General features: G+C 44.1%; 1 protein-coding gene across 1 annotated transcript; it reads right to left on the bottom strand.

The window, feature by feature from the left end:
• Positions 1–17765: 17765 nt before the first annotated feature.
• On the bottom strand, positions 17766–61436 carry LOC120909258 (snaclec botrocetin subunit alpha-like). Its single transcript, XM_040320989.1, has 6 exons — positions 61331–61436; positions 47839–47909; positions 41615–41868; positions 23419–23556; positions 20601–20709; positions 17766–18186 (listed from the first exon to the last, which is right to left on the bottom strand). The coding sequence occupies exons 2-6, from the start codon at positions 47900–47902 to the stop codon at positions 18098–18100; spliced, it is 654 nt and encodes a 217-aa protein (XP_040176923.1). The 5' UTR covers positions 47903–47909; positions 61331–61436; the 3' UTR covers positions 17766–18097.
• Between the last annotated feature and the right edge of the window lie 10351 nt (positions 61437–71787).

Genomic DNA, 71787 nt, shown 5'->3' with positions numbered 1-71787 from the left:
AAAAATAAATAATTGTGACTAAGTAATTCCTTCAGTGATAATCAAATGAATAATGGTGGATAATTAAAGTCCAGTGCATGAATAATTTTCAAAGTATATCCAGTGATTGAGAAAGTGTATTAAATCCACCGCCACCAATAAGTGAAATGGCCGCTCACCTCAAGGGCTGACCGTAATGGTCAACCAAAGCACAAGATCTCCAGATAGAATGACCGCTGGCCACCACATTAAAAGCGCCACAATATCCAAGATTGACAGATCACGGGTACTCAGAAAGAGCATGAAGCTGTGCCACTGTGCCTAGTTGTTAAATTATTGATATTATTTCATCTTATCATCTTGTTAAACAATTAACCTGGAAGCCACTAAATGTATAATACTAAATACTAGATAAACTTGTCTCTATTTTACGGTAGGCAGAGCTTCATGTAAACCTTCCCTAAAAGCCACCTTGGAACACTAGGGGAAGCCGTGACATCACTCCCTCTGTCTTGTGCCTAGCGACTGGCTGCCACATGGGAGGTGGTCATATTACCTCCTATTGTAGCAATAGGGGAGCATGTGACCTACATTTCCGCTGAACCAACCTGTATACAAGTAGCCCTCACTCCAACTTCTTAAGTACCTCTGTACTAGCCAAGGGTGGACAGTGTTGCTATGGGGCCCTGTGCAACACCAATTTGTAGACCCGTGCCATTTAATTACTGGCCAATTAAAAGGACTTGTTTGCTATAGATCACAGATTGACAGCTTAATAGAAGTGAACAGTGTCCATTTCTACATGACAGGATAGACCGATAACTAGTAAAAGATATTAATTAACCACTTAAAGCGGATTTCCGGCCACAATTTCACTTTTTAAATATAAATACCCCTGTAATACACAAGCTTAATGTATTCTAGTAAAGTTAGTCTGTAAACTATGGTCCGTTTTGTTAGGTTGTTACAGCATTTAGACACTTTATAAAATAGAAATTGACTGGGGCCATCTTAAGTGTGGGCATCATGAAGCCAGACTGTATGACTTCCTGGATTTCAGCCTTGCAGATCTCGCACATGCTCAGTGCTGCACAAGCAGTGTCAGATCAGGTTTCAGCACCTGTGCTGTCCAAGTCACATGATTCTTTGAGACTGGGGAGTGCACAGACTCCTGGAAAGTTACACCCACTACATTCCCAGGAGTCTGTGCGGTGTAGGTTAGGAAGCATTAAGCACCTAGGTGCAGGAAGTGGGAAGATTAACTATTCTGCCTAGCAACAACACTTTGAAGGCAACTAAAAAAAAAAAAAAAAAAAAAAATTCGTAAAGGACTAATGACATTTTTTTAAAACTACTGATGTAATGTTATATTTATGGGTGGAACTCCACTTTAAGGACCAAGCCTATTTTTCAGACTCAGTGTTTACAAATTTAAAACATTTTTTTTGCTAAACAATTACTTATAACCCCCAAACATTATATATTGTTTTTTTCTAACACCTTAGAGAATAAAATGACGATCATTGCAATACTTTTTGTCACACCGTATTTGCGCAGCGGTCTTACAAGTGCACTTTTTTCTTAAAAAAAAACACCTTTTTGAATTAAAAAATAAGACGACAGTAAAGTTAGCCCATTTTTTTTTATATTGTGAAAGATAATGTTATGCTGAGTAAAATGATACCCAACATGTCACGCTTCAAAATTGCGCCCGCTCGTGGAATGGCGTCAAACTTTTACCCTTAAAAATCTCCATAGGCGATGTTTAAAAAATTCTATAGGTTGCATCTTTTGAGTTACAGAGGAGGTCTAGGACTAGAATTATTGCTCTCACTCTAACTATTGTGTCGATACCTCACTTGTGTGGTTTGAACACCGTTTTCATATGTGAGCGCTACGCACGTATGCGTTCGCTTCTGCGCGCGAGCTCGTCGGGACGGGGCGCTTTAAAAAAAAATTGTACTTTATTTTATTTATTTTTACACTGTTTTTAAAAAAAAAATAAACAAATGGGTCACTTTTATTCCTATTAAAAGGAATGTAAACATCCCTTGTAATAGAAAAAAAGCATGATAGGTCCTCTTAAATATGAGATCTGGGGTCAAAAAGACCTCATATTTACACTAAAATGCAATAAAAAAAAAATTAATTTGAAAAAATTACAACAAAAAATATGCCTTTAATGCCGGGTACTGACGAGCAAACATGTACGATGAAACCGGTCCGTCAGACCGTTTTCACCGTACATGTCTGCCCGGGGATTTCTGTATGGTGGCTGTACTCACCATCATACAGAAATCCGTGCATAAACAATACGCCGGGCGTGTCCGCACCATCGCCGCGACGATGACGCAGCGACGTGGGTGGGCCTGCCAGTTAAATGCTTCCACGCATGCGTCGAAGTCATTCGACGCATGCGAGGGATGGCGGGCGCTCGGACATGTACGGTAGGTCTGTACAGACGACCGAACATGTCCGAGCGGGCAGGATTCCAGCTGCTTAAAACAAGCCCGGAAATATTTGCCCGCTGGGAAAAGGCTCGGCGGGCAAATGTTTGCTGGAATCCTGCACGCTCGGGCCTACACACGACCGAACATGTATGCTGAAACTGGTCCGCGGACCAGTTTCAGCATACATGTTTGGTCGTCTGTACGGGGCCTAAGACGCATGGGCGGAAGTGACGTTTTGACGTTGCTTCCGCCCTGCTATGCTATGGAGACGGGTGGGGGCCATTTTGCCCTCACTCGTATCCATGCCACAGAGGGTGAAGGACCAGATCGCCTCCACCGCTACCGACGGCTCCGGTAAGCGGCAGATCTCGCGGCGAATCAGCCACAGAGACAACCATTATCGTTTACAGGACCGGTCATGGAAAAGATGGATATCTCGGTTGTGGCAGCAGATGCTTCCGTTACCGAGATATCCATCTTTAAAGTGCTGACGTATATGTACATGAGCCGGTCAAGTGGTTAATATGTCCCAGAGGACCCCTGTGTACAGACTACACAAATGGTATGTCTATCTCTTTCTTTCATTTTTATATATTAAAATATATATTGTAACAAAGATTACAACAAATGGGTAACAAATGATAAGCAAGTAGTTGGTTCCTCGGAAGGAAATAGATCATGGAGTGCCCAGCAAGGAAGAACATACAAACAAAATCGTGATAATCAGATATACAACATGTATAATGTGTTATATATATATACCCTGTTTCCCTGAAAATAAGCCCTACACCAAAAATAAGACCTAGCTTTATACTCGGGGATGGCTGCAATATAAGCCCTACCCCGAAAATAAGCCCTAGTCAAAGTCCTATTAAAAACATGTAATCCGTTTTATAAAAAGATTATATAATGGGCAGTGTCTCCTTTTGTAAATTTATTGTGGAAAATACAATTTTTACATCACTGCTGGATGCTCACGTGACCAGCCAGAGAGCTTCTCCTCTCCTCCCGGCTGACATCAGTGGCCCCTACCTCTGCAGTGCTTAGAGAGGGGCTGCCGTCAGCGGGGATCACAGTCCCTCCTTCAGCAATATTCAGAGTGGGAAAGAAGAGCTTTGGCAGGTCACATGCACTGTGCTGTCTATCATGCTTTAAGGGATCAGGATATATTTTTTTTTTTTTTTTTTTTTTTTTACTTCAGACTCCACCTCATAGAGTGTGCATTTACATGCTCATGTTCTGCGTACCAGCCCATTGCATCTCTATTTCGGTTTTGCATCATTAGTGTCTCTGTTTTTTATGCTAGTTGTTTTTGTTTTGTTTTCCACTTTTGTGTTTTTTTTTTTTTTTTTTTTTTTATTATTATTATTATATATGTATTATATTATTTTCTTGAGTACATTTTTGACTTCTTTTGCTGAGCATATACAAAAGTTTTCCCTTAATACTTCACCTCCCCTTACCCCCCCCCCCCCCCCCCCCCCCTCCTATCTCACCAAAACGATCTCCTTATACCTCTACTTCTCTCTGATTTTTCTATAATGGCCTTAAGTGTCTTCTCTTAATTTTTCCGCGTAACTCCACGATTTCTTAAAAGTTCTCCAATTTTCCCATTTCATATTTTGTAATATGTTATTACCCTCCATGTCCTCCTGCAGTTCCTCCATTTTATACGTTTCTTCAACCGCGTCGATCCATTCCCAGATCGATGGGCATTCCACCTCTTGCCAGCCCCTTGGAATTAATCTTTTGGCAGCATTCAATAGGTGTGGTACTAGCGATTTTTTATAACTTTTAATGCCTTCTTCCCCCCCGTGGAACAGGACAACCCAAGGATCCATCTTTATCTTTTTCTTTGTAATCTCTTCAACGCAGGCCAATATTTTTTCCCAGTACCTCCTTATCTTAGGGCATCCCCACCACAGGTGCGCCATATTTCCTGGTAATCCGCATCCCCTCCAGCACTCTCCAGTCTGTCCCTCTTTAAACTTTTTTAATTTGTCTGGTGTCATATACCATCCGGCTATGCATTTAAAATACATCTCTGCTGTGCGGCTATCCACCGCGGAGGAGTGTGTCAGGGTCAGCATTTTCTCTATTGTGGTCCTATCCTGATGTGTCCCTAGTTCCCTTTCCCATTTTTTAATGAATGGGGGTATGTTCTGCTCTTCCATCTTCAGTAACATCTTATATAGTCCCGAGATAGATCCTCTGGCATTTTTTATAGAGCATATTTTTTCCAATTCCAATAACTGATCTCCCGACCTCAGTGGGTGTGGAAGGTCTTGGATAAAATGGTTTAGTTGCTGATATCTCCATTCATTAATTTCCAGGAAAGAGTTTTTTAATTTCAACTCCTGTAGTGTTAAAATGTGCCCTTCCTTCGTTATATCCCTTAATTGTATAGTGTCCATTTTAATCCAATTTCCCCCCACTTGTGTTTTACCTGGTGCAAAATAATCGTTATTCTTTAGTGATATAAGGGGTGAATTGTACTCTTTCACAGTTTTTTTATAGACCGTGTCCCAAACTTTAAGTGCATTTTTAGTTATCTCGTGTGCATTTTTATCTATTGTCCTAAATTGTGGAGGGTTCCAAATTATCTTATCTAACCTTGCCTGTGACAGTTTATTTTCTACACTAACCCACCTTTTTTCTTTGCTAGCCCTGGCCCACTCCACCACTCTTGTTAATATCACCGCCTCATAGTATCTTTTGACATCGGGGACCGCTAATCCACCCTTTTTTTTTGGTTGTTTTAGGGTCTGAAGTGCTATCCTGTGCTTCTTATTTCTCCATATATAATTCATTATTAATTTTCTAAGGGCCGAGAACAATGTCCCGGGGAGGGCAATGGGGATCATCTGGAACTTATATAAAATTTTTGGCAGAATGACCATTTTGCAGTAATTAATTCGTCCTATCCATGATATTGCCCTGTTTTCCACCCTTTTTATTTCTGTCTTAATTTCATTTAATAAAGGGATAAAATTTATCGTATACATCTCCCTAGTAGATTTTGCTAGCAGTATTCCTAGGTATTTGAGTTTTTTAACCCAAGCAAATTTGTACTTCATTTTCAGGAGTTGTTCTTCTATCTTGCTTATGTTTATACTCATAATCTCCGTTTTTGTGATGTTTAATTTGAAGTTTGAGATTTCTCCATATTCGCTACAAAGGTTTAGGAGGTTTGGGATTGATGTTTTGGGTTCCATTAAATAGAAGAGGACGTTGTCTGCAAAAGCTGCAAGTTTATGTTCTTCCTCTCCTATTTTAACCCCTTTTATTTTTTGAGAGTTTCTGATCCTAGCCAGCAGGGGTTCCAATGCGAGCACGAACAGTAATGGCGATAGAGGGCACCCTTGCCTTGTACCGTTTCTCATTAAGAAGGTTTGAGAGAGACTTCCATTTATTTTTATTTTGGCCGTGGGGGACCTATAGAGAGTGCCAATCCACTCCATCATCCTCTGTCCAAACCCCATTTCCTTCAGGGTGAGCAACATGAGTCCCCAGTCTACCCTGTCAAACGCTTTTTCTGCGTCTATCGACAGAAGTAGCCCTGGGGTCCCCGCCGCCTTCATTTTCCGGAGGATTAACAGTGTTCTAACCCCATTGTCTCTCCCCTCTCTTCCCTGGACAAAACCTGTCTGATCCGGGTACACCAATCTCGCCATTTCCTGTTTAACTCTCCCGGCCAATACCTTTGCGAACAGTTTTAAATCTGTATTGAGCAGAGATATCGGCCGGTATCCTGAACAGTTTCCGATGTCCTTCCCTTCCTTAGGGATAACGGTGATAGTTGCCTCCGATGCCTCTTTACTTAGTTCGTACTCCTTTCCCAGCCCATTATAATACTGGCATAGCCTTGGCAGAAGTATCTCCTTAAATTTTTTGTAATACATTACTGTAAAGCCGTCTGGCCCCGGACTTTTACCTGAGGCAGAGCTTGATAATGCTACTCTAATTTCGTTTTCCGTTATTTGCCTGTCCATCCCCTCTGCGTCTATTTGACTGACTTTTGATAACCTTGCTTCTTCTAAAAATGCTAAGATTTTTTTGACTTTCTCCCCTTTTTGCCAGCTTTTTTGTTCTACTGAATATAATTTTTCATAATATAGTCTAAATGTTTCAGCGATATCTTTTGTTGTGTGCAAGACCTCTCCTTTTTCGTTTTTAATTTTATCTATATAATTCCTTGATTTCTTTTTTTGTACCATCCGGGCCAGATGTTTGCTTGTTTTATTTCCCCATCTATATCTCTCCCTTGCCACCAAGTTAAATTCCCTTCTTGTTTCCCGATCAATAAGTTCTTTAAGTTCGTTCCGCTTATTAACTAAGTCCAGATAGATATCTCGTTGTTTACCATTTTTCTTATGTGTTAGTTCCAAATTGAAGATCTCATCTACTAATTTTTCCTTCTTACTGTTCATTTCTTTTTTCCTCCTTGCCCCTTCGGAGATTAACACCCCTCTAATCACCGCCTTATGGGCATCCCATAATGTTGCTGCCGAAATTTCATCTGTCTTGTTTATCTTAAAATATTCCTCTAATTCTTTTTTAACCCTCATTAAACTTTTCTCTTCTATTAGTAGTTTCTCATTTAGTCTCCAATTTGGATAGGTCCTTTGATTGCCTATGATATTTATGGATATACTGATTGGAGCATGATCGGAAATCGTCATGGTCTCTATTTTTGTCTCGACCACCGCATCTAACATTCTATGCTCAATGAAAATGTGATCGATCCGGGAGTAACTCTCATGTACGTGAGAATAAAATGTATAATCTCGTTTGCTTGGGTTAAAAATCCTCCATGTGTCTACTAATTGGCTTCTATGTAGACTACCTTTTACCTTTCTTAATTGCCTTTCTTGAGTCTCTAATGTCTGGTGTGTTTTATCGGCCTTTGTGTCCATACAGAAATTTAAATCTCCTCCCAGTATTATCTTTCCCCTCCTGAAATCTTTTAATTTCCCCAGGATTCCCTGGAGGTATTTCATCGGGGAGGTATTCGGTGCATATATGTTTACAAGAGTATATTCCTCCTCCTCTAGTTTTCCCCTTAAAAAGAGGAATCTCCCTTCTGGGTCTGTCAATCGGTCTGTTAACACAAACCTAATCCCCTTAGCTATCCCGATTGCTACCCCTCTGGCTCTTTTAGAAATGGTGTCACCATAGTACCATATGGGGAAGTCAGGGGAATATAGCTTTATGTTTGATCCTAATGTAAGATGGGTTTCTTGTAGGAGGACAACATCTGACCTATACCTCTTTAGTTCCTTTAGTACCTTATGTCTCTTTGATGGACTATTGAGGCCTTTTACGTTATAAGATAGGCATTTAATTACCGGCATCTTGGTTGTTGGTTACAGTTTCTTCCGATTGTTTTGGTGAGATAGGATATCTTCCCCCCCCCCTCCCTTCCCCCCCCCCCCCCCCCCCCCCCCCCCCCCCCCCCCCCCGCCTCCCCTTTAGGCCAATCAATGACCTCTGAACCATCCTCCATGTCTGGTTCAGCTTTCTCTAGGTGGGGTCCTGGAATTTCCTCCCCCTCGGTCCGATCATGGGACCCAGGGGGGGGAGGGGCGGCTCGTCCCCCACCACCACGGGAGAAAAGAAAAAAAAGAGAAAAAGAAACACAAAAAACAAAAAAGAGAAAAGAGACTTAGAGAGACTCGCTAAGAAGACTGGAAAGGAGAGGGAAGCTCTTCATCTTCCCTCCCTATCTCATATTCCTCTATCCCCATCCTGGCAGATCGGGTATCTGAATGTCTAATTTTTTACAAAACTCATCCAGGTCCTCCGGAAATCTCAATGTTGCAGACCTCCCCTCCCTTGTCCCAACTAGACATGCCGGAAATCCCCAGTTATATTTGATGTTCAAATCTATCATCCGCTTTAGAAGTGGTCTTAATACTCGTCTCCTTGCCAGGGTCTCTGGTGATAGGTCGGTGAATATCTGTAGCTCTGTCCCTTCATAGATTATCGGGGGTTGTCCCCTTAGTTTCTTCCAGACTTTTTCTTTATCCTCATAGAGTCGGAACCTAATTATCACGTCCCTTGTTCTCTCCGAGCTGACTCTTTGCGGATTCCCTACTCTATGGACCCTTTCGATCCTTATTGGGTCTTCCGCTGGTCTTTCCAGCAGGGGGTTAAATATCTTCTGCATTATCTTCCTAAGATCTTCTCCCCTCTCCTCTGGTATTGACCTTATCCTCAGATTCTGTCTCCTGTTTCTGTTTTCCTGGTCTTCTAATTTATAAAGAATATGTCTCTGTTGTAATTGTGTCTGTTCTATATGGTCCCTTAATACTTTTGTTTCTTGCTCTTGCTTCTCCATTCGTTCCTCTATTGTTTCAATTCTGGAAAGCAGATGTCCCAGGTCGGTCCGCAGGTTCTGTATTTCACCTTTAATTTCACTCTTAATCGCTATTTCCATTTTTAGCAGCATCTCTGCCATTTCTTCTTTTGAAAAGAACTGTGTGTCTGTGCGTTGATCCTCAATCCTGCTACTTTCGGGGCCATACTCTACATTACCTTCTTCTCTTAACTCCAAAGATGTTTCACTGGGGTTTCCCCCCTGGGGTTTCTTATTTTCAGATTTTTTGTCTTTGTTCACTTGTTGTTGCTTTGTTGCTCCTTGGGCTCCATGTATTCGTGGGCTTTCACCTTTAGTCATAAAAGGTCTAATAGAGCTTGTTGTTGTTGTTATGTTACTCGGCGTTGTCGGGGGTCCGCCCTTTGTAGATCTGCTCGTCATTCTGCTCATCTTATTCTCCCTTTTTCTAATTCTCTTCCCCAGCTTGACCTACTACTAGCCCCTCTCCGCTCTTACCTCAGTAATCCCTCCCGTCCCAATGACTGGGAGATATCCGACAGGATACCGATTACTGATTTTGAGGGCCACCTCCCTGTTTATATTTATCCAAAAAATGTTCAGAGTGCCTCCCAGTTCATTACTGTGGGCGATTATTATAGGTGCTGATGTAGTAAGGGGGGAAGGGTACAAACAATTTCCCCTCAGTCCGGGACAGATAATACTTTGTGGCAGGATTGGTCTTCGGACTAGTAGACGCACAATATGTTATGCGTGGAGTTTCAGTTCTGTACTTGTATGCCGGTTTTTATCTGTTCTGGGTGTTTCTCAGAAGAATATGGGTGCTCCACCTAGTTTAATGCTATAGCATTACACCTACAATAGACAGCTACCCATGCTGACGACATATTATTCCGTGATTACACAGCTCATATGTATCATCTGATTGTCAAACAGTTTTAAATACCGCTCCACTCAGTTTATTGGTCCTCTACTCTCCCTAGTCACACGATACCTGGTGTACCCTACCAATCAGTATCAGTGTGTAGTGTGGCTCCAGGGTTTAGTCAGCTAGGTACTCAAAAAAAAAAAAAAAAAAAAACCACAAGGGGGAGGTGTAAATGGCAGTCCGTTAGTCACGGTTCAATATGTACTAGTTCAACTCACACCCCTCAAAGCAAACACAGATGGACCCCCAGAGTTTCCTCCCATAAGCATATGTCTCCCCCCGCCATCTACCCAGAAATGTAGGGTCAGGGAAGGACCTGGGAAAATCCCCAAAATCCCCAAAATGTTAAGGGTATTTCCTGTATGTATCCAATTTCTGAGGATCACTTTGTATGAACTGTAAGGAAGGTTTTTATACAAGAGAGGGGAGGCTCCATCCAGGTTCGTATGTTTATTTGTATGTGAGTTTTTAAACTACTGTGCCACTCCTCCCTTTTTCCTTGCCGTCTTTCCAATTTTCCTCTCAGATCTCCTCACCTTGTACCATACATTATCTCACAATACGCCAGACCTATTTAGGTAACACAGTCCCGTTTACTTAATTAGAGAGTTTGTCGTTTAATATTTATGGATAGGTTTTATGACTCCTAAAAAGACAGTTGTGTATTTTATTATCCATCCAGATAGCCCGCGGCTGAGTGAGACCAGACTTTTAACAGACCTCTAATATACCTCAATCCACATTGGTTATATTCACATTGTTTTCATTACCTTCTTATCTTCATCCCCCTGGGACCTATCTCTACTTTACCTCCGCCAGAGAAAGACAACATAAAGAGATGGAGACCGACCTTTTCTCCCGTGATGGTGTGGGTAGATGTATACTACCATACGATCAGAGCAGATTCAGACCTCCCACTGCACGACCCGCTCTCCTCCTCCTCCTCTCCCGTCCATCTCCGCCCAGCCACTATGAACTCCAATGCGGCCATGCAGCACAGTGTGGAACGGGATGGAACGGTCCGTCTTCGTGCAGCTCCCCGTTACCTCCGCTACGATGCAGCAGGTGTCCCATGGGCTGCTCTCCAATCGGCAGCGTGCGGCGTGCGGATAGGGGCTGTCGTCTCCGCTCTGCATCCGTCCCCAGCAAACTCCCAGCTCTTCACTCCCCCCACCTACGAGCGCGCCTCCACCTCACGTGCACGTGCACGCCATGATGGGCAGTCCTGATGTAATGTGCAGGTTGAGATATAATATATTTTTGGATCAGGATATATTTTGAAGATGACATGACTGTATTTGAATAAATGTAGATTATTGTACATACCATTAATAAATAAGACATCCCCTGAAAATAAGCCCTAGTGAGTTTTTCATAGCCAAAATTAATATAAGACCCGGTCTTATTTTCTGTGAAACACGGTATAACATGCATATATGCATATATGCATATACCATTATATGACTGATCAATACAATTAAGTATCAAACGGTGGGTAATGAAGCGAACAGGACGAAGAGGTTGAATAGCCAGCCCATAAAATAGGCCAAACATGTCCTCATCCAGGTAATAGGTCAATCAAGGTGGTAAAAGAAACAGTAAAGAACGGTAAGACGTGGACAGAGAAATGTGAGAGAATAAGTAAGATAAGGGAAAATAAAATAAGATTAAAGCATTGGGATGGATTTTCGGTAACATAGTGAGGTCTGACCAGGCTTAATAGGTAGGGATCATTTATATTTCATAAGGATGGTTTGTTTATTTATGGGAGTGAGTCATATAAATCCATAGGTTCCAATAGTGGTCAAATAGACGTTTGTTTCCATATCGATATGCTAGTATATTTTCAAATGTGTAATTACACTTAACTATGTCAATTACTTCAGATATATTAGGTGCTAGGTTGGATTTCCATTTTATGGTTATAAGTGTTTTGGCAACTATTCCTCTGCAGTTGGGGGGGGGGGGAAGCATTCTATGCCTAAAGCTGTAGAAGGTGGGGTAATGACACCAGTAATCTCTGAGATCGTGCAAAATATTTTGTTCCAGAAACTAGTTAGATGTTTGCATGACCAGAAGATATGTTTGAGTTGGCCGATCATACCACATCTTCTCCAGCATAGTAGGGATTGCGATGGAAGAAATGTAGAGATTCTGTATGGGGTAAGATACCCTCTCAAGGCAATTTTTTGGGATAGTTCCCAGCAGGGCTGTGGAGTCGGAGTCGGGGGAAATTTTGGGTACCTGGTGTCGGAGTCGGCAAACAATGCACCGACTCTGACTCCTACTAAATTTAGATTGGAATAAAAAAGAAAAAGCAAGTTTAAATGTCCCAATTCACAAAAAGTTATAATTAATGACTTCTCCACTGTAAGAATAAAGACCAATGCATGCAGTGCCTCACGTAACCGCAAAACGAACACGTTAAGTGACCGTGAAGACGCATGCTGGAAAATGAAATCTTGTTAGCGGCTATTTATGTCGACCCAATGAGCCGACTTTTGTTGAACAGTGAACAGACTGCTACTGGGAAAAAGGCCCTCTATGATGTAGCAGTTCGCATGAAGGGATTACGACCTGAAATACCTCCACAGGATGAAGTTCTTTTAAGCAATAGTGGTAACTCCGGATCATCTTCTTAAAACGAAGAATTAGACTTTGATTCCTTCTTAGACAAAATGGAAGTTGCTAAAGGAAAGAGACGTCGCATAAGCGTTAGAGAACCAGTAAGTGTCCAAATAAAAAAATTCCAACAAGAGTTTTATAAAGCACTAAAAGAAGTTGAAAAGTATGATCGCTCATCAAAACTTACTGTTGAAGAAGCCATCCTTGTTTATCCAGAGATCGTTAGTGATGTGGCCAGAATAGTTACTGCAATGCCACCCACCCAAGTCAGTGTCGAAAGATTATTTTCAGCCCTAAAAATAATAAAGTCTGACTTAAGAGCCTCTATGAAAGAGGATCTGGCAGAGGCAATTCTCTTCCTTAGAACTCTACATTGAATTGATTTGCATTTGCTAAGCCTATAACTACATTTCAAGATTAATATAAACCATTTCTAGGTTTTACAGATTTTGTTTTTGGTTCATTATAGATAAGCTTTGTTTTTGTTCTAAAACAACCAAATAATGTGGTTTGTATTTTTGAACTGGTAAAGATCCTGTTCCTGATGTTTATGCCTGCTGCTACTATCCAGCCACTTGATTGATTAATAAAAAAAAATTAATAAAACTTTGTTTTCATTGTGTTTGTCTTTTGCTTAAACTGTGCAATACAGTAGACTGTTGGCTTCCCAGCCAGTAGTCCTGTGGTAGGTTGCGTTTCTTTCCCTCAAGGAATGTATAAAATACATTTGCATATTAATACAGAGGAGTCGGAGTCGGAAGTACATAAAACTGAGGAGTCGGAGTCGGAACATTTATCTACCGACTCCACAGCCCTGGTTCCCAGTGGTTGGCACATTTAGAGGTTCGGTATATTGTCTTAAAAACTGAATGTCATTGGTGGGTAGTAAAGGTCTCCCCAAGATCTGTTTCCCATTTTAGGTATGGGCTGGATTTATGGAATGCAAGCTTATTTTGTTGTAGAATAGGGAAGTACCTATAACAGGGATAGATGTGTTTTGAAGGTATTGCCATCCTTGTTTGTGTACTAGTATTTCAGGGGAACCGACGGATTTTAGGCAATGAGACGTCTGTAAATAGGAGAAGCGTTCGGGTTGGGGGAAGTTGGAATTCTTCTTGAAGTTGTGCATTGGGGATTGATTTTCAAATGTATGTGATAGGGTTGGAATGCCCTGTTTTTCCCATTTGCGGAGGGATAAATGTGGAATAATTGTTTCTAAGACTTTGAGTGAAAGAGGAATTAATATTGTCTGTGGTCGTGGGAGGTTTAGGGAGTAGAAAGTTCTCCATGCTAGTAAGGAGGCTTAAATAGGCAGAGGAAAGTTATTAAATGGCCAAGGTTTCCAGATATCAACTAGTAGTTGAGTGCTAAGTGAGGGTGCAGGGCTTGAAGTTTTTTCAATATCTATCCAGAGTTTATCTGAACCAACTCTGTAATGTGATAAATGGTTTGCAACCCAGTAGTTGTGGTGGCCCGTCATACCCATGCCACCCACGTTCCTATGCTTAGGAAGTAGGGCATGGAACCTACAAGATGTCATATTTTTCCATACAAATTTTCTAAGAATCACGTTAAGTGCTAGCATATGTGTCTTCTTTACTGGTATGGGGAGAGTTCTGAAGAGATACAATATTTGGGGGAGTAGCATCATCTTGGAAGAGGCAAGACGACCCAACCAGGAAAGCTCGTATTTGGACATACTTTGTGCAGCCTTTGATATTTTCTCAACCGTGCTAGTGCCGTGACCCCTTTGATAAAATTTCCCAAGTTGTGGGGACCCCTAACAGTAAAAATGTTCGTAGCGTGGGTTGTCAGCACCCAAGGCAAAACAAGTAATTTACGCCCCTAACCCTTACATTTGTGAAGTATTAAAACCCCTTATGGTACATTTTAGTATGTAGCACTCTTTGTTCTGCTTCCTTTCCCCTTTTATCTCTCTATCCTAATTTCTTCTTTTTTTTTTCCCCCCATCCCTCAATCTAGCCATCTTTCTTGCTCTTTCTCTTAATCTTTCTCTCCCTTTTTATTTGTTGTTCCTCCTCTTTTGATTTCCTTTCCACGTAATCTCTATTTTTATTCCTTCCCTTACTCTTTGGGGGTGGGGAGTTGGGATGAGTGGGGGTGGGAGAGTTGGGATGAGTGGCAGTGGGGGTGGGAGAGTTGAGTGGCAGTGCTGGTGGGAGAGTTGGGATGAGTGGCAGTTCTGGTGGGATGAGTGGCAGTGCTGTTGGGAGAGTTCTGGTCAGCCAACATAGGTGTTTTTTTAAAAGGTCATTTGCTGATCTGAGAACTGTAATGGGGACTTTTAATGAGAACTATAATCACAGGTAGTGTTACTCACTATGTCTCCCACTTCACATTCCTCACCAGTCAGCTGACCTAAAGTCTCTGCCTCCCCAGCCATGTTGTGAACTGAATGGGCGGCTGCAAAGAGGCTGAGTGGGCGGCTGTGGGCTCCAGGGACAGCCCTGCTGGGTGGCTGCAAAAAAGGTGCAGGCTTCAGGAACAGCCCAGAATTTGGTGACCCCTGGCGAATCATCATTTGACCCCCAGGTTGAGAACCACTGATGTAGACCAACAATTATTTTTTTCAGACCCTCAGAGAGTTCTTTTCCTATGAGGTGCCATGTTGAACTTCCAGTGACCAGTATGAGAAAGAGAGAGCAATAACACCAAATTTAACACACCTGCTCCCTATTCACACCTGAGACATTGTAACACTAACGAGTCACATGACATTGGGGAGGGAAAATGGCTAATTGGGTCAAATTTGGACATTTTCCCTTAGTGGTGTACTCACTTTTGTTGCCAGCGGTTTAGACATTAATGGCCGTGTGTTAAGTTATTCTGAGGGGACAGAAAATTTGCACTGTTATACAAGCTGTACACTCACTACTTTACATTGTAGCAAAGTGTAATTTCTTCAGTGTTGTCACATGAAAAGATATAATAAAATATTTACAAAAATGTGAGGGGTGTACTCACTTTTGTGAGATACTGAATATAAATAGTAAAAGAGGGAGGTCGGATCATTTTGGCCCCATAAAGAATGATGAAGGGAATCTGGTTACAAAACATGGAGAGATGGCGAAGGTATTGAATTTATTCTTCTCCTCAGTCTTCACAAGGGAAACAGGGTGATTCAGTAACCAAGACTGCAATGTTTATCCTCATGACACATCACAGGAAGCACCCTCATGGCTAACAGAGGATAGAATTAGATAAATAGACTTGAAAAACTTAACATTAATAAGTCACCAGGACCAGATGGCTTGCATCCGAGGGTCCTTAAGGAGCTCAGTCAAGTAATTGCCAGACCATTGTTCCTTATCTTTAAGAACAATCTACTGACTGGTATGGTACCAGAAGATTGGAGAGCCCAATATTTACAAAAGGACCAAGATATATCCCAGGGAATTACAGACCACTTAGCCTAACATCAATAGTATGCAAGCTCTTGGAATGGATGATAAGGGACTATATACAAGATTTTTGTAATGAGAACGGTGTCAGCCGTAATCAGCATGTCTTCATGAAGAATTGTTCTTGCCAAACCAATCTATTAAACTTCTATGAGGAAGTGAGCTGCCATCTAGATAAAGGAAGGCCCGTAGACATGGTATATCTGGATTTTGCAAAGGCATTTGATACAGTTCCCCATAAACGTTTACTGTACTAAGGTCTGTCAGCATGGATCAAAGGGTGAGTACATGGATTGAAAACTGGCTACAGAGGGTAGTAATAGATGGGGAGTACTCAGAATGGTCTGGTGTAGAAAGTGGGGTCCCCCAGGGTTCTGTCCTGGGACCAATCCTATTTAATTTATTCATAAACAACCTGGAGGATGGGATAAGCATCTCAATCTCTGTATTTGCGGACAATACTAAGCTAAGCAGGGTAATAACTTCTCCGCAGGATGTGGAAACCTTGCAAGAACATCTGAACACATTAATGGGGTGGGCAACTACATGGCAAATGAAGTTTAATGTAGAAAAATGTAAAATAAGGCATATGGCTAGCAAAAACATAAATTAAATCTACTCACTAGGGGGTGAACCTCTGGGGGAATCTAGGATAGAAAAGAACCTGGAGGTCCTAGTAGATCACAGTCTCAGCAATGGCATGCAATGCCAAGCTGCTGCAAGCAAAAATTTTAGCATGCATTAAAAAGGGGATTAACTCCAGAGGTAAAACGATAATTCTCCCACTCTACAAAACTCTGGTCCGGCCACACCTGCAGTATGCTGTCCAGTTCTGGGCACCAGTCCTCAGGAAGGATGTGCTGGAACTGGAGAGAGTCCAGAGAAGGGCAACAATGCTAATAAAGGGACTGGAGGATCTCCGCTATGGGGGAAAACTGCAAGCACTGAACTTATTCTCTCTGGAGATGAGATGCTTGAGAGGGGATATGATTTCAATGTACAAATACCGTACTGGTGACCCCACAATAGGGATAAAACTCTTCCGCGAAAGGGAATTTAAAAAGACACGTGGCCGTTCACTAAAATTAGAAGAGAAGCGGTTTAACTTTAAAGGTTCAGTTCACCTTTACAGAAAAATCTGTAAGGTGAACTTACACAGGACCCCTGCCTCGTTACCCCCCCCCCCAGTCCCGCTGACCTGGATTGTGGCAATCTCCTGTTCTAAGCCCCAGTATATCTGCGTCAGGAGTACGGGGCTTAGAAATCATGGGTGGCGTGGACCAATCAGCAGCCACATAGCCCGTCCTGTCAACTATGGAGAAGACACGTGGATGCCGAGGGGATTTCTTAGCCCCGAACTCCTGACGCAGATATACCAGGGCTTAGAAGAGGAGATTGTCGTGGTCCAGGTCAGCGGGATGGGGGGGGGGGGGGCGAGGAGTGGCTCCTATGTAAGTTCACCTTACGGATTTTTTTTGTAAAGGTGTACTTACACTTTAAATTGCGTAGAGGGTTCTTTACTGTAAGAGCGGTAAGGATGTGTAATTCTCTTCCGCAGGCAGTGGTTTCAGCAGGGAGCATATATAATTTCTAAAAACTATTAGATAGGCACCTGAGGGACCATAACATACAGGAATATACAATGTAATACTGACATAAAAACCCACACACAGGTTGGACTTGATGGACCTGTGTCTTTTTTCAACTTTACCAACTATGTTACTATAGGGCCATTCTGGACACTGGTGCTGCATTCCAGAATGGCCCTATACAAGTTTTTAATGTGTCAGTACGCAGTATGAGGTAAGAACTTGAGATGAAGGGTCTTAGTGAAGGTTACTTCATTAAGGATGGGGAATGGGTTAGGGGTATAGCTTAAAATCACAATGGTCATTTAAGGCACTAGAGCTAAGTGCTGTACTACAACAGGTTGCAATGCAATTCCAGACTAAATTGAGACATAAGACATATTTGATAGAAACATATGTAATCATAAACTAGATATAATGAAGCAAGTAAGTAAATGAAGGCAAGGGAAATAACTCAGTTTTTATTCCAAAAAAAAAGAAAAGATTTAAGAAATGGGTGATTAGGAATCTTTTATAACATTGTTCGACTAGGTCAGTGCTTCAAGCCCCAACCCTGTGTTAAGTTCCACCCCAGATTTTAGGCTCCATCAGAGCAATGAAACAGATCTTGCATTACTACACAGGTTTTCTGCTGTCCATGGGAGTAGGCCTGGAAGCAAGGTGAAAACCAAATCTCATTACACCCCTGGAGAGTGCCACCCAAAATAAGGTTATCAAATTGCCTTTTGGTAGAAAAAGCTGTGATTGTTTGAAAATGATCATTATTGCTACTTTGAGTCCCAAGGCTGAGTTGGCTTGTATATGCACACAAATGGAAGCTTCTCACTACAGCTTAGTTGACTCCAAAAATTTCCACCTAGGAAAAAAAAAAAAGTTTAGTGTGATGATGGGTCAGCTTTTAGGTAAAAACTGTGTATTTCCACTTTTGCAGCCAAAATTGGCATAGCACCTACTAAAAAACATATGCAAAATGGCTTTTTATATTTTTTTAGATGCTCTATTTCAGTCCCTCCAGCAAGAACAAATCATTGCTGTGTGAATGGGAACACATATCAAACATATAGTTAGACTTTCTTAAATTTGACTGCAAAAGTGGAAATACACTTTAAAGAAAAGAGAAAAGATTGCAATGTTTTCAGACCCTGTTGTGAGTCTACCTCTCCAGATAATAGAATCAGGAAACAGTGATAAAGGAGTAACAAAATAAGACACAATCTAGCAATTTAAGTTGGTGAACATCTACTACAGCCACTGAAAAGCTGTGATGGCTGCCATTGTCAGACTACAAGGTCCCAGTGAAGGGAATCCTCCATCCACCTTGATTGTATGGCTGGAGGAATCAATTTCATTATTTTTTTTATTCAGTCTGCTGACAGCATGAAAAGAAAAAAAATTACCATTTTATTTAAAAAGATACAAAAAGAAATGTCATTAGGCTGGATTCACACCTATGCAGTTTTAGTGCTTTTTGCATTTTGCAGATTTGCACAACAGAACATGTTCCAAAGGGAAACCATGTTAAAGGGTTGTAAAGGATTTTTTTTTATCTTAATAGCTTCCTTTACCTTAATGCAGTGCTCTTTTCATGTCCTCATTGTTCGTTTTTGCTCTCAAGTTGCTGTAATTTTTCTCTGATCTCCACACTTCCTGGTTGTCTATTTCCTGGTAACCACAGTGCTGGGAGCTTTCTCTCTGTGGTCACTAACTTCAAGGAGCTGTGATTACTGTGGGGCAGATTCAAAGACAATTGGACAGGCGCAGCGTATCAGAAATACGCTACGCCGCCGTATCTTACCTGGCATAAATTCGAATCCAGGAAGAATTTGCGCCGTAAGTCATTTTTTTTACTTAAACGTGACTTAAGTCCATCCCTATTCACGGACGACTTACGCAAAAAAAAATAATCAAATTTCGACGCGGGAACGACGGCCATACTTTAACATGGCAAGTCTATCTATACGCCATAAAATAGCAGCTTTAACTATACGCCGGAAAAAGCCGACTACAGACGACGTAAGAGAATGCGACGACCACGCGTACGTTCGTGGATCGTTGGAAAAAACTAATTTGCATACCCGACGCGGAAAACGACGCAAACTCCACCCAGCGGACGCCAAAGTATTGCATCTGCGATCCGAAGGCGTACGAAGCCGTACGCCTGTCAGATCTTACCCAGATGCTGTCGTATCTTGGTTTGAGGATTCAAACTAAAGATACAACGCGGGAAATTTGGAAGTACGCCGGCGTATCAGTAGATACACCGGCGTACTTGCTCTGTGAATCTGCCCCTGTGTGTCTAAAACCCCTCAGCACCAATCAGTTTCGTTTTCCAAACCATCACTGCCCTGTATTGGTAGCAGAGAGGCAGGAAACAACAAAAACGAAACTAGAAACTACAGGTACACATTATATGATTGATTTTTATCTATTTTTAATCATTTTTAAAAGGAATCAGTTAACTATTATGTCTCTATACCCTGTAAACGGTCATTTCAGCATAACATTTTTTTTTATTTACAACTCCTTTAAATGAACTGTAGTCCAAATCTGCAAAATGCAAACAGCACTAAAACTGCATAGGTGTGAATCCAGCCTTAGGATGCATACAATTATACAAATATTTGTACTAAAAACAGAATTAATTATATTACTCTTCCAGTCAGCTGTCATAGAACTAAGCAGGAATCACTCCGGACAGTAACCTAGCATGCAATACCAGATATTATATAGAGATATAAAATGGTGTTTATTCTTTTTGTCTTTTGTGACCAGAATAAATACAAATGAGAGCCTTGCATCCTTACAAGCAAGCAAAAAAATAAAAATAAATCGGGAGCATATTAATGCATATACAGTGGTCTGCCATTCTTTTTTTAGGCCGGGTTCACACTATTGCGAATTGGATGTCGAATCACCGCATCCAATTCGCAATAGCAAGAGAATGTGAATTGCTCTCTATGAAGCTGGTTCACATATCTCGGATGCGGCTCCAGTGCGAATTTGCACTTTTGGTCTGTTTTAGGTCTTTTCAGGCTGAATTCGGACCTGAAACGGTGAACCAGGACGCACAGGACCCCTGTTGTGAGCCGCATCGGCATTAGGTGCGATATAATCCAGGCTTTTGGAAGCAAGACTGTTACTTAGAAAAATTCAAGAGTGGTGATCCAGATTATTACAGACATTGACATTTTTAATTCAATTTTTGCAGGTAAAAACACTTTTTCGGAATCAATTATAAACAGAGTGTATATTTCTAATAGTTATATTTACCACCATGGCAGATGCTCAAACACAACTTTCCACCAAATATTTTGTTTAAAAGGTTGCCAGGTAATTTCAAAAATTTTAGTGGAGATCCATCAGCCCAAGAATTTGATCCCTAAGAAAAAGTAAAAACAGGTTAATAATTTCAATATCAATCAGGTTACTACAAACAAGGCAACCTCAATCCCTTAGGCCCCTTTCACATTGGGGTGGGAGGGGCGGTGGCGGTATAGCGGCGATATACCGTCGGATTTGCCGCGGGATTCGGCCGCTAGAGGTGCGTTATTAACCCCCGCTAGCGACCGATAAAGGGTTAATACCTCTGCAGAGGCGCATTGCGGGCGGTATTGCCGCAGTTTCCCATTGTTTTAAATGGGAAGAAGCGGTGAAGGAGCGGTATACACACCGCTCCTCTCACCGCTCCAAAGATACTGCTAGCAGGAGATTTTTTCCTCTCCCGCCAGCGCATCGCCTCAGTGTGAAACCCCTTGGGCTTTCACATTGAGTATGCAGTGCAGGAGTTTTTCAGGCGGTATAGCAGCGCTATTTTTAGCGCTGTACCGCCTGAAAAACTCCTCAGTGTTAATGGGATCTAAATCATTTTTCAGCATGTCTGGCACCATCACGTATACAGTTTTCTTAAAGAAATAGTTTTCTGTGAATTTGTTGCAAAGTTTTTACCTGGAGATCCTGCCAATAAAAGCACTTTCTGTTGTGGGGTGATATCGCTAAGCCCCTGCCTAGCATTTAGCAGCAGAGCTGTAAACCTGCACTCCTTCAATTTGCCATTGAACAGATAGGCAACTTAACAACTAACTGAAGGATTGCCCTTGCAATATACAGACATTGGCATAAAATCTGTCTGAGATGTATTGCTTTAGGTACAAATGCTATTTTTATGTTCAGTTTTTCTATCTTAAGATAATGTAAAAAAACATACACAATACACCTACACATTTCCTGGAAGCAATGTTTCTATATGATCAGGTTAGTCTGGATTGAGAACTGAGACCCGTCTTACTAGAGGCCTGTGTGGGCGACTAGGTCTAGATTCACACTTTTGCGGTTTTGCTTAGTGTGTTTTCCATTGGAATCACATCATTCCATTGGAATTTCATCACATACACAGCATTCTAGATTTTAAATTCTTCCCTGTGGGTATCCTTTAAGCCAAGCCATGCCACTTTTTAGAGGACCTCATAAAAGTTATGGTATCAGAATTAGAACTATCTTTATCAAAATGTGGTCTTTATAGTAAGGTCATATGCACAGTGTTCATCAGTAATTTGGTGGACCCCAAGCAGAGCTGGACTGAGGTGTAGGCAGAAGAGGGATGCAAAAACGACAGGGCTTAAAACTGAAATAGTTAATGGCTCATGAAGGGGCACTTTGGCCCTTTTCGCCTTGGGTGCTAAAGGACCTTGTTCCAAAATATGTCTACATGTTCTAGGGCCCAATAGTTAGTTTGCTGTTTTCTTAGGCCTTGAGAGAACCCCACAGGATATTAGTGAGGATTATTGTAGGCAAGTGTTAACAATTTGGGTTTGAAGGGATTTAAAAAAAAATACTGTAGTGCTCCTTTAGAATCTTAATTCACAGGATGCATTCCTTGTGGTTAGACTATTAACAGAATTCCTGAAAGAAACACAAATGCTGCAATAACTGAGCTTGTTTTCTAAAGATACGAACTGTCTGGCTATCAGGCTTGGGGTTCATGGTATATATGAGGCCAGCTGAGGTGTAACGATGAGATCCATGGCAAAGTTTTATGGGACACCATTAGAGATGGTAGCCTTAGCACTGGTGGTCAACCTATGACGCGCCCCTACTTAGCTACATATTATCACTGTTATTGAACAAGTTGTAGCCAAGCACTATGAATAGTTCACTGCACAGCTTGTGAGTTGGGCAGAGCTGCTCAGAGATTTTCTTCTTCTTTTTGGGCTCCTGCCATACTGTTTGAAGAGGGTCTTCTGCTTTGTGGTCACCCAGAACTAAGCTGACTTGGGCAGATGAATCAATGCACAGAAAAACTGTGTTTCTTAACCCATGAGTTGAAAGGGACAGATTGATGAATGTAGTAAGTAAGCAAACTTTTTGTACCATTCCTTTTCAGACATGGACCAGTCTTTCTCTGACTCCTGGGCTCCATAGCAGTTTCAGAATAGAATAAATGGTAGGAAAAGATGGAAAGTATCACATACAAGAGATAGTGACTTCACTAAATATCCATTAATTCGCAAGTAACATGTAAATATCAATAGAGTAAAACCAATGTGTTATTGGGATACAGCACTACCATCACCTAGCATGGAAAGCTATAGGGATAGGGTAGAATTTCTATATAGACTCCCATCAATGAGACTGAATAGCATTGCATCATGTGAGTCATACTACCCATCTCCTGCACTTTTAGTGAACCTGTCATTCATGTCACCATCCTGCAGTCCTTGTACAGCAGAGTGTAAAATGGGAGAGGAAGAAGCATCCATCACAAGGAGCCAATCAGTTCATATGCTGACAGAGACCATACCGATAGGAGGAGTGAGCAGTGTAATAGACAGAGCTCATCAGTGTGCTACTTTTCCTTCGTGGACCACTCAGAGGACAGGAGGACTCAGAAGAATGTGGAAATCTTGTGCTGAAAAGAAGGACTAGAGGTCTTGTGACTGCCCCCCCCCAACATACACAGTTATGACCCTACAACCATGAATTAAATAGACAAAATTCTCAAGCGCCTAACCCTACCATAAAGGCATAGCGATACAAAACCAGACCATTTATGCCCAAACTTTATTTGTCCAGAGTTTGGGAGAATGTTTACCTTCTCGCTGTTGGCTCCAGTCCAGAACTTGTCATTAAGGGAGCCTTGTGATTCTGCAAGTGCCATAAGGAACAGGTTGTGGTTCTCGTTCAGGACACTGGTCAGATGGGCACGGCTGAAGAGAGACTGGCAGTGACTCTAGGTGTAATGGAGATAACTGTGAGTACATAAAGGCATTAACAAAAGATGGTTGAATTAAACTTGTGATTTTTTTTTCCAGCCAATAGCCTACTCTATTGTCTTTCAGCCTTGATGGCTGAAAAGCTGTAACAAGAAGCTGAGTTAAAATTATGTTTTTATTGAAGGAGACCTATTTATACATAGACCTGTTGCCATTGTTGACCTTCTTTTAAAAAGTTTCCTGTCAGTTTCTCTCCTCAATACCTCCTACAGTAAATCACTGACCCAAACCAAAAAGAAGTATAAGTAACCTCCTAATTTGCACATTTAATGCAGTCAGTGACCTACAGTGTTGACCTCAGAGGATCATCTCTACAACTAGGGAAGTTGTAAAGGGGGGAGGCAACCAGATTTTTTCCACATGGCTGACACGCACAGCTGGGCCCCACCTGCATACAGGGTCTTCAGGGCATCACCCTTGTGTTCTGCCCAAACCCACATACAGTATTGTTCACGTGCACAGATGCTGGTCCCTCTTGGTCACCACACATTTAACCCCTTACATAGGCCTAAGTTTTCTGTGGTACAGATAGAAGCTCCAGAAGTCCAACTGACCACCCAGGGCCCATGAGACATGGGGGCTCAGGTCACCTGATGCATAAATGGGGGGGGGGGGGTTACTCTCACAACACGCAGAGGCTTCTGGCTGTAAAGTTCACTCTTTTACTTGTATAACAGAAACAGAACAGTCAAAATCCATGGCAACACAATCTTTAATATATTGGCAATAAAGCTTGGCTTCGGTAGACAAAACATTATTTGGTAATAGCTGGGAAGGAGCATGGCAGTACTCACTCACACACCAAATCTCAGTCCTCATCTCAATTCCCACTCTCAGGCCTTAGAGTGATGCTTCTCTTTGTCCCCAGAAGCAGAGAGTACACCAAACCCTCTCTGATATCCTCTCCTTGGTGGTTCCAAACTCCAACCAATATCCAGTCCCTCCCACCTATATATTGGGTAACCCCAAGGTCACCACTCCACCTCTAAGGAGGAGCTAATATTATAGGTGTATAAGAATATATAAATGTCAACTACACAATACATGCAAATCAAAATAAATTTCAATGAGTGACCATTTACATAGTGTTTGGGCTCCAAAACCCTGGACGCCCAAAAAATATTTAGTGATACAAAAACACCTCTGGGGTTTCGCCAGAAGTGACAATGGAATGTTGTGAAAAACACACAAAAATAAAATAAAGAAAAAAATAAAATTAAAACATGAGAAAGTTCATATTCCCAATGAAACAGGAAGGGAAGAAAGTTTGTGTTTGTGTCGGTTGATAACACCCGTGCACTTTCAACCATGCAGCTTTCGTGGTCTAGAATAGCCTTAAGTGAGTCCACCACTAGTATTCGCAAACCGCTTACCAGATTTGACCAAGCTCAGCATGTAACTCCAAAATCAATGGGTATTAGTATCCGGATACAGCAAACTCCAAGTTAGTATTCAAACTCCATGTTAGTATTCATTAAGCCAATCGGAAAACTATGCTGGAAACATCACATACAAACCATCAGATAGGAAAAAAAAACTTGTATGCCCAGCTCCTCAGTCAAAGTTTACCTTCTCGATCATGTCGGAGCTGCATGGCAGAAATGCTTTTATGATTCTTCTGAAATGTGAGTGCTGTACATGTGAATAAAAGTTACCTGTGGTTTTATGCTATGGAAGCATCTCTTTTCCTTTTTTCCGATTGTATAGAGTCCCTTATCATCCCCTCCCAGAGCTTGCATACTATTGATGTTGGGGTAACTGATCTGTAATTGCCAGGCATGTAAGTTTGTGTCTTTTTTAAATATTGGTGCTACATTGTTTTTTGTCCAATCAGCTGGTTCCATTCCAGTCAGTAGACTGTCAGTAAAAATTAAGAACAATGGTCTGGCAATTACTTAACTGAGTGTCATGAGGACAAACACTGCTAATTATACCAGTCAGTCATGCTTTTGTTGTTTATAGAGCAGAGGTGATCAAATGCCACCAAACGAAAGCTCAATTTGTGGGGGGAAAAAAGGACATCAATTTTGTTCAAGGTACAACATTGCATGGCCGCCTAATTGTCAGTTAAAGCGAAGCAGTGCCATATCGCAAAAAATGGCCTGATCATGGGGCTGAAGTGCCTTGCCTATGTTCCAGTTTAAGCTGGTGCTATGACCACTGCCCCAGGTTCCCTGTTGCTGGGTGGCTTCTTTCTCTTGCAGCATTCTGCAGAGCCACCCTTGCATGCAGGGAATCGAGTTTTGCCTCCCTACAGTGTGTGGAACAACAGAAACACACAGTCCTGTAGCCTAGGATGGCAAAGTACTCCCCTGCTTCCCCCACCTACCTTTTCCTAACTAACAGACTGACACAAGACTGTACTGTCTACTGTTAACTCTTTCCTGTAAAGACCAGAAGTTCTGGGGAAGCAGCCTGGAGGAGCAGGAGTGTGGGGCTAAAAAATGTATCAAATAGTTTACATAGGGATGTGTATTTTATTGTGCTCACCATGATAAGCTAAAAAAAACACTGATGGTTTACTTTAAGATGTATATACACTATATGATAGAAGAATTGGAGGAGCTGGGCAGAAATGTGTCAGCTGAACAGTGTTTGCATCTAGTCAGATGCAGCCGCTATGGGGGTGTTCTGACAGGTGCTGACTGCGGCTGCCATAATACAATTGTCACACTGAGAGATTCCCCCCCATCCGCACTGTAGAATATGAATGGCGTACTCTGTTATATTATTTAAATTGAAATAATCTATGTCTATATACCCAGTTTTAGTGCCTGGTAATGTGACACATTGACAGCTACTGCAGGCAAGGCTGGCTGATAACAAAGAACAAATGGCTGCATAAAAAATGTTATATAAATAAAAAAATCAATCTCAGTTTCTGTACACGGTAGGTTTACTGGCTTTTTATTGAGCACACAGCATTTATAAGGGCAAGCCATTGAGTGTAGTGTAAGTGTGTGTCTCAATTATGTTTACAGGGCCTATAAAAACAGTTACACATGTCACCGTAATGCTATACACTTTTTTTTTTTTAAATCAAAGACGTTTTTATTGCTCATAAAACATACATAGAAAAGAAACAGTATGACACGACAGCAGTAGCATATACAGTACACTTTGCCCAAACCTCTCCATCCAACATCTAGCACATGTTTAGCAATTACCGATGGCATGCCCTCCAATCCCGCCTCCCCATAACTGGCAAGTCTAGTTACCACCCAACAGTCTCCCCTGGACTAGTTCCATAGGGCTCAAGCCAGGTGTGGCCAGCCACGCGTCCCACAGCCTGTCAAATTTGCCCGCGTTCCCTCTGTGTTGAAAAATATATTTCTCCATAACCAGCATCTTGCCCATGTGTGTCAACCAAAATTTAAGTGTGGGGGGAGCCTCTAGTTTCCATTTCAGGAGAATGGCCGTCCTGGCCTGGAACAGTGCTCTGTTAAAAGCCAGTCGAGTCCGCTCCTCCATGATTACTCCCTCCAGTACCCCAAGCAGACAATGTATCGGCTCCAGGGGGACAGAGACCTGGAACACAGAATTGAGTGTTTCCAGGACCCCGCTCCAGAACCTATGGAGCTTGGGGCAGCGCCACAGCAGATGAATCAGATCACCAGACATTACCTTGCATCTGTTACACATTGGGTCGGTGACCCCACCCATCTTAAAAAGTTTCACCGGGGTAAAGTGGACCCTCAATAAAATATATAGCTGGGATACCTTCTGTGCTACATTAAGCGAGCAGCTGTTGACCGCCAGCAGCGCCTGCTCCCACATGTCTCCTGTCATCGGGCCCACGTCTGCCTCCCACTGGTCTGCCACCTTCATGGGGTGCCCCTCTAAGAATGTGTCCAGCAGCATGTTGTAACATTGCGAAATAACACCTTTAGTCTCAGATGCAGCCCTCAAGACGCGGAATACCGGAGTGGGGGACTGAGCCCACTCCACCGCGTCCCCCTGGGCTCTAATTGCATGTTGCAGTTGTAAGTAGAAAAAGAACATGCATTGGGGGAGTGCAAACCTGGACCGGAGAGTATCAAACGGGAGCAGCGCGCCACCTCGGAATATCTGTTTGAGAAGCGTTATGCCTTGAAGGCGCCACCTTGGGCCCTGATCTAGTTTGGCCAGTTCGGGGTACGAATTGTTCCCCCAAATCGGGCTGAATTCAGTGAATCCTGTGACCCCCTGAAGCTGCCTCGCCTTATTCCACACCTTCTGGGTGAGCGCGAAGGTGGGCATTTTCTTATTAGGTTTTTGAAACTGTTGGGCCTCAAGTCCCTCTGGTATCGACGTAGCCCCCGAGCCAAGCAGCAAAAGCCTAGCCGAGGAGCCAGCCGGAGCCGGGGACATGGCACCGATTAGGTGCTGTAGCTGTGCTGCTAAATAGTAGATCCATGGGTTAGGAAGGGCCAGCCCCCCACCCTCCTTGGGGCGCTGCAGTTGTTCCAGTTTTATCCTGGGGGTTTTAACATGCCAAAGCAGTTGCCTAAAAAGTGAATTGACCACTCTAAACGTTTTGAGGGTAATGACTACTGGGGAATTGTGGAGCAGGTACAGTAACTGCGGCATCAGAATCATCTTGATGAGGTTGGTCTTACCCGCTAGGGACATTTTCAGCCTATTCCATATATGGATTTTGTCTCTAAACCGAGTCAGCAAGGGAAAGACATTCAGGCTACAGAAGTCGGTCACCCTAGGGGAGACATATACCCCCAAGTACTTAAAGGTGGTCACCACGGGAACAGGGCATGTGGGACCAACGTCGGACGGGGGAGAATGCTATACACTTTTGTGACGGTATCGGTATGATATCCCCGTCAACGTTCCCTTCTTCCCATAACGACAATCACCCCAATATTCCACGAGGAGGGATATCCCTGGAATCGCCCAGAAAGCCACACATGAGACAAGCTTACTGCTAGAACAAGACACTTTAATGACACAAAACCCCAGCTTATATGTGGTTACAGCCTGTTAGGAACGCCCCCCTCACACAGTGGGGTTTCCCATACAGATTATAGGAGACAAGTCGGAGCCGACCATGCAGACACATTTCTTTAGATAAAGACATCACTGGAGTTAATTACTACACTGAAGCAATCAGAATAATTAACATACTACTTCTCTAATCATTTAGCCTGATGATACAATACACATCTTTTAAGGGTAAACACAGATCTTCTTTACACAACACAATAGATCAATTAACCTTTAGAATAGTGAGGGGACATTAGCACGTCAATAACCTGTCAGAGGAATGAATCACACATGAAATTCCTTTCTACATCTACCCATGGCTAGCAGGGAGCAGTACACTGAGACATATAGGCAAATGTATCACAATGGCCCCCCTTTTGCTCCCTGCTCCGGCAAACCCGGTTGGACCTTTCCTGGTCCAGTAGGGTTGACGGGTTTAGAGCTTTTAGTCCGAGGTTAACTCCGTTTGGCATGACTGACCTCCCTTGGCAACTGCTTCAGACTCAGGTATGTCACCGGGTCGTCAGATCACACGCCGGTCAGTCCCCAAGTCTTTGTACGATCTGCAAAGTCACCAGAAGTCAGTGTGAAGACAGCGAATGGGTCTGTGCGCCGCCATCTAGGTGTCCCGCTATGGGAGGGGGCAGGTTATGGCTCTGAAGTGACAATCACAGGAGATTCATAAAAAGAAAAAGTTATATTTGTTGAAATGCTGTAGCACTGGTGCTCAGAGTCCGGGGGGGGAGAGGGGAATCAGAGCCCCATAAGATCAGCCACCCCCTGCTCCCTCCGCAGCCGCCGGTTCTCCTCTTGGAGCTTCTCCAGCTCCATCTCCAGTTCATGGAGCCTGGGGGGGTCAGCCTGCTGTGACCTCAGGTGGTTGTTCTCCTCCTCCATGCGGCTTATCCACTCCTCCAGCTCTATGTACTCACGGATCAGATCCTGCTTGCTCATGTCCTGCAGGCTTTCCACGTGGTCCTTCATCATCAGGAACTGGGTGGTGGTGTAAGGGGCCACCGGTGGGCCCTTGGCGAACATCTCGGCCCGCATCTGGGGCGCCCGCTGCGATTCCATCTCCTCCAGTCGCTTCTTCTCCTCCCAGGTCCGCTGTTTATATGACTTCCAGGACCTCTTCTTCTTGGAGGGTAGCTGGCGGTGCCTCTTTCTGCCCAGCTCCCTCCAAGGCCCCTCCGGCTCATGGCTGTCGCCCATGACCAGCTGACAATGGTGTTCCCTGTTGTCCGTAATAACAGATTGTACCATGAGGGCTTCGTAAGGGGTGCCCAATTGTTCTTCCTGACCCAGCTCCTGGGGATCCCAAGCCGAGTCTACACAATGGGCTGCTGCTGGTGAGCGGTACCCAGGTTGAGACCAATTTGACCTGGTGTTGTCATTCATGGGGCAATTCTGCTTGAAGTGACCCAACTGTTTGCACCGGAAGCAGCGTTGTTCGTTGTCCTCCTGGCGTGGGTAGCGAGGGCTATATGTCATCGGTCTGTTAGGCGGTTGGTATCTAGCGGCTGGTGGGTGTGAGGGCGCCGTTGGTTGTGGGGGTTGTACCCGTGGTGTGACCTGGTTTGTCTTGCGAGTATCCGCATATTCATCCGCCAACTTCGCGGCCTCTGGTAGAGTCATGGGCCTGCGATCTCTCACCCAATCCTTGACGTCCGTCTGGATGTGATTGTAAAATTGCTCCAGGAGCATTAGTTGCAAAATGTCCTCTGCGGTGGTGGCCTGGCTGCTGTTAACCCAGTTAGAGGCCGACAGGGACAACTGGCATGCCCATTCTGCGTAAGAGTCTTTCGTGGTTTTGCGTGAGTCCCTGAACTTCTGTCGGTGGGACTCTGGAGTTACCGCATAACGAGCCAGGAGCACTTCTTTAACCCTGGCGTAGCTATGGATATCCTGATCTGGCACGGTCCGGAAAGCATCAGAAGCTTTGCCTGACAGTTTGCCTGACAATATTGCAACCCACTCTCTTCTAGCTATTCGGTGCAGGTTACATTGTCGCTCAAAATCCGCCAGGTAGTTATCAATTTCACAGTCCTTTTCATCAAAAGCTTTAAAAGCGCTGAACGGAATCTTCCTTGCGTCTGCTGTGCTGTACTCACTGTTCGGAGAAGGTGCGGCTGCTTGTTGGACTGCTGCCAGTTTTAACTGTAGCTCTGCGTCCCTTATTTGTTTAGCCTCCTCCGCTAACAGGTCCATCACTTTCAGAACCACATCCGGCGTTGGGTTCGGGCCGAACCACGCTAGCTTCTCTCTCATTAGCTTGTTGGTTGGTGACTCCTCCTGAATCACTGGTGTCTCCATCTCTTGTACTGCTGGCGTTGCTGCAATCCCGTCCTCCTGGTCTAGCTCCATTAATTCTGCTATGATGACCCGCTTGGTTTTGTTGCTAGCGATCCTTCCACAAACTTCCAGTAGTTCTTCCAGTGTCTGCTTGGAATCCGGGTGTGAAGGGGAATAGAAGGGAAGATCCCGCTGCTGCCAACCAATTGTGACGGTATCGGTATGATATCCCCGTCAACGTTCCCTTCTTCCCATAACGACAATCACCCCAATATTCCACGAGGAGGGATATCCCTGGAATCGCCCAGAAAGCCACACATGAGACAAGCTTACTGCTAGAACAAGACACTTTAATGACACAAAAACTCAGCTTATATGTGGTTACAGCCTGTTAGGAACGCCCCCCTCACACAGTGGGGTTTCCCATACAGATTATAGGAGACAAGTCGGAGCCGACCATGCAGACACATTTCTTTAGATAAAGACATCACTGGAGTTAATTACTACACTGAAGCAATCAGAATAATTAACATACTACTTCTCTAATCATTTAGCCTGATGATACAATACACATCTTTTAAGGGTAAACACAGATCTTCTTTACACAACACAATAGATCAATTAACCTTTAGAATAGTGAGGGGACATTAGCACGTCAATAACCTGTCAGAGGAATGAATCACACATGAAATTCCTTTCTACATCTACCCATGGCTAGCAGGGAGCAGTACACTGAGACATATAGGCAAATGTATCACAACTTTTACCTGTTAACCACTTTAAAGTGAGTAATCAGCAGCTGATTGAATCACTAACTGAGTAGGGATGAGCCAAACACCCTTGGTTCGGTTCGCAGCAGAATATGCGAACAGGCAAAAAATGTGTTCGAACACGCAAACACCGTTAAAGTCTATGGGACACGAACATAAAAAATCAAAAGTGCTAATATTAAAGGCTAATATGCAAGTTATTGTCATAAAAAGTGTTTGGGGACCTGGGGCCATGTTTCCTGTGCTTAGAAAAGTCTCTGCATAAAATGACATTTCTAAAGGAAAAAAAGTTCTTTAAAACTACTACTACTACTACTATAATGAATTGTCGGGTCCCGGCAACACAGATAAAAGTCATTGAAAAAAACGACATGGGTCCCCCCCCCCAGTACATTATCAGGCCCTTTGGGTCTGGTATGAATATTAAGGGAAACCCTGCACCAATTTTTTTTTTCAAAAATGGCGTGGGGTTCCCCCCAAAAATCCATACCAGACCCTTATCCGAGCACGCAACCTGGCACGCCGCAGGAAAAAAGGTGGAACAATAGAACGCCCCCCCTCCTGAACCGTACCAGGCCACATGCCCTCAACATGGGGAGGATGTCCCCATGTTGATGGGGACAAGGGCCTCATCCCCACAACCCTTGCTCGGTGGCTGTGGGGGTCTGTGGGTGGGAGGCTTATCGGAATCTGGAAGCCCCCTACCATTTCACCCAAAAAAGTGAGAAAAAAAACACACACACACACACAGCTTGGGACAAGTCCTTTAATAAAAAATAATAATAATCCAGCGCCGTAATCCTTCTACAAGTCCGACCCGCCGCTATGAATGATACAGCCTCCTCCATAGGAGGCACCCGGCCGAATGACGCGCGACCCATCTGACAGTTCTTTTATAACCGAGGGCGGAGCCACCCGTGAAGTGGACTGGTGACCCCGCCCCCTATGATGCAATGGGCGTTTCCCCGTGACATCACAGGTGACCCCGCCCCCCTCTGATGCAACGCGGGTTTCCAGTAACGCGGCAGAGGGGGTGGGGTCACCCCGTACACGCCACTGGGCAACCCTGGCGTTTCCCCTTGCGTCAGAGGGGGCGGGGTCACCCACACACATGACGGGTGGCCCTGCCCTCGGTTATAAAAGAACTGTCAGACGGGTCGTGCCTCCTATGGAGGAGGCTGTATCGTCCGTAGAGGCGGGTCGGACTCGTCTAAGGATTACAGCGCTAGATTTATTGTTTTATTTTTTTGTGGCTGTTATTGATTAAAATTTTCATGTTTGATTAATCGATTTTTTGACTAATTTCGATTAATTATAACGCACATATATTTTTTGGATCACCACCATATATAGTCCCCACTGTAAAATCCACAGACATTTCCCCCACTGTAATATCCACAGACATCTCCCCCACTGTAATATCCACAATCACCCCCACTGTAATATCCACAATACCCCCCACTGTAATATCCACAGACATCTTCCCCACTGTAATATCCATAGACCTCTCCCCCACTGTAATATCCACAGACATCTCCCCACTGTAATCCAAAAAAAAAAACCCACTGTAATCCACAAACATCTCCCCACTGCAATATGGTCCACATCTCCCCCGCTGTATAGGAAGATTAGTGTTTGCCTAGTCTTACCAGAGAAGCCGGCCGAAGACGAGCAGTTGAGGCCAGGTAATGACGTCAGCATGCCGCTCTAGGCTCACCTATGCCGCCGCCGGGTGGACCAAGATGGCCGCCGCTCCGGGAGCTAGACTGAAGACGCAGCCTTACCTATGGCAGAGGCAGCAGCGGATCACGTGGTGTGCCGATCTGCATATGGTGATCCATTCGGAACACGGATCATTCACAATCCGTTGCACCACTAGTACCGATCAAAAGAATTTTGATTGATCAAAAAAATTAACGATTAATCAAGGAATTAATTGTTAATTTCTGCAGCCCTAGATTTTTTATTAAAGGACTTGTCCCAAGCTGTGTGTGTGTGTTTTTTCCTTTTCGCTTTTTTTGGGTGAAATGGTAGGGGTACAATTTACCCCGTTACCAATTTACATAGGGGGGCCGGGATTTTTTTGGTTTGTTTTTTTTCAATTACTTTTATCTGTATTGCCGGGACCCGACAATTCATTATAGCCGCGAGTAGTTTTGAATTACTTTTTTTCCTTTAGAAATTTTGTGCAGAGACTTTTCTAAGCACGGAAAACATGCGCTACTTTACAGGCATACTATAGACACCCCCCAGGTACAAAATTTAAATAAATGTTTCACTTTTATTTTTTCACTTTAAGCATTATTAAAATCACTGTTCCCGAAAAAACTTCAGTTTTTAAAACTTTTTTTTGCATTGATACATGTCCCCTGGGGCAGAAAAAAGGTCCCCAAACACATTTTATGACAAAAACTTGCATATTAACCTTTAAAATTAGCATTTTTGATTTCTCTCAAAGACTTTAAAGGGTGCTCTGGGGCTTTTCGAATTTGCCACGAACACCCCAAATTGTTCGCTATTTGGCAAACAGCCAATGTTCGAGTCGAACTCATGTTCGACACGAACATAAAGCTCATCTCTATTACTGAGTATGCAACTTCTTTATCTTTATTAATCCTTGCCTATGTTCCAGTTAAAGCTGGTGCCATTACCACTGCCCCAGGTTTCCTGTTTCAGAGGGGCTCCTTTATCTTGCAGCATCCTATGGAGCAGGGGTCAAAATTTCAAGTCCTGAGCTACTAGCCAGGCCTCAAGGGTTACTCACCACCAGTTGTCCCACCCAGCCCGCCCGTCCCTAATTCCGCCCCTAAACACGCTCTCATAAAATGACACTCAAATGTATTTTGCAGAATTAAGTTATTAAAAAAAATATTAACAACAACTGTATCCATGCCCACCAATGCAGGCTGCGTGTGTCCACCATGCAGCCTTGTGCCTAGTGCCCAGCAATGCAGCCTTGTGCCCACCAATGCAGCCTTGTGCCTAGTGCCCACTAAAGCAGCTTTGTTCCCACCAATGCAGACTTGTGCCTAGTGCCCACCAATGCAGCCTTGTGCCCGGTGGCCACCAATGCAGCCTTGTGTCCACCAATGCAGCCGTGTGCCCACCAATGCAGCTTTGTGCCCAGTGCCCACCAATGCAGTATTGTGTCCACCATGCAGCCGTGTGCCCAGTGCCCACCAATGCAGTCTTGTGTCCACCATGCAGCCTTCTGCCCACCAATGTAGTCTTGTGTCCACCATGCAGCCGTGTGCCCAGTGCTCACCAATGCAGTCTTGTGTCCACCAATGCAGTCTTGTGTCCACCATGCAGCCGTGTGCCCACCAATGCAGCCGTGTGCCCACAATGCAGTCTTGTGTTCACGGTGCAGCCGTGTGCCCACCTATGCAGTCTTGTGTCCACCATGCAGCCGTGTGCCCACCAATGCAGTCTTGTGTCCACCATGCAGCCGTGTGCCCAGTGCTCACTAATGCAGCCTTGTGTCCACCATGCAGCCGTGTGCCCAGTGCCCACCAATGCAGCCTTGTGTCCACCAGTGCAGCCGTGTGCCCACCATGCAGCCATGTGTCCACCATGCAGCTGTGTACCAGGGCCCACCAATGCAGTCTTGTGTCCACCATGCAGCCTTGTGCCCACTAATGCAGTCTTGTGTCCACCATGCAGCCGTGTGCCCAGTGGGGGAACACAGTGATAACAGCTTTCATTTCAATAGCCGTGTTCCCGCCGCGCAATGTCATATACAGACCCGCCCCCTGGTAGGGGAACTTTGATAGACAGATCACCCCTCCAATCCCAGTGACGGGTGATCTGTCAATCAAAGTCCCGGGACCAGGGGGCGGGGCTGTATCTGACAGCGATCGGCGGGGAACATGGCTATTGAAATGAAAGCTGTTATTGCTGTGTTCCCCCCGCTGCGCTCTGAACACCTGGGCGGCTCTCTCTCTCTCTCTTCCCCCTGGCCTCCGTGATTGCTGGGAGAAGGACTCCCATTTGACACAGCCAAGCTGATGGCTCGCCCCCCCAACTCCCAGGCAGCCTTTCCTCGCCAGACCTCAGAATCCACTCGCAAAATGCGAGCAAGCGAGTGGATTTTTTGAGGGCTGCTATGGAGTCACCCATGCCACCCACTTCACTAAACTCTGATTTAAAAAACAAAATCCATTCAAGTATAATTTATCACCTTAAAGAGTTTTGTTAACCCAAAAAATAAATTAAAATAGATCCTGCACCTTTAAAGCATATTATATCACACAGTGCTTGTCCTGTGTCATTTGGCCCCCTGTAACACCTAAAAAACCTGGCTGATTCTCCCAGTTTCTCCCCATCCCTCTGTGGTCAGTTTACGTGCCTCTGTCATCAGCAGCCTGCTATCTGCTCTCCTCTCTGCTCCTGTGTCCTCCTCCCCCTCCCCTCTCTGTCTGTGTGTGAGCCACCCCTCCCCCCTCTTTCTGCTCTCATAACACTAACCTGTATACACCATCAGCACTGCCTCCCATTGAAGTGTCCCCCTCTGTGAATGAGCGGAGATTGCAATCACATGACAAGCCAGCTTTCTCCTCCTCTCCTCCCCTCCAGACTGACATCAACAGAGGAATCTCAGCTGCATCTCTCAGAGGAAGAAAGGAGAGAGCTTGACAGTCATGTGATCGCAATCTCGGCTGTGAAAAAAGGTATTTGCAGCATTTATTTTTATAAATCACACCCAGAGAGGGAAACTACAATAGGGCAGTGGCGGCCTGTCCATAGGGGGCGCCCGGGCACTGCTCCCCCCCCCCCTTTTGTAGTCACAAAAAAAAAACAGGCCCTTTGTTTTTACTTATACTAACTGCAGTGATGGCGGTCCGTCTATAGAGGGCGCTGCAGCGCCCCCCCCCCTCTGGGTCTCGCAAATAACATACATTCATGCATTGCATTAATGTATGTTATTGTTGCCAGCTGCCACTGGTCTATTCAGATGGCCGGACCTTGGGTTCCGGCTACCTGAATAACGGCAGCTGGTTGGCTGTGCGAAGTGCCTTCCGAGTACAGCCCTCGTCTCCCGGAAGCTTATCCAGGGGACGTACGGGGGGTGCTTACCTTGGATAAGACTGACGGCCGTCTCAGCCAATCAGGTTCGCTGATTCTGGTTATCGGTAACCTGATTGGCTGTAGCGTCATCGAGGGCGCAGAGGCGACAAAGGGCACAGTGGCATCAATTGGTACAGTGGTGATAAAGGGCACAGTGGTGACAATTAAAGAGCACAGTGACATGCACAGTGGCAACAATGGGCACAGTGGCAACAATTAAAGGGCACAGTGACATGCACAGTGGCATCAATGGGCACAATGGTGACAATGGGCACCGTGGCAACAATTAAAGGGCACAGTGACATGCACAGTGGCAACAATGGGCACAGTGGCGACAATTAAAGGGCACATGGGTGACAATTGGCACAGTGGCGACAATTGATGGCACAGTGGCTGCGTTTGATGGCATGGCACAGTGGAGACAATTGATAGCACAGTGGCTGCGTTTGATGGCATGGCACAGTGACTGCATTTGATGGCATGGAACAGTGGTGACAATTGATGGCACAGTGGCTGCGTTTGATGGAATGGCACAGTGGTGACAATTGATGGCACAGTGGCTGCGTTTGATGGCATGGCACAGTGGTGACAATTGATGGCACAGTGGCTGCGTTTGATGGCATGGCACAGTGGAGACATCTGATGGCACAGTGGCTGCGTTTGATGGCATGGCACAGTGACTGCATTTGATGGCATGGCACAGTGGTGACAATTCATGGCACAGTGGCTGCGTTTGATGACATGGCACAGTGGTGACAATTGATGGCACAGTGGCTGCGTTTGATGGCATGGCACAGTGGTGACAATTGATGGCACAGTGGCTGCATTTGATAGGCACAGTGAGGCTGCAATTTTTTTTTTTAGTTTGCGCCCCCCGAAAATTTTTAAGCACCAGCCGCCACTGCAATAGGGAACATTGCCAATGGTGTATACAGGTTAGAGTGGCTTAACAACTACTTTAACTCAAAATGTCCATTCTATTGCTTCCAGCCTCCTCCAAATCTCCAAATTCCTTTTTTTTCGCAGCTGTGATCTGACAACGATTGTAGGTTGACTACGTTCATTCTCCATGGTCCCACTGTATCTAGGCACATAGCCACCCTCTCCTGCTCCCTCCAGAGACACTGTCTGTAACTACACAGTGGTGTAGAGAAAGCCTCTTGAGGGGGGAGGGGGCGAACAGGAGTGTCGGGACACTATCTACTTTACAGATAGAGAAAAGGGCTGTGTGTTAGTGGGCATCCTGACACTCCTGCTCGCCCCCTCCCCCCTCGAGCCTTTTTCCACACCAGGAATAAAGTGTTGAATTACTGTGTTTAGTTACAGACAGAAGAACAGGAAGTGAGGATTTCTCAGAAGAAATAAAGACATTTAAAAGCAAAATCGAAGGATGAGATAAGTGAAGGAGGACTGCACTAAGGTAAAGGAAGCTATTTAGGGGGAAAAAAATTACCTTTACAACCCCTTTAATGCCACACTTTCACTTAGGTAAAGTCTCTTACGTCTGATTGTAAAGATGAAAAAAATGCTCTAAGTTCATAAAAGGTTTGAGCAGCTATATACCCCGCTAGCTCCGATCGATGTTGGCGATGTCAAGGAGACAGAGGCTCCCTCTTCCATATTTACTGGAGCTGCCCGCTGATTGTCCCCTACTGGACCGAGGTGCAACAACTGTTGGGCCGCCTCCTGGATGCACAGGTCCCCATGTCCCCCAAATTCTTCCTCCTGGGCCTATCTCCCCTGAGAATATCTGTGCCTTGTAGAAAGCTAACGCACCATATCCTCACAGCTGCCCGCTGCCTTGTAGCTCTAAATTGGAAAAAAACGCTCTCCCCCTGACCCGGGGGCCTTGCACGCTAGAATCAAAGATGTGGAGCTGATGGAGAGAATGACTGCCAGGATACAGGACAGATTGGAAGCCCACGACATGGTCTGGGGGCCTTGGCGCCTTCGGGAGGACCCGCCGTGATCAGGTAAACGAGCTAACTCGATGACCTTTCCCTCTTCTCCCCTCTCTACCCCCCATCCTATCACTTTTCTCTCCCTTCTTCCCTCCTTCCTCTTTTTGGGGGTACCCCTATGACCCCCTCCATGTTCAACGTTTCGCAGTGTACTTATGCATATTGATGTGATATGGCATTCCCGACTTCAGCTTTGTACTAGCTATTGGCAAGAAACATGTAGACGGCCCGCATTACTTATTACTTGAAAACATGCAACACAGGCAGATGCGTGCCTTATTTTCCTGTCTATCCTTATGCTGTGTCATATGTTCCTGTATGCTGTATGCAATCTTATTTTTTTAATAAAAAAAGTTATTTGGAAAAAAAAAAATGTTTGAGCAGGTACACTTAATATTTTGTTAGCCTATTGATGCAAAGCTCTTAATTTCCTTTTATGTTCACATTGCTTTTATGTTATTATTGTTAAAGTTGTTGTTGTTGTTAATATTTATTTTTGTAACTTAGAGCGGAGCTCCACCCTAAAGTGGAACTTCCGCTCATCGGAACCCCTCCCCCCTCCGGTGTCATATTTGCACCCACTTCTGGGAACACACTGCGGGGACCTGCGGGTAGTGCATCACAACCCCCCCATAAACCCCCCCCCCTCCCGTTGTGTTCTGGGAAACACACAGCTCCCAGAATACAGCAGGGGACCATTGAGGACAGCACAGCAAATCTAATATGGACTTTTGCCTCACTGAGGATGGCGGTGGGGGCAGCAGAGAGACGAGCGATTGCTCGTATTCTGCTGCCGACGTCTTTGGACTCCAGAACAGGTAAGTGTCCATTTATTAAAAGTCAGCAGCTGCAGTATTTGTAGCTGCTGGCTTTTAATATGTCATTTCATAAGATAAGTTACGAGGACATGTTTAGGGGCGGGGCAGGGTAGGGGTTGGGTGAGGCAACTGGTGGTGAGTAACTCTTAAAGGAGTTGAAAAGGCAGAAGGTCTTTTATCTTAATGCATTCCATGCATTAAGATAAAAAACTTTTGTGTGTAGCAGCCCCCCCAGCACCCCCTAATTACTTACCTGAGCCCCATCTCTCTCCAGTGATGTCCATGAATGTCTAAGCCGTCCGCGACACTCCTCCTGATTGGCTGAGACACAGCAGTGGCACCATTGGCTCCCGCGGCTGTCAATCAAACTCAGTCAGCCAATCAGGTAAGAGAGGGGAAGGTTTCAGGTCGGGGCTCCATGCCCCACACAGAGCTGTGACTCGGCTCCAGTGCCCCAATAGGAAGCTACTGGCTGTAGGGGCACTCGATAGGAGGGAGGGGCCAGGAGCAGCAAAGAGGGACCCGAGAAGAGGAGGATCCAAGCTGCTCTGTGAAAAACCAACAACACAGAGGAAGTAAGTATTATTTAATATAACTTTAGAATCACTTTAAGGCCTGGCTAGTAGCTCAGGACTTGAAATTGTGAGCCCTGGATTACATGGCCATTAAGTAGTGGATTTATATGGATTATTTTTGGAGTTTAAGAATATAATTTAGTGTCACTTTAAAGGCTCAAATCATGGCATTATTGTCAATCACTTCCTTTCGCATTAAAGGCAGTGCTGCTCAAATGTGTGTGTTCCCATGTAAAATGCAGCAAAAGTCCATGTTTGATCTGCTTCACCAGCGATGACCTGCTGGATTAAAAGAAATCAAAACGGGTCAAATGCAGCTTCGGAACTGTCATCCACAAGCACAGGTTCAATTTAACCACTTCCCGACGGCCATACGACTATATACGGCCGCAGGGTGGCTCTACTTCTCTGGAAGGCCGTGTTTTTACGGCCGCCCCTTTCCTCGTTCCCCGCGCGCGCTCCCGAGCACGCAGCGGGGGAACTGCTGTGCTGGCCGTGTCCCTTGGACACAGCCAAACACAGATCGCGGTAAATAGCCAATCACAGCGGCTATTTACAGCGCGATCTGTGCGGCCAATGAGAGATGATCTCATATGTAAACATATGAGATCATTTCTCATTGCCGGCTCTCACAATGACAGCGTCCTGTCAGGGAGAGAGGAGACGATCTGTGTCTCTTGTACATAGGGACACAGATCGGTCACCTCCCCCAGTCACCCCCCTTCCCCCACAGTTAGAACACTATATAGGGTACACATTTAACCCCTTCCTCACCCCCTAGTGTTAACCCCTTCAATGCCAGTCACATTTATACAGTAATTAGTGCATATTTATAGCACTGATTGCAGTATAAATGTGAATGGTGCCAAAAATGTGTCAAAAGTGTCCGATGTGTCCGCCATAATGTTGCCGTCCCATTAAAAATCGCAGATCGCCGCCATTACTAGTAAAAAAAATAAAAAAATAAAATAATTCTGTCCCCTATTGCGATTTTTTTTACCAAAAATATGTAGAAGAATACGTATCGGCCTAGACTGAGAAATTATTTATTTTTTTTTAAATTGTCGCTCTTTTTTTGTTTATAAAAAAAAAAATTTCAGTGTGTTTTTAAAAAATAAAAACGGGAGGTGATCAAATACCACCAAAAGAAAGCTCTACTTGTGGGAAAAAAAGGACGTCAATTTTGTTTGGGAGCCACGTCGCACGGCCGCGCAATTGTCAGTTAAAGCGACGCAGTGCCGGAAGCTGAAATTTCACTTGGTCAGGAGGGGGGTATATGTGCCCAGTAAGCAAGTGGTTAAAGTGTTTGTAATCCCTAACAGAAAACAAGCAGTTGCTCTCTGCAGCCATCTGACGTGCTCCCTGCTTAGTCAGACAAATAGCTTTGCAGTCAGAAAAGCATATGCTCCCTGCTGTAACGCACAGGGCCTCTGCAGACAGGCTTCTGTTTCCACACAGGGAGCAAAGTGCCTTCTTTATGGCATGTTGTCAAAGAGACAGGCTTTTCTATGCACGCTGTGACTTCTGCCTAAAGAACACAAACTGTAAAATTTACCTCAGCATCCTTCCAGGTGAGTTTCTGAGAGACGTATTTGTGACAAAAGCCAAGGTAGGAAATCCATCCATCTTTACATGGGCCCTGACAAAAATACTCTGGGTTCAAGTCATCTGGGCCCAATGGCAATTGTGGTTTTTCATGCTTTTCTTCTGATGAAGAACTCTTCCCGAAGTGGTTTTCCTTTGACTTAGAACCCTTATGGCTCTTTTCTTCTGATGAAGAACTCTTCCCGTGCTTCCCAAATATAAAGCCTACAAAAAGTGTTCTTGGGTTAGTGGTCTTAAATGGAATGTAGAGTATTTTTTAAATGTTTTCTTTATAAGGATTAAAAAATAATTTATGTACATGTTTCAGAGTGGAACTAAACTGAAAAATAATGTTTCTTGATGGTGACAACAGTAATCGATGCTTGTGCAATGTAATGGCTATTTGTAATCTTTATCAGAAGACCATGTAACAGGATGCCAATGCAGGAGAACAGTTTGGGGGACAGGAGGGGCCTAACTGAGAACCTTCATGGCACTAGGTATTATACTAGGTGCCATATCTAAAGAGGACACACTTGCCACCTTTCTGCCATTTTCAGGTATTATTTAAATGAAAGCTGTAGATTTAAAATATTTTGAAAATATATTTGCTTTGACATGAAAACACTAGATTAGTAACCAGGTTTGCATATACTTTAGTTATTTTCTACTAATGCCAGTAACAAAACATATGAACTTTAAATAAATGGCCTGGAAAAAGAATAGCTTCCCAGAAAAATGTCACAAAGTTGATCATGTCCACAGCACCTTGCTAACTGAAGCGAGAAAAGGAAGACGCTAAAAAAGAGCCATGAAACAGTAATTAAAGCCTGCAACACCACAAGCCACCACTAGAGGAAGACTAACCCAAATCTATCTGGCTGGACAGACACAGGCAGAAGCTAACCTTGCATACAATCTGGTGTGCTTCAAAAGCTAACTCTGCTTTTCACTGCTTGCACAGTCGCATCATTTATTCACTGGAAGTTGTAAACGAAAATACTACTAAGTCCCACTTACCACCATAGCAGAGGTACTGCAGTTCTCAATGCAAGGTCCAGTGTTGGGACACTTATCTCTTAAAGCGGGAGTTCACCCATTTGTAAAAAAAAATTTGTTCTCCCCTTAGCTTCCTGCTCGTTCGGTCTAGGGGAATCGGCTATTTGTATTAAAATATGAGCAGTACTTACCCGTTTTCGAGCTGCATCTTCTTCCGTCGCTTCCGGGTATGGGTCTTCGGGAGCGGGCGTTCCTTCTTGATTGACAGCCTTCCGAGAGGCTTCCGACGGTCGCATCCATCGCGTCACTCGTAGCCGAAAGAAGCCGAACGTCGGTGCGGCTCTATACTGCGCCTGCGCACCGACGTTCGGCTTCTTTCGGAAAATCGTGACGCGATGGATGCGACCGTCGGAAGCCTCTCGGAAGCCTGTCAATCAAGAAGGAACGCCCATTCCCGAAGCCCATACCCGGAAGCGACGGAGAGGATGCATCTCGTAAACGGGTAAGTACTGCACATATTTTAAAATAAATAGCCGATTCCCCTAGTAAAAACGAGCAGGAATCTAAGGGGGAAAAGTGCCCTCTAAGGGTGAACCCCCGCTTTAAGGAGGGTGAACCCCCGCTTTAATCTATTTAAAAATGATACAGAGTCTGGGATTAAACGTACCATTTTAGTGTTTAAAAACTTGGAAAGAAGATATGGACAGCCGCACACCAAAAAAACGTAAAAAGGTAGCCTTTTAATGGTAAAGGAAAGAAGGCACTACAAAAAACAGCAAGCAGTGGGGTATATAGCATTTCAGTGTTTGTAGATGATCCCTACAGGATGTCTACAGGATGTCTCCAATTTACAAATTTACCTCAATGCACTGTTTAATTGGGCAACTAGGTGGCAAATGAGGTTTAAATGTAAAGTTATGCACTTGGAGGCTGAAAACAAGCCTGAAACATACCTAATAGGAGGCAAACAGCTGGGGAAGTCAATGGTGGAGAAGGATCTGGATGTTCTGGTAGATCATGGACTTAGTAATAGCATAAAATGCCAAGCTACAGGCCCGGATTCAGATAGAATGCTCTATCTGCGGGCGTAACGTATCTTAGATACGTTACGCCGCTGTAACTTTGGGCGCAAGTTCCGTATGCAGAAAGAACTTGCGCCCTTAGTTACGGCGGCGTAACGTATGTGTGTCGGCGTAAGCCCGCCTAATTCAAATGGGGATGTTGTGGGCGTGTATTATTTAAATTTCGGGTGACCTCGCGTTTTTGACGGTTTTTTTTTAACGGCGCATGCACCGTTCGTGAAATATCCCAGTGTGCATTGCTCCAAAGTACGCCGCAAGGACGTATTGGAATCGACGTGAACTTAAATGACGTACAGCCCTATTCGCGAACGACTTACGCAAACGATGTAAAATTTTCAAAACTCGGCGCGGGAACAACGTCCATACTTAACATTAGCTACGCCTCATATAGCAGGGGTAACTATACGCCGAAAAAAGCCTAACGTAAAAGACATAAAAAAATGCGCCGGCGGGGCGTACGTTTCTGAATCGGCGTAAATACCCAATTAGCATATTTTACGCGTAACTATACGGAAGCGCCACCAAGCGGCCAGCGTAAATATGCAGCCTAAGATACGACGGTGTAAGACACTTACACCAGTCGGATCTTAGGGTAATCTATGAGTAACTGATTCTCTGAATCAGGCGCATAGATACGACGGCCCGCACTCAGAGATACGACGGCGTATCAGGAGATATGCCGTCGTATCTTGTATCTGAATCCGGGCCACAGTTTCTAAAGTGAGCAAAATACTTTCTTGGATTAAAAGAGGTATGCAAATCATTAGTAAGACCTCATCTGGAATAAGTAGTTCGGTTTTGGACACCAGTTCACAAACATTTCTGGGGAACTGGAGAAAGTGCGGAGAAGGGCAACCAAACTGATAAGAGGCATGGAGGAGCTCAGCTATGAGGAATAGATTAGAGGAAATGAATCTATTCCCTCTTGAGAAGATTCAAATAAGAGGAGCTATGGTCAACAAATATGGATATGTAAGTGGGCCATATAGTGAACTTGGTGTAGAGTTACTGGCCCGGATTCATATAGATTTCTCTATCTTTGTGCGGGCGTAACGTATCTCCGATACCTTACGCCGATGTAATTTTGGGCGCAAGTTCCGTATTCAGAAAGGACTTGCGCCCTTAGTTACGGCGGCGTAACGTATCTTGTCCGGCGTGAGCCCGCCTATTTCAAATGGGGATGATGTGGGCGTGTTTTATTAAAATGAATCGTGACCCCGCGTATTTGACGTATTATTTGAACGGCGCATGCGCCATTCGTGAAAAAATCCCAGTGCGCATGCTCGAAATTACGCCGCAAAGCCTCATTGGTTTTGATGTGAACGTAACTTACGCAAAGCCCTATTCGCGAACGACTTACGCAAACAACGTAAAATTTTCTAAATTTGACGCGGGAACGACGGCCATACTTAACATAGGATACGCCGCATATACCCCTCATATAGCAGGGGTAACTTTACGCCGGAAAAAGCCTAATGCAAACGACGTAAAAAAAATGCGTCGGGCGGACGTTGGTTTCTGAATCGGCGCATCTACCTAATTAGCATATTTATCGCGTAACTATACGGAAGCGTAAATATGCAGCCTAAGATACGACGGTCATTCCCTCTCCACATTTAGGAGAGCAAGGAGCTATTCTTTACCCCCAAGGGGAACCTGCCTGGGGAAACCAGAAACCCTTTTCAGGATTTACCTGGATTTAGCTGGATTTTGGACACAGGATTCCCAATCACTGGTGGATTTCCAACGCCACTCAAATTGAACCAATTGGTTCTATCCACTCTATGAGTGATACTAAATAGGGACTTCTCTGTATGGTGCAGCCTGTAATAGGAGACATCTGGGTCCCAGGACATCGAGGGGCTTTTTGGTTCACACCCTTGGGCGCGGAATTTTTAAACAATAGATGTAATACTTGTTTATGTCATGATGAAGAATGCGTAGCATTCGAAACACGTCGGCTTTCAGCTACAACTTACCTCCCAATTTGGTGATGGTACCGTATGCCGGACAGTATTTGCATCATTTATGATTTGTATAATGAACATTCATGTAATTTTTGAGATATTTTTGTAATAAATTGATATAATTTTTTTTAAATTTTGAAACCTTTTTTGTGTTGCCTACACAATCCCACCCCATGAGGTATATTCGAATAATTTCAAGATACGACGGTGTAAGACACTTACACCAGTCGGATCTTAGGGAAATCTATGCGTAACTGATTCTCTGAATCAAGCGCATAGATACGATGGCGTATCTTGTTTCTGACTGACTTTAGGTCATTGCAGAGGATAAGAGGGCGCTCTTTACATCTGAAGGAAAAAAGAGTTGACCCCCAAATACAGAAATGTTTCTTTGCAGTAAGAGTTGTGAAAATGTGAAATAGAATCCCTCAATAACTAGTTCTGGCCAGCTCAGTAGATTGTTTTAAAAAAAAATTAAATACATTCCCAAATCTACAAAACATAACTGGATATTAACATGTATAGGTAATAACTCCAGGGAATATCCATATTGCCTCCTAGTGGGTCAGGAATTTTTTTATTTTTCTCCGCACCGGAGCAAATTGGATCATGCTTTGTAGTGTTTTTTGCCATTCTATGGATTGGCTGTGGGTTTATAATGCTGTATACAGGTATGTTTCTATTTATTTATTCTATTTATTTATTTATTTACTTTCTATTGGCAGACATAGATGGACTTGTTTATTTTTTCCAACCTGACTAACTAGATGTAACTATGGCTAGAAGGGAAGGGGTTAACCGCTCCAAATGGGTGTACGGAAATGGAACTCTCCTCAGGGTGGAAGCAGCAGGTGCAGGCAAAAGCATGTAGCAATTAGAAGAGGGAAGGTCTGGACTCCAATAAAAACACCTTTATTGTGCAAAATAACAAAAGTACAATCCACAGCAGGGTACAGGATAAAAAACTGATGCGTTTCACACTCTCAACAGTGCTTAGTCATATGCCTAAGCACTGTTGAGAGTGTGAAACGTGTCAGCTTTTTTATCCTGTACCCTGCTGTGGTTTGTACTTTTGTTATTTTGCACAATAAAGGCGTTTTTATTGGAGTGTGGCTGTCCAGACCTTTCCTCTTCTAATATGTAACTATGGCTGTAGGTAATGTTGATGAGCTGGTTCTGATGGCTATATTGCAGTTTCTGACACCAGCGCATCATCTTGATCACAGCCATTCAAAACACATCATGGCTGTTGACAACAGAGACCACAAAACTTTTATTCAGTCCCTAAGGCCAAGACATACTATTTTGCATACACATTCAGCTCATAGCTTATACTTTTAGACGGAATAACTAATCTCCCCACGATTAGTATTTTGGATTTTACAGTATGAGAAATGGAATATGTGTGCTCTGAGAAAATGACAAATGATAGCAGACAGTTGGAGCCTCGGTATAGACCTATCTTGCCCTCCTAAGTAAGCAGTCATCTGGTATAGGGGATTCTTTGATGCCTTGATGTCCACCCCAAAAAGAACAGGTTCTAAAACCTATGCTGTTGTATTAGTTTACAGCTCATGGAGGGAGGTGCAATTTGGCCTTTTCTTCTTTGGTACTAAAGGATGTTATGGAGTTTGATTGGCCCCTATTGTTGATCTTAGTCCAGGTTGTGGTGTGCAGGGTGTTATGGGTAGGTAATAGAAAGACTCATGTCACATTATTTTACTAACATTATTGAAAAATAGATTGAATGTTTTTTAGAACCACTTATCAAGATTGAAGAGGGATTTTATACAGTCATTCTTTCAAAAGTCTTAAAGCTATTTTTCAGGTCAGTCAGTTAGTGTATCTGTCTTTACAGTATATTAAGGGGCCACAGATGAGCTGAAAGATTGTAGTGGAAGCTTCTATTTATTTCGAGTGGTAGGTGGTATCTGGGTCTCATGTATCATGGCCCTTTGTAAGTCCACTGTGGCATTTTAACCCACATTCTGCATTGACCCCTTTATGTTCCCCAAAGGTAGGTGCAACCAAGAACTCGGGTCTGCTTGTTAATTTAAAATATTAGCATTCAATAATTTTCGAATGACCCCCTTAATATGATATATTTTTCAGAATATGGAGCTACATGTGAAGACCATGTTTCTTACCTTGAGAATCAGGAAGTAAAGACAGTAAAGTCACCATTAAGACCAAAGATGGCAACAACGACATTTTAGACCTACAGAGTGAAGAAGAAACATAGTTATATAGTTAATCAGGATGAAAATAAATACATGTTCTTCAAGTTTAACATGGAATCAAAAATAAAAATAACAAAACCTTGTATGCTCAGAAGCATAAACCTTCAGTTTCTTCAGAGGAAGGCACAAAAAACCCTTAAAGTGGATGTAAACCCGAATTCCTTTTTTTTTTAAATTAAGTCTTGCACCTTGTACAGTATAGGATTTCATGTCATCTGTGCCCAGTCTTGCCACGAAGGGTTAATCCAGCTCTGAGCAGTCCTCTTATCTTTTTTCAGTGAGATAAAAACTGACACATAGAGAAATAGGAGTTTGTTCTTCCCCCTTGCTGTGAGTGACAGGTGATTAACATATCTCATGCACAAGCCTGAGAGAGGCATTCTGTGTACTTCAGATCCCCTCATCCTTTCTTCTCCAGCTCTCTGTTACATACATAGTAGGTGAGGTTGAAAATAAGACACCAGTCCATCAGGTCCAACCTATATGTGTACTGTATTTATTGGCGTATAACACTCACTTTTTTACCCTGAAAATAGAGGGTAAACTGTGCCTGCGTGTTATACGCAGGGGGCTGTGGAAAGCTTTTTTCCTGAAAATTCCCTCTTAAAGTTAGGGTGCGTGTTATACGCCTGTGCATGTTATATGCCGATAAATACGGTAATTATAGTTCAATATTACACTGTATATCCCTGTATGTTGCAGTCATTCAGGTGCCTATCTAATAGTTTTTGAAACAAAACAAACGATGCCCCCCACTGAAACCACCGCCTGTGGAAGGAAATTCCACATTCTTGTGGCTCTTACAGTAAATAACCCTTTACGCAGTTTAAGGTTAAACCTCTTTTCTTCTAATTTTAGTAAGTGGCCACGTGTCTTATTAAACTCCCTTCGCGAAAAAGTTTTATCCCTATTGTGGGGTCACCAGTATGAGGTATTTGTAAATTGACATCATGTCCCCTTTCAAGCGTCTCTTCTCCAGAGAGAATAAGTTCAGTGCTTGCAACCTTTCTTCATAACCAATATCCTCCAGACATTTAATTGGCTTTGTTTCCCTTGTTTGTACTTGCTCCATTTCCAGTGCATCCTTCCGGAGGACTGGTGCCCAGAACTGGACAGCATACTCCAGGAGAGGCCGGACCAGGGTCTTGTAGAGTGGGAGAATTATCGCTTTATCTCTGGAGTTAATCCCCTTTTTAAGGCATACCAATATTCTTTTTGCTTTGTTAGCAGCAGCTTGGCATTGCATGCTTTTGCTGAGCCCATCATCTACTAGGACCCCCAGGTCCTTTTCTATCCTAGATTCCCCTGAGTATAACCCATTTATCACCACCTTCTGATCTAGCCCTTGTAGCCAGCTTTTAATCCATGTACTCACCCTATGGTCCATGCCAACGTACATTACTTTGTACAGTAAACGTTTATCTGGAACTGTGTCAAATGCTTTTGCAAAGTCCAGATACACTACGTCTACGGGTCTTCCTTTATCTAGATGGCAGCTCACCTCCTCATAGAAGGCTAATAGATTGGTTTGGCAAGAATATTTTTTCATGAATCCATCTGATTACTGCTAATGATACCGTTTTCATTATTAAAATCTTGTATATAGTCCCTTATCATCTCCTCCAAGAGCTTGCATACTATTGATGTTAGGCTAACTGATCTGTAATTCCATGGGATGTATTTTGGCCCTTATTTAAATATTGGGGCTACATTGGCTTTTCTCCAATAAGCTGGTACCATTCCGGTCAGTAGACTGTCAATAAAAATTAGGAACAATGGTCTGGCAATTACTTGACTGAGTTCCCAAGCCATCTGGTCCCAGGGATTTATTAATGTTAAGTTTCCCAAGTCTATTTCCAATTCTATCCTCTGTTAGCCATGAGGGTTCTTCCTGTGATGTGTCATGAGGACAAACACTGCAGTTTTGGTTACTGAAGCCCCCAATTCCATTGTGAAGACTTAGAAGAATAATGTCAGAGAAACATATTGGATTCTGAACACTAGATGGCAGCAAAGTTGTCAGTGGGAGCTGTCAAAGTAACCTTCAGCTGCAGACTGGCTGTCACATGACACGCACCACATGACTTCCACATGACTTCCTTGCTGCCTATAAAGCTGAGCAGATGCCCAAAGGAAATTGCTGGTTTGTCTTCAGCTTCCTGTACCTGAGTTCCTGTTTCCTGATTACCTGCTGTGACCCGGATTGACCCTGACTTACTCTGATCTTCTCCTGGACCCGACCTTGGCTTGTTTTATGGACTTTGTTCCTGCCTCCTGTGTTTGACCCTCGGCCTGTGACCCAGATTCACCTTCAGACTCCTGTGCTTTGACCTTCTGCTTGTGTCCTGGTTTTGGCTCCTGTGTCCAGTGCCTTGACCCCCAGTCTGTATCCTGGATTGTCTGCTTACCTGTGTTTGAGCCTCAGCCTGCTCTGGACATTTTACCTGTCTTCTTCTTCTGGACCCTGATACCCATCAGTCCCTGCTCCGGTTCTACAGGACTTCCACGCAAGCTCTACCCTGCCTGCTGGTAGCTTGTGCCTCTTGGTGCCATCCACCCTCTGTACCACCTCCAGGGGGCGGACTGCGCTTAGTCGCAACAGTGAACCGCTCTCGGCATCTTAGCCTTGGTAAGTACCCTATTCTGATAAATAAATTCAATACCTTTGCCTTCTCCCCATCCTTTGTAACCAGATGTCCTCCTCATTCTTTATGGGACCAATATGGTCCGTCCTCCCTTTTTTACTGTTTATATACTTAAATAATTTTTGGGGATTTTTTGCTCTCCTCCCCTATGTGTCTTTCGTGTCCTGGATGGCTTAACTACAATGTAAACTTCTTAGCTGCCCTAATTGCACCCTTACATATCTTGTTGCATTCTTTGTAAAGTCTGAATGCTGATGATGATCCTTCAGGCTTGTATTTTTTTAAAGCATTCTCCTTTGCTTTTATATGCATTTTTGCATTAGAGTTAAGCCATCCAGGACTTTTGTTCGCTCTTTTAAATATCCCTATTTCCCAATGGGATGCACTGGCTAATGCCCTTATTTAATATGCACTTAAAGCAAACCCATCTCTCCTCTGTGTTCTTTGTTTCTAATATTTCATCCCAATTTATATCTTCTAGCAAGGTTCATAGTTTAGGGACATTGGCTCTTTTGAAATTCAGAGTCTTTGTGTTCCCCTTGTGTTACCTGTTTGTGTGAGTTATACTAAAGCCAATTGACCTGTGATTGCTGTTTTCTAAACTGCCCCGTATTTCTACATCCGTGATCAGGTCTGTATTGTTGGTAATCAGTAGATTTTAGTTTCTAGTTGGTGCGTTTACCATCTGACCCATTAAATTGTCCTGCAAGACATTTAGGAACTGGCCAGCCTAAGGCCGCGTACACACGATCGGTTAAACCGATGAGAATGGTCTGATGGACCGTTTTCATCGGTCCAAACCGATCGTGTGTGGATGGATTCCTAACCGATGGGGGGAAAAAAACGATCGTTAGTAGGCACAACCATCGGTTAAAAATCCATGCATGCTCAGAATCAAGTTGACGCATGATTGGAAGCATTGAACTTCGTTTTTTTCAGCACGTCGTTGTGTTTTACGTCATCGCGTTCTGACACGATCGTTTTTTTTAACCGATGGTGTGCAGGCGTGACGGACCATCAGTCAGCTTCATCGGTTAACCGATGAAAATGGTCCATTGGTCCGTATGCGCAGTTCATAAAAACACCATGGGCCAGATTCACGAACGAGTTACGCTGGCGTATCTATTGATACGCCGCGTAATTTAAAAGTTGTGCCGTCGTATCTCTGCGCGGTATTCTGGGAACAAGATATGCCTGAAATATGGCTTCAGCCGACCGACCTAAGTCTTAGTACGCCGTCGTATCTAGGGTGCATATTTACGCTGGCCGCTAGGGGCTCTTCCATAGATTTACGCGTTGAATATGTAAATTAGGTAGATACACCGATTCACGAACGTACTTGTGGCCGCTACGCCGTTTACGTTGGGCTTACGTCCGGCGTAAAGTTACCCCTGCTATATGAGGCGCAGCCAATGCAAAGTATGGACGTCGGCAAGTGTATCTTTTTAGGTCGTTTACGTAAGTCGTACGTGAATGGGGCTGTGCGTAGGTTACGTTCACGTCACAGACAATGGGCCTGCCGTATCTTATGGAGTAAATTTAACATGATACTGAGCATGCGTGCGCATGCACCGTTCGTTAGGCGTGTCATTTAAGTGGGGTCACGATTGATTTACATCCAACACGCCCACCTCGTCCACATTTGAATTACGCAGGCTTACGCCGGCCCATTTACGCTACGCCGCCGCAACTTACGGAGCAAGTGCTTTGTGAATACTGCACTTGCCCGTCTAAGTTGCGGAGGCGTAGCGTAAATAGGATACGCTACGCTCGCACAAAGATACGCCAGGATACGTGAATCTGGCCCTATGTGATTGATTTACTAAAGGAAAATAGACTGTGCAATTGCAATCTGCAAGAGCAGTTACTCCAGAGCTTAGTAAATGAGCAGAAGCCCTGCTCACTTCAATTATCCAATCATGTGAAAGCAAAAACACATTTTTTTTCTATTTCTTGCATTTGATTGGAGACTCTTTGCAAAATGAAGCATTACCTTATTTTCTAAGCTCTGAAGCAACTGCACTTTGCATAGTGCACAGTCTATTTGCATTTAGTAAATCAACCCCTGTATTTTACTGTGCTATTTTACACGTGCTGTGGTGCAAGTAAATGCTCCAAAGTGCCGTCCAAACTCCTTTGTGATAACACAGCACCATGTAACCCCCTCCCTGAGCACACAACAATCTCACCATAAGGCATATAACAAAAACTGTACTAAGTTCAAATGATGGTAATGTCACACTGTTTAAAAACACACAAACGCTACATCTTGGCAAAAAATGCTCTCTGCATATTACAGGTTAATCCTCCTGGTCCAGTCCCACCATCATCTCTCATACATATATAAAGGGGGAAAGAAGTGCCCCTAGTTTAAAATGCTCCAAATTTATTGATCATACATACATACTGTAAGTATTGCACTTACAATAGGTGAGTGTCAGCCGGACACTAAGGAATGAACGCTCAAGTTCTGTAAGCACTGTTGGCTCTGACTGTCTCCAAGTGGACAGGCTGTGCGGGATAACGTCACAAACCAAGCTACACTTTACGCGTTTCAGCATCAAGCTGTCATCGGAGGTGGAGACTCTGTGGAGGCCAAACAATCACTCCCAGGACTCCTTGTTCTTCTTTTACACTGAAGATTATTCTTAACGACATTGGCTTTTTGTTTGGGGTTGTTGTCCTGCTTCACAATAAATCTGAGGCCAATCACACACTGTCCTGATGGATAAGAATCTGCCTATATTTCTCAGCTTTGAGGACACCATTGATCCTGACCCAATCTCCAATTCCATTTGCAGAAATGCAGCCCCACCTTGCAAGGAACCTCCACCATGCTTCACTCTTGCCTGCAGACACTTATTATTGTACTGCTTTTCAGTCCTTCGGCAAATAAACTGCCTTCTACTACAGCCAAATATTTCAAATTTTGACCCATCGGTCCAGAGCACCTGCCGCCATTTTTCTGAACCCCAGTTCCTTTGTTTTCATGCATAGTTAAAGGATCACTAAAGGAGATTTTTTTTTTTTGCTGAAATGACTGTTTACAGGGTATAGAGACATAATAGTTAACCGATTTCCTTTTAAAAACGATTAAAAATTGATAAAAATCAATCATATAATGTGCCTCTTAGATGCAAAAACGAAAGTGAAACTAGTTTAGTCTTTGCATGGTTTCTTTTTTGGCTCTGTGCTGGACAGTGCCATAGAGAGTCATGGCTAGGAAAACGAAACTAAACTCTCCCATGACTTTTTTCATACGGAGCCAGACAACCAGGAAGTGTCCAGAACAGAGTAGTATTACAGCAACATCAGAGCAAAAACGAGCAATGAGGACATGAAACCAGGACTGCAGTAAGGTAAAGGAAGCTATTTAGCTAAAAAAAAAAAATCCTCTAGTGACGCTTTAAGTTGCTTAGCCTTGTTTCCATGTCAGAGGTAGGGTTATTTGGCTGCAATTCTTCCATGAGGCCACTTCTGGGCAGACTTCTCTGGATAGTGGATGAGTGTACCTGGGTCCCACCGGTTTCCACCAGTTCTGTACTAATGGCACTGCTGGATATCTTCCGATGTTGAAGGGAAGTAAGCATGATGTGTCTTTCATCTGCTGCATTAAAGTACACTTTACTTAAGGCAAACCCTTTTATTTTTTTAATTTTGGATAGAGTGGAGAGGGATTAGAACACTTTTTATTTTTATAGCTGTCTGTGCCCCCGTTAGAGTGAATTACCCTCTTTCTTTATCCTTTTTACCATTATAATTGAAGGTGAATTTTTGGTTGTCCTCAGAAAAGCAATAGAGGGAATATCTTCCAAGGTGGACACTAGTTTTGATGGCCTGGGGTCCCCAAGGAATTCCCTTTAATTTGCAGGGAATTCCTGTCGCTTCCTGTTTGGTTAAAGAACAGGGAGTGAAGGGAAATCTCTGCAATGGAACATATATGGCGAATTTTTTTTTTTTTAACAGGGTTGTATCCTTCCCTTGCTCTATCCATAATGAAAAAAAAAAGTTTAGCCTATAGTTCCACTTTAAGTTTCCTTGGCCGACCACTGCATCCACGGTTTTCAACATTGCCCATGTCTATATATAAAATTATTTTTATAACAATTTTTTTTATTTTCTTCCCATATTTCCTATGTGTACCTGACATCCTAACTTTGTTTTGACACTGATACCACTTACATACCAGTCAAAACTACCCTGATCACAATCTTTATGCGTTATTTGTAGCTCTGATGAAGGAGGCCCTTTAGGCTTCATTCAGACGAGGCGGACTTCGTCACTACGGAATCCGCCAGCTCAGCGGGAGATCTCCGCTGAGCTGGCGGATGACAGGTCCCTCTTTGCTCACTGAGCGGGGAGGGGCTTGTCGAGCGCTGCTGTCTCCTATGGAGAGATCTGATGAAAACAGACAGCATGTCCGTTTTCATCAGATCTCACCCAATCCCATTCCACCATGGACGGATGGTGACGTATCGCCATACGTCTGATTTTAGCGGATCAGATCGGGTCGGATGTCAGCGGACATGTCACTGCTGACATCTGACGCTTCATAGGCTTGCATGGAGCGCCCGTTCAGGTCCCCCGACAAACTGACAGGCGGATCTTAACAGTTCGACCGTATGAAAGGGGCCTTAAACCCTGAAACGCATTGAACTTTTATGACATAGTCTGAATAACATTAAATTGGGACTTTATATTATCTGCATTTAGCACATAGAGTGGAGAGGGATTAGAACACTAACCTTCAGCCTCCATTCTGGGAAGAGCAGTATAAACAGAATAAATTCCTTAAGATCTGACTGAGAACATCAACTACTTTTAATTGTCCAGTGCCCCACACCTTTCTTTTACTTCCCAGGTTTTTATTGCAGTTTTTGCAATACTTTCCGAGGCACTGACCAGGAACATGCACAAAGGAAAGTCAGAGAAAAGGTCAGAAACCCTGATCTGTGTACGTGTTCTAGGTCAATGACTCAAAGTGTTGAAGCCAAAGGGACCACATGACCATGTAAGAGTTTTATCTAAAAGCCAATGGAAAAACAAAAGTGCAGAAGGGCTCTCATAGTGTAGTAAGTAAAAACAATGTATTAAATATAAGCACATTAAACACACAATTTGCATTCATAAGAGCAGCAGTACATATCCACCATAAAATACTAACTGTCCCGGAGTTCGGCTTTAGGTGTCAGACTAGATATTTCAATTTTTGGTGGCTACTGAGAGTTAAATCACCTAAAATATTTTTCTTCCCCCTCGGGAACTCAGGAACTATTTGTGCGATTCTAATGCCGCGTACACATCATTTTTCAGGTTCTGAAAAACGACAAAAAAAAAATTCGAACATGCTGCATTTTTAAACGTCGTTTTAAACTATGTCATTTTTCGGGTTGTAAAAAATGATCGTGTGTGGGCTAAAACAACGTAAAATACCTGCGTATGCTCAGAAGCAAGTTATGAGACAGGAGGGCTTGTTCGGGTAAAACTACCGTTCATAATGGAGTAAGCACATTCATCACGCTGTAACAGACAAAAAAGCGCGAATCGTCTTTTACTATCACGGAATCAGCGAAAGCAGCCTAAAGGCGAATGGAACTTCCCCTTTATAGTGCGGTCGTACGTGTTGTACGTCACCGCGCTTTGCTAGATCATTTTTTAAAAACTATGGAGTGTAGGCAACGTCGTTTAAACGATGAAGTTGGGAAAACGATGTTTTTTGGACATGATGAAAATGATCATGTGTACGCGGCATTATGCTGAGTTATCACATCTGCATACTTGCTGTGCCAATTAAGAGGGGTTCCCACCATTGCTGACTCTTATCTACATTTATATTATGAAGCTGGAACACACATAGGTGGGCAGGAACACCCAAAACTCCAAGGTGGATAGGAACAGCATCAGGAATTGCAGCAGGAAATCACTCTGTTGAAAGAGTCAAGACTCAGCTTCCACAGATGATTAAAATAATTGTGTATTTAACCTCTCTGGTACAAAAAGAGGTAGAAAATAAAAAATGTTGCCGTTGTCTTAAAAACAGAAATCTTCCCATACATAGACCAGTTTTTAGTAATAACTGTTTAGGGGGTATGTGCTCTCACTTTGGGGAGATCTCTTCTCCTGTGCCTATGGGACAGGAAGTCAAGGGAAATATCTCCAATAGAATACAGACATAAAAACAAAATGACAAGGTTTTCAAAGTGTTTGTCCAGCCAAGCATCTTTTTTTAGTTTTACAATAGAGTGTAAAAGAGTTAGAACACCTGTTTGGAATGTAAAGCCATCCAGGACATTAGCCCATCACATGGACCTCATCTACATTCTCAGCGTGTGGTAGCAAAAAATACACACAGATGAGCCATGTTTTACCACCCCCTAACTAGTTCTCCTTAAAGGGGTTGTAAAGGTAAATGTTTTTTCACCTTAATGCTTCCTATGCATTAAGGTGAAAAAACATCCGACAATACTTACCTGAGTCCTCGAAAGTCCCGCGCTCGCCTCCCGTCATCCTCCTTGTTTCTGAGCCTGGCCATTGATTGGCTACACTGGATAGATTGAAAGATAGGCTCGCGCTGCCGTCAATCACATCCAATGACGCGGCACGCCGGGGGCGGGGCCGAGTGATACAGTAAGCGGCAATATCCGCCGGTGATCTGCCGAGCTGGTTCCAGCTATGGTATTTGTTCCTCTTAACAGCTGACGATCAGCTGTTGCGTTCGGCTATTTCCGTAGCCTGCTACTGCGCATGCCCGGAGTCTGCGCAGTCGGTTGTGGAACTTCTCAGATGGTGGAACAAGAACTCGGGTCACAGTCTCATCTTCTCCCCCTCCTCCTCCTCCCTCCCTGAGGCCACTATGGGGCCTCCCCCGCCCGGGTGCTCGCTGACTGGTGCCCTGGATGGCCGGGTGACGCAGGCCGTGTGTGTGTGAGAGGAATGGCAGCCGCTCTATTGTCAGTCAGTGAGCTCCTCCTGCTCCATCAGCCCCATAGAGCTGCACACAGCCCCCCTCTCCGGTGCTCCGGGATCCCGCATGCCGCGGACACAACACAATGTATAAAATAAATGAATGCAAACTAAAAAAAAAAAAGTAAATAAAAGCGCCGTGTGCACGCCTCTCAGCAGCTGCCCATTCCGCCGGTGATCTGCCGAGCTGTGTTCCTCTTAACAGCTGACGATCAGCAGTTGCGTTCGGCTATTTCCGTAGCCTGACCGTAGCCTGTTACTGCGCATGCCCTGAGTCTGCGCAGTCGGTTGTGGAACTTCTAAGATGGTGGAACAAGAATGTTAAGACACCGGCTGTATCACGGGAACGCACCCGCAGGAAGCAACACAATGCAAACTCGCTCGCATTAAGGTGTTGAGTTCTTGCGGGGAGGAGCCGAGACAGCCGAGGGACCCCAGAAGACCAGGTTCGAGGACACTCTGTGCAAAACGAGCTGCACAGTGGAGGTAAGTATAACATGTTTGTTATTTAAAAAAATATATTTAAAAATAATATATTTAAAAATATATTTACTTTACAACCGCTTTAAGCTACAAAGGCAGCTGATAGAGTACACATGCCGTAACACTTTTCATCACTGTGCAACAAAAACATTCCTTCCTTGTTGAACTCGATGGGGACTACCACCTGCCAAACGCAAATCGATTCATCTGAATAGGGCCATGTCACAACCGCCCCACAACCACTTGCATTGCACACGGTTGTGGCTCAGTGGTGCAGGTTTTGTATGGGCTAATGCTAGTGTAAACAGACCTCCCCTGACGGGTTTTACTAAACAGAAATAAATGTGTTCTTACACGATTTTGGGAAAGGTGTCTGCTTTTTATTTGAAATAAGAATTTAAATTGAAGAGCCACACCTCTGCTACAAGGTCCAGAAACAACTTTATTCCATTAACAGTCAGGGGTACAATTTATAAAATAGCCAACACGTTTCAACAGAACATGAGAAGGTTTCCATATCAGTCTGATATTACTACAGTATCCCCTCCACATGGTCATAATTTGCTTCAATTTAAATTTTTGTTACATTGCACGGATACTGGGGTATAGAATCTACCTGCCCAGGAACCAGATCATTTACACCAATATCAGTACCTTAAAGCGGGGTTCCAACCACAATTAGCATTTTTTAAATGTACGTCCTTTCATCATGCGTTTTTATAACATAAATCCAGTCACTTACTATTTTACAATAGTTATTAAAAAAAGATCGTTTATAAAACTATGTCAACACCGTTGTCATTTTGCTTGTGGGCATTATGAAGCATACAAGAACTTAGGGCCAGATTCACAAAGGAGATACGACGGAGTATCTCAGATACTCCGTCGTATCTCTTGTTCTATCTATGCGACTGATTCATAGAACCAGTTACGCATAGATAGCCAGAAGATCCGACAGGTGTAATTGTTTTACACTGTCGGATCTTAGGATGCAGTACCGCTGCTGCCGCTGGGGGGAGTTCGTGTCGTAAACCAGCGTCGGGTATGCAAATTAGGAGTTACGGCGATCCACGAAGATTTTTCCCGTCGTTACGGCGCCGCTAGTGTTAGATTTCCGTCGCAAAGATAGGGCTGCTTTAACATGGTGTAAAAGTACTCCACCATGTTAAAGTATGCCTGTCTTTCCCGAGTCGCTTTTGAATTTTTTTTAAATCTTTTATTTTTCCCGGCGTAAATCTTTTTTCACGTCGCGATTCACAAAACGTTGGCGCGTCGTAATTTCGCGCAAAGCACGTCGGGAAATTTTCGACGGGAGCATGCACAGTACGTCCGGCGTGGGAGCGCGCCTAATTTAAATGGTACCCGCCCCATTTGAATTGGGCCACCTTGCACCGGACCTGTTTACGATACACCACCGCAAATTTCCAGGTAAGTGCGTTGTGGATCGGGCACTAAATCTGAAAAATTGCGGCGGTGTAACGTAAACCGGTTACGTTACGCTGCGCCCGCTCTACGTGAATCTGGCCCTTACTTCCTGGAAGTCTTGGATGGGGAGTGATAATTGGGTAGCCCACTGCATCCTGGGAAATTATGACACACATTTCCCAGGAGCATTAGAGGGAGATGAAGTCAGGATCCTAGGTGATTCCAAAGGCAGATTTCGTGGGACTGCATAGCAACAGGCATTTCCAGATGAGTAAAAAAAAAATATATTTTTTCTTTTTTAGGTCTAATGAGCACAATAATGAAAAAAAAATTGGGATGGAAACTCCACTTTAAGGTAACAATACCAGTAAGACCCTATGGGGGAGATTTAGTAAAAAACTGTAGCACTCAGAATCTGGTGCAGCGATGCATGGTAGCCAATCAGCATCTAACTTTTAGCTTGTTCTAGATGGCCCCACGTACATTTACTGCAGCAGGGCAGTCTCTCTGGGCGAAATCACGTACCTGTATGTGATTTTGTTCTTCCTGGTCTGGGGCAAGCACACGTTCTGCCGATCGGACCGTTCCTGAGGCAGACAGAATGGCGATCTGCCTATGTAAACAAGGCAGATCGCCATTCTGTGACAGGAGAAGACAGAGATCTTCCTGTCTTCTTACAGTACAAGCACCCCCCCCCCCTGTTAGAAAGCACTCCCTAGGTACACATTTAACCCTGTGATTTGCCCTGATGTTAACCCCTTCCCTGCCAGTGTCTTTAGTACAGAGACAGTGCATATTATTTAGAACTGATCACTATATTAGTGTCACTGGTCCCCAAAAATGATCACTTAGTGTCCGATTTGTCTGCCGCAATCCCGCTATAAGTTGCTGATAAAAATACCACAAAAATATCCCATAGTTTGTAGACGCTATAACTTTTGCGCAAACCAATCAATATATGCTGATTGGGATTATTTTTTACCAATAATTTGTAGCAGAATACATATTAGCCTAAATTGATGAAGAAAATAGATTTTTAAAAAAATTTTTACTGTGTGTGTTTTATAGCAGAAAGTAAAAAAAATACTGTTTTTTTTTTTCAAAATTGTAGGTCCTTTTTTTGTTTATAGCGCAAAAAATAATAACTACAGAGGTGATCAAATACCACCAAAAGACAGTTATATTTGTGGGAAAAAAAGGATATCAATTTTATTTGTGTAAAATGTCATATGACCCGCAATCGTTGGTTAAAGTAACGCAGTGCCGGCTATATTGCTATACAACTGTACTATATGTAAAAATGCTGTTCTACATTGTTTATGTGATGGCCTGGACTCGCCTTTCGTGGTATAAAAAAAATAGTAACACAGTGCCGTATCGCAAAAAAATGGCCTGATCATGAAGGGACAGTAACACCTTCCATGGCTGAAGTGGTTAATTAAGCTTTTGGCAATAAAGCCTGGAAGCTGATCAGTTTCTATGCAGCGCAGCACCAGATTTTGCATGCTTCAGGTTTAGTAAATAACCCTCTATGGGCCCAGCATTATCTTTTCACTTTCCTAAAGGCTTTTTATTTCTGACAGTCTCCCTATGGGAGCAAATCTCTCAAATTGAACCCCAGCCAGCACAAAAAAAATAAAATAATTTGATCTATTCTAATCCCACTCTATCTAAAAAAGAAATTATTTTGGCTAGACAATTCCCCATTCTATCCTAAAAAAAAAAAAAGGCTTTGATTTATAAACATTTTTGTTATGAACTATGGTTTGAAAATGAGGTAACTCAGGTATAGCAACCCACACTGAGCTTAGATTGTCTGCAATGACTTTGCTCAGGGGTCCTGTATTCTTATATCTATAACAGTACTGAATAGAGTTACATACCTGTAGGTGTTGTCTCAATGCCTCCTCTCCAGTAACAGAGAGGACCTTTATATATCTGCAGAACTGGTTGAAGGTGCAGTAAAATGCCAGCAATGAGATTTATGTTGTTTGTCTTCTGAATATATAGGTGGTAAAAAGATTTACACACCCACTGTGCAAACACAAGTGTGTAACCAGTCACCCCTCTCCAGTGCCGATCCTGACCTCCCTGGGGCCCTAAGCAAAATGACATGTCACATTAAAGTTGAGAAGCTGGGGGGGGGGGGGGGGGGGGCGGCGCTGCCGACAGTGACATGTCAGCTTAAGCCCTGGTTCACACTGGGCTGCGGGAGTGAAGCCGTGCGAGTTCAGCTGAACTCGCACGATTTCACTCCCGCCGGCAGTCCCGATTTCGGCCGCGATTTAAGAGACATCTGTGCAGGTTTCTGCACAGATGTCTATGTAAATCGCGGCCCGAAATCGCAAAAAGTAGTACAAGAACTACTTTTTGAAATCGGTGCAGCGCCGCAGATGCGGCGTCGCACCGATTAGGACGGCGCCATTGCCGACAATTGGCGGCATTTGAGATGCGATTTCACATGTGAAATCGCATCTCAAATCGAATGAAATCGCACCCAGTGTGAACCTGGGCTCAAGTTGAGAAGTCATTTTGCTGTGTTTTGCTGTCGGAAATTACATCTTACATTAAAGTGAGAAGCGGAGGGTGCTGACTTCTTTCCTCTTCTCCCATGCAGCCAGCGAGTTGAGAAACGGGGTCGAAAATTACTTCTCACCAGGCGGGGCCTCTAGTAATTTGCGGGGCTGTAAGCGGATTGCATAGTGAGCCTATAGGGCGGATAAGCCTCCCTTGTCACTGACACTTGTATGTGCATTCTGCTGGCACACAACTGGCTAAGATCAACTCTGAAATATGACCATGCAAGAGGTGTAATAGGGTGGGCGCTCAAATAGGTATCTGTAACATGATTTAGTATTGTTGAAAAATCGGTCAAACAGTGGGAACTCTAGTTCAAAATTTCTGCAAAATAATTCACTTAGTAAAAAGAATCCTTTCACTTAGTAAAATATTGTGCCCCATTATGACCTTCTAGCAGCTGGCGTCTTAAAGCGGATGTTCCCTGGACAAAAAAATATTAAAAGCCAGCAGCTACAAATACTGCAGCTGCTGACTTTTAATATTAGGACACTTACCTGTCCTGGAGTCCAGCGGCGTCCACAGCAGAGGACGAGCGATCGCTCGTCACCCTGCTGCTCCCCCCGCCATTCACGGTGAGGGAACCAGGAAGTGAATCGCTCTGGCTTCACTGCCCGGTTCCCTACGGCGCGAGTCGCGCTGCGCCCGCTGATTGGCTCCCGCTGTGTGCTGGGAGCCGAGTGTTCCCAGCACACAATGGGGGGGGGGGGGGGGCGAGGGGATGTGACGAAATGCCCGTCTTTTGCCCGTGAATGCCGGGCCGGAAGTGGGTGCAAATACCTGTCTTTAGACAGGTATCTGCACCCCCCCCCCCCCTGAAAGGTGTCAAATGTGACACCGGAGGGGGGGAGGGTTCCGATCAGCGGGACTTCACTTTAGGGTGGAGAACCGCTTTAACAACCAATGATGTCACCAGTTGATAAGGAGGATGTAGGTCGTCAGCACAGCATCCTTGTTTGACCCTCCCCTGCCCCTCTCTGTCAGTGGTGTGGTCACATTAGCTGATTGATGAAGAAAACTGAGGGAGAAGAGAAACATTGGAATACTAGTCAGTACCAGTGTGCAAAAGTGTACTAGATTTTGAAGAATAAATCCCCTAACGTTGGGTGTCCTATGTGTGTGGATGTTGATGTGTTATGTAAACTATTAGAATAGTTTTTTACATTTTAGAATGGGGTGCCTCGAGATTGTCCATGATTTTAAAGGGTGTCTCGACTGAAAAAAAAGCCCGAGAAACAATGTGCTAGTGAGCCCAGATACCTGCAACAAAAATGGTGCAAGGTCTGAGGCCGCAATCACATCTGGCTATTTGGGATTGTGGGCAGAATTTTATCACGTGATAAAGCCGGAGCTTCTTTTGGGCAACAAGCTTCGCGCAATGCGGTTTGCCATGATAACTGTGCGATTTATGATGCGACAATCGCAGTAACACTGCACTGTGTTTAGATGCCGATAAAATGACTGGCACCCAAATTTGCATGGTGTATTTTGCCACTATTGCACTGAGATTTGGGATTTCAGACAGAATCGCAGTGATTCTGCTGCAGTCCCAGATCACCAGATGTAAAAGTGGCCTTAGTGGCAAAACATATGAGACTAGGAAAAATTATTATGTACAGCTTCAAGGAAAAGGGGAAAGGGGGCATAGTTACAAATATTGGGTTGAAAAAAAGATGCAAGTTCGTTCAACCACCAGACAAATCAATAAATAAATTGATAATCCCCATATATAGTGAGTGGGGCAAAAAAGTATTCAGTCAGCCACCAATTGTGCAAGTTCTCCCACTTAAAAAGATGAGAGAGGCCTGTAATTGTCATCATATGTATACCTCAACTATGAGAGACAAAATGTGGAAACAAATCCAGACAATCACATTGTCTGATCTGGAAAGAATTTATTTGCAAATTATGGTGGAAAATAAGTATTTGGTCAATATCAAAAGTTCATCTCAATACTTGGTTATATTTCCTTTGTTGGCAATGACAGAGGTCAAACGTTTTCTGCAAGTCTTCACAAGGTTGTCACCAGGGCCGCTGATAGGGGGGGACCACCAGCCCTCCTGTAGGGGGCCAAGGCAAACAGAGGGGCCCGGACAGCAGAGGGAATCATTGTGGTCGGATGGAGGGGCAATTACAGAATTACTTCCCCTGCACCGATCCCCCTCCCTATTGTGCCTGCTTCTGATCCCCCTCTGTGCCCCCTGTCACTGTGCTGCCCCCCACGGCACTGCTGGCTTACCTGTCTCGTAAAAAAAAATAACAAATTGTAAAATAAAATACATTTTAATACATTTTAACATTCTTTAAAAAATTATATAAAAAAAAAAGTTTAAAGATTTTTAAAAATGGCTAATTCACACAGGTTCTCTGTTATGTTTGTGTCTGCTAATAAGGATTTCAGTGTATTTGTTTGTGAAAATATTGTTTTGATATATTTTGGGGGGCCCTGTCAGGTAGGCTGTACGGGGCCCCGTGATTTCTAACAGCAGCCCTGGTTGTCACACACTGTTACTGGTATGTTGGCCCATTCCTCCATGCAGATCTCCTCTAGAGCAGTGATGTTTTGGGGCTGTCGCTGGGCAACACAGACTTTCAACTCCCGCCATTGGGTTGAGATCTGGAGACTAGATAGGCCACTCCAGGACCTTTAAATGCTTCTTACGAAGCCACTTCTTCGTTGCCCGGGTTTGTTTGGGATCATTGTCATGCTGAAAGACCCAGCCACGTTTCATCTTCAATGCCCTTACTGATGGGAGGAGGTTTGCACTCAAAATCTCACGATACATGGCCCCATTCATTCTTTCATGTACACGGATCAGTCGTCGTGTTCCCTTTGCAGAGAAACAGCCCCAAAGCATTATGTTGCCACCACCATGCTTCACAGTAGGCATGGTGTTCTTTGGTTGCAACTCAGCATTCTCTCTCCTCCAAACATGACAAGTTGTGTTTCTACCAAACAGTTCTACTTTGGTTTCATCTGACCATATCACATTCTCCCAATCCTCTTTTGGATCATCCAAATGCTCTCTAGCAAACCTCAGACGGGCCCAGACATGTACTGGCTTAAGCAGGGGGAAACGTCTAGCACTGCAGGATCTGAGTCCCTGGCGGCGTAGTGTGTTACTGATGGTAGCCTTTGTTACGTTGGTCCCAGCTCTCTGCAGGTCATTCACTAGGTCCCCCTGTGTGGTTCTGGGATTTTTGCTCACCGTTCTTGTGACCATTTTGACCCCACGGGGTGAGATCTTGCGTGGAGCCCCAGATCGAGGGAGATTATCAGTGGTCTTGTATGTCTTCCAGATGAAACCAAAGTAGAACTGTTTGGTAGAAACACAACTCGTCGTGTTTGGAGGAGAGAGAATGCTGAGTTGCAACCAAAGAACACCATATCTACTGTGAAGCATGGTGGTGGCAACATCATGCTTTGGGGCTGTTTCTCTGCAAAGGGAACAGGACGACTGGTCCGTGTACATGAAAGAATGAATGGGGCCATGTATCGTGAGATTTTGAGTGCAAACCTCCTCCCATCAGTAAGGGCATTGAAGATGAAAAGTGTCTGGGTCTTTCAGAATGACAATGATCCCAAACAAACCGCCCGGGCAACGAATGAGTGGCTTCGTAAGAAGCATTTCAAGGTCCTGCAGTGGCCTATCCAGTCTCCAGATCTCAACCCCATAGAAAACCTTTGGCGAAATTTAAAAGTCTGTGTTGCCCAGTGACAGCCCCAAAACATCACTGCTCTAGAGGAGATCTGCATGGAGGAATAGGCCAACATACCAGCAACAGTGTGTGTGACAACCTTGTGAAGACTTGCAGAAAACGTTTGACCTGTGTCATTGCCAACAAAGGGTATATAACAAAGTATTGAGATGAACTTTTGATATTGACCAAATACTTATTTTCCACCATAATTTGCAAATAAATTCTTTCCAGATCAGACAATGTGATTGTCTGGATTTGTTTCCACATTTTGTCTCTCGTAGTCAGGGCTTTTTTTCAGGGGGAACTTGGGGGAACTCAGTTCCACCACCTCTGGCTCAGACCCTTTGGTGCCTGCTCACCACAATCACTTGTAAACACAGAAGTCTGGTTTCTGTGTTTACAAGTGACAGCTCTACACTCTGTATATAATGCAATCCTGGTATTTAATGCCCCTTTAAGACCCTTCTACTGTTTGTGAAATCTGAACGGGGTCGTGGTTGAGTTCCTGCACCTATTTTCTGAGAAAAAAAGCTCTGCTCGTAGTTGAGGTATACCTATGATGACAATTGCAGGCCTCTCTCTCATCTTTTTAAGTGGGAGAACTTGCACAATTGGTGGCTGACTAAATACTTTTTTGCCCCACTGTACAGGCATACACCGCTTTAAGTACACTCACTTTACATACACTCACGAGTAAGGAGATACCCGTGAGTGTATGTAAAGTGGCTCTCAAGCTAGAGCTGCAGCTGAGTAATCCGTGCACGAATAGTTCAGATTTCCTGCTACTTGGAAACACACTCCCTGACCCCCCCCACTACAGTCCCTGACCCCCCCCCCCCCACTACAGTCCCTGACACCCCCACTACAGCCCCTAATGCCCCAGAAATAAAAAAGGGTATTGCTTCACTTTAACCACTTAAGGACCGCCTAACGACGATATACGTCGGCAGAATGGCACCGCTGGGCACAATCACGTACCTGTACGTGATTGTATAAAGCCCAGCGGTGGGTCGTGGGCACGCTCCCGCGACCCGGTCCGAAAGGGCCGTGACCTCGGCCGCGGGACTCGCGGACCCGATCGTCGCTACAGTCCCCGGAGCTGAAGAATGGGGAGAGCCACGTGTAAACACGGCTTCCCCGTTCTTCACTGTGGCGTTGTCATCGATTGTGTGTTCCCTAATATAGGGACGCACAATCAATGACGTTAGACCTACAGCCACACCCCCCTACAGTTGTAAACACACTTCAGGGAACACATAACCCCTTCAGCGCCCCCTAGTGGTTAACTCCCAAACTGCAATTGTCATTTTCACAGTAAACGATGCATTTTTAATGCATTTTTTGTTGTGAAAATGACAATGGTCCCAAAAATGTGTCAAAATTGTCCGATGTTTCCGCCATAATGTCGCAGTCACGAAAAAAATTGCTGATCGCCGCCATTAGTAGTAAAAAAAAAAAAAATTATAAAAATGCAATAAAACTATCCCCTATTTTGTAAACGCTATTAAAGCGGGAGTTCACCCAATTATGTTTTTTTTATCTTTTCCCCTTAGATGGATGCTCGTTTTGTCTAGGGGAATCGGCTAGTTGTTTTAAAATATGAGCCGTACTTACCGTTTTCGAGATGCATCTTCTCCGTCGCTTCCGGGTATGGGTCTTCGGGAGCGGGCGTTCCTTCTTGATTGACAGGCTTCCGAGAGGCTTCCGACGGTCGCATCCATCGCGTCACTAGTAGCCGAAAGGAGCCGAACGTCGGTGCGGCTCTATACTGCGCCTGCGCACCGACGTTCGGCTTCTTTCGGAAAATCGTGACGCAATGGATGCGACCGTCGGAAGCCTCTCGGAAGACTGTCAATCAAAATAGGAACGCCCAGTCCCGCAGCCCATACCCGTAAGCGGCGGAGAAGATGCATCTCGTAAACGGCAAGTACGGATCATATTTTAAAACAACTAGCCGATTCCCCTAGACAAAACGAGCATCCATCTAAGGGGAAAAACTGTCATGTGCGGGTGAACCTCCGCTTTAAATTTGCGCAAACCAATCGATAAACGCTTATTGCGATTTTTTTTTTTTTACCAAAAATAGGTAGAAGAATACGTAACGACCTAAACTGAGGGAAATTTTTTTTTTTATATATATTTTTGGGGGATATTTATTAAAGCAAAAAGTAAAAAATATTGCATTATTTTCACAATTGTCGCTCTGTTTTTGTTTATAGCGCAAAAAATAAAAACCGCAGAGGTGATCAAATACCACCAAAAGAAAGCTCTATTTTTGGGGAAAAAGGGACGCCAATGTTGTTTGGGAGCCACTTCGCACGACTGCGCAATTGTCAGTTAAAGCGACGCAGTGCCGAATCGCAAAAAATGGCCAGGTCCTTTACCTGCCTAAAGGTCCAGGTCTTAAGTGGTTAAAGGGGTTGCAAAGGTTTTATTTTTATTTTCTAAATAGGTTCCTTTAAGCTAGTGCATTGTTGGTTCACTTACCTTTTCCTTCGATTTTCCTTCTAAATGTTTTTTTTCTTTGTTTTCTTTGTCTGAATTTCTCACTTTCTGTTACTCCTCAGTAAGCTGTTCAGTAAGCTGTTCTGGCTGACTAACCACCGCTCAGATGATGGTGGAAAGCTTACTGAGGATAAACAGGAAGTGAGAAATTCAGACAAAGAAAAAAAATTAGAAGGGAAATTGAAGGAAAAGGTAAGTGAAATAACAATGCACTAGCTTAAAGGAACCTATTTAGAAAATAAAAAACTAACCTTTACAACCCCGTTAACAGTGCATGTCAGAGCACAAACCAAGCCATAAAGTCCAAGGAATTGTCTGTAGACCTTCCAGACAGGATTGTATCAAGGCACAGATTTAGGGAAAGGTATAGAAAAATGTCTGCAGCATTTAAGGTCCCAATGAGCATAGTGGCCTACATCAGGGGTCCTCAAACTACGGCCCGCGGAGGACATTTCACCGGCCCACCACACCCTGACATGCACGGCAGGTTGCACAGCAGGTTGTAACACAGCGATCCCGCTGTGTCACGGAGCTCACAGTGTTAACAGTTCAGGCGAGCTATGATAAAAGTCCCGCCCTCTTCCTGACCTACACTAGCTCGTGTGATAGAGCCAGTGTTCTGTCTATCACACGAGCTGGTCTAGGAGGAGGAGGGCGGGACTTTTATCATAGCGCGCAATGAGGGGCTTGCAATGAGGGGCTTACAATGATGATGGCGAGGGGGGGCTTGCAGTGAGGGGCTAATGATAATGGTGAGGTGGGGGGGGGGCTTGCAATGATCATGATAGTTTTTTTTATAGTCCGGCCCTCTAACGGTCTGAGGGACAGTGAACCGGCCCCCTGTTTAAAAAGTTTGAGGACCCCTGGCCTACATCATCTACAAATGGAAGAAGTTTGGAACCACCAGGACTCTTCCTAGAGCAGGCCACCCTGCCAAACTGAGCAATTGGGGGAGAAGTCAGAGAGGTGACCAAGAACCCTATGATCACTCTGACAGTGCTCCAGCATTTCTCTGTGGAGAGAGGAGAATCTTTCAGAAAAACAACCATCTCTGCAGCACTCCACCAATCAGACCTGTATGGTAGAGTGGCCAGACGGAAGCCACTCCTCAGTAAAAGGCATATGACAGCCCGCCTGGAGTTTGCCGAAAGACACGTAAAGGACTCTCAGACCATGAGAAACAAAATTCTCTGGTCTGATGAAACAATGATTAAACTCTTTGGCCTGAATTGCAAGCGTCATGTCTGGAGGAAACCAGACACCGCTCATCACCTGGCCAATACCATCCCTACAGTGAAGCATCATGCTCTGGGGATGTATATCAGCAGTAGGAACTGGGAGACTAGTCAAAATCGAGGGAACGATGAATGCAGCAATGTACAGAGACATCCTTGATAAAAACCTGCTCCAGAGCGCTCTGGACCTCAGACTGGGGTGAAGGTTCATCTTCCAACAGGACAACGACCCTAAGCACACAGCCAACATGTAGCGCTACCCCCTCAAGAGCTGCTGGTTGTTTTGGGATCGGCGTATTAAGTTACCTTCAATCATTGTCTAGGGTGATTGTAGTGAGTAGAGCAGTAAACGAATGTCCAATCAGCAGATAAGATTTTCTGAATGCTTTATTGTCTCGGCCCAACACGACCAACATGAGATAGAGAACCTTGCAGTATCAGGCTTGGATAAGAGACGAGCAATCCTGCTCTCAGTAGTAGTAGATGTAGTTCGTCGCCACTCTAGCCAGAGTGGGTGAAGTGCCCCCGGACAGACTCCTGCCACGAGCCTGGCAGCCGAAGTGTCACTTTAAGGTTGCTGGGATCAACAGGCCTCTGCCACAGGCCTGGCTCTAGTGGGGCCTCTGCCACAGGCCTAGAACTTGGATGAGCGGAATAGTTGAGCTTATCCTCCCAGTAAATTGTGCTTTGGGGTCACCGACTGACAGTACTAAGGTTATCTGTCAGTATTCGGTCACCCAGATCCCGATGGTTCGTTCAAGCTTCTTGAGCCGATCCCCCACCGCACAGCACGCAGCTTGGGATCTCTTCAGTAGAGTTGGGAACGCATTAAGTCACTGGGGCCCCTGGTAGCATCAGTTGCTCCAGGCCATGAGGGCCCAGAGTCAGGAACTCCACGTTGCGCGCGACCCCAGGCCAGGTGGGCCATAGTGGTGGGGCCCGCGATGTGCGCACACCCTAAAGGTGGGTGCCGCACCCGGAACCAGGAACCCGCGAAGAACCCAGAACAACGGCTTCCGCCACAGAAATACTCCTCCCCAGCATGCCCTGAGAGGGAAAACTCCTCTAATTGGCTGCTAGGGAAAAGCAGCTCCGCCTGGACCTCTCTGGCGCCACCTGCCGCCCAGGAATGGCGTCTCATCCCTAGAACACAGTCTAGCACACGGAACAATCCAGATTTGGCGACAGCCAAATTTGACATAATTCAGAATGAGAGCAAGCTTTTTTTCTCAGAAAATAGGTGCAGGAACTCAAACACGACCCGTTCAGATTTCACAAACAGTAGAAGGGTCTTAAAGGTGCATTAAAAACCAGGATTGCATTACATACAGAGTGCAGAGTTCAGGGGGGGTTACACACAGTGCAGAGCTGTCACTTGTAAACACAGAGACCAGACTTCTGTGTTTACAAGCGATTGTGGTGAGCAGGCATCAAAGGGTCTGAGCCAGAGGTGGTGGAACTGAGTTCCCCCAAGTTCCCCCTGAAAAAAAGCCCTGGAGCAAACTATCTCTCTCATTCTCCCACTAATTTTAGCGTAGCGCCTTTACTGAAAGTAAGGGGGCGTTACAAACATAACAGCCAAGATAACGAAGGAGTGGCTACGGGACAACTCTGTGAATGTCCTTGAGTGGCCCAGCCAGAACCCAGACTTAAACCTGATTGAACATCTCTGGAGAGATCTGAAAATGGCTGTGCACCAACGCTCCCCATCCAACCCGATAGGGCTTGAGGGGTCCTGCAAAGAAGAATGGAAGAAACTGCCTAAAAATAGGTGTGCCAAGCTTGTGGCATCAGACTTAATGCTGTAATTGGTGCCAAAGGTACTTAAAAAAAAGTATTGAGCAAAGGCTGTAAATAATACTTATGTACATGTGATTTTTGTTTTTTTAATTTTTATAAAATTTGCAAAGATTTCAAACAAACTTCTTTCATGTTGTCATTATGGGGTATTGTTTGTAGAATTTTGAGTAATAAAATGAATACATTTTGAAATAAGGCTGTAACATAATAAAATGTGGAAAAAGTGAAGCTCTGTAAATACTTTCTGGATGCACTGTATATATTTATACATGTTGATTATATTCCCCCTTAAATGCCTCTTCAGAGGAGAGAATAAATTCAGTTTAGCAAATATTTCTTCATAGATGAGATACTCCACGCCTCATATTAGTTTAGTCGTCCTTCTCTGCACTCTCTCCAGAAGGGATTTGCTGAATGTACCTGGGTTCAAAGCAGATTTTTTATGTTTTTGAAGTTGATGCGCTGAATCCAAACCCCATTGAAAATAAATGGGAGCCAACAGTGTGCCCACAACTACTCAT

The sequence above is a fragment of the Rana temporaria genome, chromosome 8, assembly GCF_905171775.1.
Source record: "Rana temporaria chromosome 8, aRanTem1.1, whole genome shotgun sequence".
In the NCBI taxonomy this organism is placed as follows: domain Eukaryota; kingdom Metazoa; phylum Chordata; class Amphibia; order Anura; family Ranidae; genus Rana; species Rana temporaria.
The sequence above is the reverse complement of the archived record's forward strand: the minus strand, read 5'-3'. Positions and strand labels throughout refer to the sequence as shown.

What these genes read in the sequence shown, in the direction of transcription:
- LOC120909258 (XM_040320989.1), bottom strand. Translation starts at nt 47,902, where the DNA reads ATGTCGTTGTTGCCATCTTTGGTCTTAATGGTGACTTTACTGTCTTTA. An exon ending in TCACCTGGAAGGATGCTGAG is followed by an intron (nt 23,557 to 41,614) that starts GTAAATTTTACA and finishes CATTACACCTAG; the next exon opens with AGTCACTGCCAGTCTCTCTT. An exon ending in CTGGAGCCAACAGCGAGAAG is followed by an intron (nt 20,710 to 23,418) that starts GTAAACATTCTC and finishes ACTTTTTCTTAG; the next exon opens with GGATCAAATTCTTGGGCTGA.